Raw genomic sequence first — 58,866 nt, forward strand, 5'->3', positions numbered from 1 at the left:
GTATATTGCCCAGCCACGTAGTATATTGCCCAGCCACGTAGTATATTGCCCAGCCACATAGTATATTGCCCAGTCACGTAGTAGATTGCCCAGCCACGTAGTAGATTGCCCAGCCACATAGTATATTGCCCAGCCACGTAGTATATTGCCCAGTGACGGAGTATATTGGCCAGCCACGTAGTATATTGCACAGCCCACATAGTATATTGTCCAGCCACATAGTATATTGCCCAGCCACGTAGTATATTGCACAGCTATGTAGTAACATAGTAACATAGTAACATAGTAACATAGTTAGTAAGGCCGAAAAAAGACATTTGTCCATCCAGTTCAGCCTATATTCCATCATAATAAATCCCCAGATCTACGTCCTTCTACAGAACCTAATAATTGTATGATACAATATTGTTCTGCTCCAGGAAGACATCCAGGCCTCTCTTGAACCCCTCGACTGAGTTCGCCATCACCACCTCCTCAGGCAAGCAATTCCAGATTCTCACTGCCCTAACAGTAAAGAATCCTCTTCTATGTTGGTGGAAAAACCTTCTCTCCTCCAGACGCAAAGAATGCCCCCTTGTGCCCGTCACCTTCCTTGGTATAAACAGATCCTCAGCGAGATATTTGTATTGTCCCCTTATATACTTATACATGGTTATTAGATCGCCCCTCAGTCGTCTTTTTTCTAGACTAAATAATCCTAATTTCGCTAATCTATCTGGGTATTGTAGTTCTCCCATCCCCTTTATTAATTTTGTTGCCCTCCTTTGTACTCCCTCTAGTTCCATTATATCCTTCCTGAGCACCGGTGCCCAAAACTGGACACAGTACTCCATGTGCGGTCTAACTAGGGATTTGTACAGAGGCAGTATAATGCTCTCATCATGTGTATCCAGACCTCTTTTAATGCACCCCATGATCCTGTTTGCCTTGGCAGCTGCTGCCTGGCACTGGCTGCTCCAGGTAAGTTTATCATTAACTAGGATCCCCAAGTCCTTCTCCCTGTCAGATTTACCCAGTGGTTTCCCATTCAGTGTGTAATGGTGATATTGATTCCTTCTTCCCATGTGTATAACCTTACATTTATCATTGTTAAACCTCATCTGCCACCTTTCAGCCCAAGTTTCCAACTTATCCAGATCCATCTGTAGCAGAATACTATCTTCTCTTGTATTAACTGCTTTACATAGTTTTGTATCATCTGCAAATATCGATATTTTACTGTGTAAACCTTCTACCAGATCATTAATGAATATGTTGAAGAGAACAGGTCCCAATACTGACCCCTGCGGTACCCCACTGGTCACAGCGACCCAGTTAGAGACTATACCATTTATAACCACCCTCTGCTTTCTATCACTAAGCCAGTTACTAACCCATTTACACACATTTTCCCCCAGACCAAGCATTCTCATTTTGTGTACCAACCTCTTGTGCGGCACGGTATCAAACGCTTTGGAAAAATCGAGATATACCACGTCCAATGACTCACCGTGGTCCAGCCTATAGCTTACCTCTTCATAAAAACTGATTAGATTGGTTTGACAGGAGCGATTTCCCATAAACCCATGCTGATATGGAGTTAAACAGTTATTCTCATTGAGATAATCCAGAATAACATCCCTCAGAAACCCTTCAAATATTTTACCAACAATAGAGGTTAGACTTACTGGCCTATAATTTCCAGGTTCACTTTTAGAGCCCTTTTTGAATATTGGCACCACATTTGCTATGCGCCAGTCCTGCGGAACAGACCCCGTCGCTATAGAGTCCCTAAAAATAAGAAATAATGGTTTATCTATTACATTACTTAGTTCTCTTAGTACTCGTGGGTGTATGCCATCCGGACCCGGAGATTTATCTATTTTAATCTTATTTAGCCGGTTTCGCACCTCTTCTTGGGTTAGATTGGTGACCCTTAATATAGGGTTTTCATTGTTTCTTGGGATTTCACCTAGCATTTCATTTTCCACCGTGAATACCGTGGAGAAGAAGGTGTTTAATATGTTAGCTTTTTCCTCGTCATCTACAACCATTCTTTCCTCACTATTTTTTAAGGGGCCTACATTTTCAGTTTTTATTCTTTTACTATTGATATAGTTGAAGAACAGTTTGGGATTAGTTTTACTCTCCTTAGCAATGTGCTTCTCTGTTTCCTTTTTGGCAGCTTTAATTAGTTTTTTAGATAAAGTATTTTTCTCCCTATAGTTTTTTAGAGCTTCAATGGTGCCATCCTGCTTTAGTAGTGCAAATGCTTTCTTTTTACTGTTAATTGCCTGTCTTACTTCTTTGTTTAGCCACATTGGGTTTTTCCTATTTCTAGTCCTTTTATTCCCACAAGGTATAAACCGCTTACAGTGCCTATTTAGGATGTTCTTAAACATTTCCCATTTATTATCTGTATTCTTATTTCTGAGGATATTGTCCCAGTCTACCAGATTAAGGGCATCTCTAAGCTGGTCAAACTTTGCCTTCCTAAAGTTCAGTGTTTTTGTGACTCCCTGACAAGTCCCCCTAGTGAAAGACAGGTGAAACTGTACAATATTGTGGTCGCTGTTTCCTAGATGCCCGACCACCTGCAGATTTGTTATTCTGTCAGGTCTATTAGATAGTATTAGGTCTAAAAGTGCTGCTCCTCTGGTTGGATTCTGCACCAATTGTGAAAGATAATTTTTCTTGGTTATTAGCAGAAACCTGTTGCCTTTATGGGTTTCACAGGTTTCACTTTCCCAGTTAATATCCGGGTAGTTAAAGTCCCCCATAACCAGGACCTCATTATGGGTTGCAGCTTCATCTATCTGCTTTAGAAGTAGACTTTCCATGGTTTCTGTTATATTTGGGGGTTTGTAACAGACCCCAATGAGAATTTTGTTACCATTTTTCCCTCCATGAATTTCGACCCATATGGACTCGACATCCTCATTTCCTTCGCTAATATCCTCCCTTAAAGTGGACTTTAGACAAGACTTTACATAGAGACAAACCCCTCCTCCTCTCCGATTTTTACGATCCTTTCTAAACAGACTGTAACCCTGTAAGTTAACTGCCCAGTCATAGCTTTCATCTAACCATGTCTCGGTTATTCCCACTATGTCAAAGTTACCTGTAGATATTTCTGCTTCTAGTTCTTCCATCTTGTTTGTCAGGCTTCTGGCGTTTGCAAGCATGCAGTTTAGAGGATTTTGTTTTGTTCCAATCTCCTCGCTGTGGATTGTTTTAGAAATGTTCTTACCTCCCTTCTGAGTATGTTTTCCTGGATCTTCTTTGTTCAAGTCTAATGTTTTTCTTCCCGTCCCCTCTTCTTCTAGTTTAACGCCCTCCTGATGAGTGTAGCGAGTCTTCTGGCGAATGTGTGTTTCCCAGGTTTGTTGAGGTGTAGTCCGTCTCTGGCGAGGAGTCCATCGTACAAGTAATTCACACCGTGGTCCAGGAATCCGAATCCTTGTTGTCTGCACCATCGTCTTAGCCAGTTGTTTGCATCAAGGATCCTGTTCCATCTCCTGGTGCCATGCCCGTCTACTGGAAGGATAGAAGAAAAAACTACCTGTGCATCCAGTTCCTTTACTTTCTTCCCCAACTCTTCAAAGTCTTTGCAGATTGTCGGTAGGTCCTTCCTTGCCGTGTCATTGGTGCCAACATGTATCAGAAGAAATGGGTGGACGTCCTTGGAGCTGAAGAGCTTTGGTATCCTATCGGTCACATCCTTGATCATCGCACCTGGAAGGCAGCATACTTCTCTTGCAGTTATGTCCGGTCTGCAGATGGCTGCTTCTGTGCCTCTCAGTAGTGAGTCTCCCACCACCACCACTCTTCGTTGCTTCTTGGCTGTACTTTTTGCTGTCACTTGTTGCTGTGTGCCCTTTTCTTTTTTGCTTGCTGGTATTGCTTCATCCTTAGGTGTGCCATCTTCATCCTCTACAAAGATTTGATATCGGTTCTTCAGTTGTGTGGTTGGTGATTTCTCCATGGTCTTCTTGCTTCTTTTGGTCACATGCTTCCACTCATCTGCTTTTGGAGGTTCTCTGACACTTTTTGCACCTTCTGTGACCAGTAGAGATGCTTCAGTTCTGTCTAGAAAGTCTTCATTCTCTTTGATGAGTTTCAAGGTTGCTATTCTTTCTTCCAGACCCCGCACCTTTTCTTCTAAAAGGGCCACTAGTCTACACTTCTGACAGGTGAAATTGGATTCTTCTTCTGGTCGGTCTGTGAACATGTAGCACATGCTGCAGCTCACCATGTAGGTTGTCACATCTGCCATGTTGCTCCTAGATCCTGCTGACTTGCTGTGTGTTTTCCTTCTTGTGTAATCTACTCAGCCAAGCTCTCTTGCAATAATGTCCTACAGGCAGAATATGCAAATTATCCTCCTCAAGCTTGAATCCCTGGTTTGGTGATTCTTTCCAAGCAGCTGGTCCCGGCTGTACCCAACGATCTTCTAGCTTAGGGAGACTCTTCGCTTTCCCAGAAGGCACCTGGAATATGCAAATTATCCTCCTCAAGCTTGAATCCCTGGTTTGGTGATTCTTTCCAAGCAGCTGGTCCCGGCTGTACCCAACGATCTTCTAGCTTAGGGAGACTCTTCGCTTTCCCAGAAGGCACCTGGAATATGCAAATTATCCTCCTCAAGCTTGAATCCCTGGTTTGGTGATTCTTTCCAAGCAGCTGGTCCCGGCTGTACCCAACGATCTTCTAGCTTAGGGAGACTCTTCGCTTTCCCAGAAGGCACCTGGAATATGCAAATTAGCCTCCTCAAGCTTGAATCCCTTGAATATTGCCCAGCCACATAGTATATTGCCCAGTCACGTAGTATATTGCCCAGCCTCGTAGTATATTGCCCAGTCACGTATATTGCCCAGTCACGTAGTATATTGCACAGCCCACGTAGTATATTGCCCAGTCATGTAGTATATTGCCCAGCCACGTAGTATATTGCCCAGCCTCGTAGTATATTGCCCAGTCACGTATATTGCCCAGTCACGTAGTATATTGCACAGCCCACGTAGTATATTGCCCAGTCATGTAGTATATTGCCCAGTCACGTAGTATATTCCCCAGCGACGTAGTATATTGCCCAGACACGTAGTATATTGCCCAGCCACATAGTATATTGCCCAGTCACGTAGTATATTGCCCAGCGACGTAGTATATTGCCCAGCCACGTAGTATATTGCCCAGTCATGTAGTATATTGCCCAGTGACGTAGTATATTGCCCAGCCACGTAGTATATTGCCCAGCCACATAGTATATAGCACAGTCACGTAGTATATTGCCCAGCCACGTAGTATATTGCCCAGCGACGTAGTATATTGCCCAGCCACGTAGTATATAGCACAGTCACATAGTATATTGCCCAGCCACATAGTATATTGCCCAGCCACGTAGTATATTGCCCAGCCACGTAGTATATTGCCCAGCGACGTAGTATATTGCCCAGCCACGTAGTATATAGCACAGTCACATAGTATATTGCCCAGCCACATGGTATATTGCCCAGCCATGTAGTATATTGCCCAGCCACGTAGTATATAGCACAGTCACATAGTATATTGCCCAGCCACATAGTATATAGCACAGACACGTAGTATATGGCACAGACACGTACTATATTGCCCAGACACGTAGTATATTGCCAAGCCACGTAGTATATTGCCCAGCGACGTAGTATATTGGCCAGTCACGTAGTATATTGCCCAGCCACCTAGTATATTGCACAGCCACGTAGTATATTGCCCAGCGACGTAATATATTGCCCAGCCACATAGTATATTGCCCAGCGACAGAGTATATTGCCCAGCCACATAGTAATTTGCCAAGCCACGTAGTATATTGCCCAGCCACGTAGTATATTGCCCAGTCATGTAGTATATTGCCCAGTCATGTAGTATATTGCCCAGTCATGTAGTATATTGCCCAGTGATGTAGTATATTGCCCAGCCATGTAGTATATTGCCCAGCCACATAGTATATAGCACAGTCACATAGTATATTGCCCAGCGACAGAGTATATTGCCCAGCCACATAGTAATTTGCCAAGCCACGTAGTATATTGCCCAGCCACGTAGTATATTGCCCAGTCATGTAGTATATTGCCCAGTCATGTAGTATATTGCCCAGTCATGTAGTATATTGCCCAGTGATGTAGTATATTGCACAGACACGTAGTATATAGCACAGACACGTAGTATATTGCCCAGACACATAGTATATTGCCAAGCCACGTAGTATATTGCCCAGCCACGTAGTATATTGCCCAGCCACATAGTATATAGCACAGTCACATAGTATATTGCCCAGCCACATAGTATATTGCCCAGCCACGTAGTATATAGCACAGATACGTAGTATATTGCCCAGCTATGTAATATATTGCACAGCCATGTAGTATATTGCCCAGCCACGTAATATATTGCACAGCCACGTAGTATATAGCACAGCCACGTAGTATATAGCACAGAGACATAGTATATAACACTGCCCATGCAGTATATAACACAGGCCACATAGTATAGAGCACAGCGATGTAGTACATTACCCAGCCACGTAATATATACCACAGCCACATAGTATCTAGCACAGCCTACGCAGTATATAACACTTCCCATGCAGTATCTAACACAGCCCACGTAGTATATAGCAATGTCGGCCCATATCCCTGTTAAAAAAAGAATTAAAATAAAAAATAGTTATATACTCACTCTTCGTCGGCCCCCGGATCCTGCTCAGGCGTTTACCGATGCTCTTCGCGACGCTCCGGTCCCAAGAGTGCATTGCGGTCTCGCGAGATCGTTACGTCATCATCTCGCGAGACCGCAATGCATGGACCGTTCACCGGAGTGTCACAAGGAGTGGGAAAGGCACCAGAAGGTGAGAATATAATGATCTTTTTTTCCTTATTTTTAACATTAGATCTTTTTACTATTGATGCTGCATAGGCAGCATCAATAGTAAAATGTTGGTCACACAGGGTTAATAGCGGCGGTAACTGAGTGTGTTACACCGTGGCATAACGCGGTCCGTTAACGCTGCCGTTAACCCTGTGTGAGTGGTGACTGTAGGGGAGTACGGAGCGTGCACTGACTGCGGGGAGGAAGGAGCAGCCATTTCGCCGCCGGACTGTGCCCGTCGCTGATTGGTCGCGGCCACCTGGCCGCGACCGATCAGCGACTTGGGATTTCCGTGACAGACAGAAAGACAGAAGTGACCCTTAGACAATTATATAGTAGATTATTATTATGATTATTACTCCATTTATTCCATGGTGCTTTACATGTGAAAAATATATACAGTATAATGAGCCCCATATAATGCTCTATACAGTATAATGGGCCCCATATATTGCTCCATACAGTATAATGGGTCCAATATATTGCTCCTTACAGTATAATGGGCCCCATATATTATTATTATTATTATTATTATTATTATTATTATTATTATTACTACATTTATTCCATGGTGCTTTACATGTGAAAAATATATACAGTATAATGAGCCCCATATAATGCTCTATACAGTATATTGGGCCCCATATATTGCTCCATACAGTATAATGGGTCCAATATATTGCTCCTTACAGTATAATGGGCCCCATATAATGCTCCATACAATATAATGGGATCCATATAATGCTCCATACAGTATAATGGGCCCCAAATTATGCTCCATACAGTATAATGGTCCCTATGTACTGCTCCATACAGTATAATGGGCCCCATATATTATTATTATTATTATTATTATTATTATTATTATTATTACTATCATTGCTCCATTTATTCCATGGTGCTTTACATGTGAAAAATATATACAGTATAATGAGCCCCATATAATGCTCTATACAGTATAATGGGCCCCATATTGTCCTCTATACAGTATGATGGGCTCCGTATTGTCCTCTATACAGTATAATGGGCTCCGTATTGTCCTCTATACAGTATAATGGGCCCCATATAATGATCCATACATAAGACATAATGAAATACTCACCTCTCCCTGCTCCTCCGGTGCTCGCTCACCTCAGCGTCTTCTGGCCGTCTGCGCTCCTCAGCCCATAGGATGTGCTGTAGTGAGGCTATGAGACGTTACAGAGCTCAGATGCTGAGGAAGAATGATGGGAGAGGAAGCGCTGGCTGACGGCTCCCTCTCACACCATTATTGTCAACTGTATTGGTATCAAGGATGCCGCCCCGATACATGGGCTCCATAGTGCGTCCCCAATGGCGAGTGGGTCCCCTTGTTTGTCCAGGGACTTGCACTTTGCAGCGCTGGGGTCCTGGGTTCTAATCCTACCAGGTCCAACATCTGCAAGGAGTTTGTATGTTCTCCCCGTGTTTGCGTGGGTTTCCTCCGGGTTCTCCAGTTTCCTCCCACACTCCAAAGCCACACTGATAGGGAATTAAGATTGTGAGCCCCGATGGGGGACAGCGATGATGACGTGCAACATGACGGCGCTATATAAGCAAAGCATAATAAACGAAAAATACCTACAGTGTGAATGCAGCTCCGGTGGTGAACGGAGGAAAAACTGTGAAATCATGTTGGCGACACAAGATTATATATAAATGGATTCGATGTTCACAGTTTGAGCCGCTAGTCATTTTTTTTCCGTGTAGCCATGAGGGATGTTTGTTTTCTCTGATCGTGGAGCTGAGGATGAAGGGTCGGACCCTCCAGAGGTGACAAGCTGAGAAATGTGGCGCTCTCTTCCCTGCGCACGACACCGAGACTTGACACTTCTCCACGACATGAAGACTGCCCAAGGCCCCGCTAATTGTTATCAAGTGGAGACACTGGAGAACTTTGGGATTTGTTGCTAATTAATACAGTAAATTCCCTGGGGAGTCAACAGAATGGAAAAGAGGTTGTAAGAGGGAAATGTGGAGAGGAACTGCTGTTACCGCTGAGATAGCTGTCACGGCTGACAGAGCGCACATGCGTCCCTGCCATTGATCAGAGCCTGGGTGAGTAAGGACCCATGGCAGGAGATAATGCAAGCATGGTTAACACTCAAGAGCCGAAACCATTCATTTCTGTCGGAGCTGAGTGTTAGACGCTTTCCCGGAGCCGCAGTGCCACTTGGCAGCCATATTATGCAGAGCTGACGACTGGTGCAAAACGCGTTAATAATTCCCAAACGGGGGCAACTGCATCAATGAGGAACGCTGTCCTCAATGGAAGCAACGAAATGCACCTCCCTCCCGAAATATGACGTCTACCACAACTTTTTACATTAATAAAAAGTCATTCCTTCATACTTTTATTGGCCAGTAACCAACGTCTCCATTATTCTCAATGGTCTAGAATGGTTTTTGGGTAAAGATTAGAGTTGAGCGAATTTTTCAAAAATTCGGTTCCGATTACGATCGGCGCCCAATATTGTTTTTCACCCAAAAAAAAGCCGAACGTCATTGGAGTCAATGGGAGCAGAAATGACCGAATCTGTTCGGAAACCGATCATCAAACATAAATTCGGCACAAATAGGGCACCGATATGGCACGAATAGGGCAAATGCAGATTCAACGACCGAATCCGAACATATTCGCTCAACTCTAGAAGAGAAGTCCAGGAGGAGAGGAAAGGAGACATTTTCCAGTCCCAAAGTTCAGGTCCTCATTGATTTCAATGGGGTTCGGGTTCGGGTACAATTCTGGCACCTGAACCAAAGTTTAGACTAAAGTCAGGTAACAGAACCTAAATGTCCACGAGTCCGCTCATTGATAGTTATGGGTTAATAGTGAATATCCAGCATTGACAGATGTAAAGGTATATTAGAAGGGTCTTCATCTTTCCTCTTGGTTCGACTTTTCCCGCTTTGAAACACAAAAAATGACTTTGTGATACTCTCTTGGGAGATGTTTATGGTATATGTGCCCATATGGGGCCACCCAGTGGCTGGGATGTGACTTGCAGCCTGTCGAGGGCTTTGCTAGCATGTCACGATAATGCATTGGAGTCTTTAGTGAAATTCCGTGAAAGTTAAGGGTGAACACATCTGTAGTTAATTAAATTCTTTTTTAAGGTTCTGAGCTTTAATTTTCTGTTCTGCCGCAAATCTTCAGGCTTTTTTTTCACAAACTAGTCAAATAAAACCGCACCCGGCTGCCACTAGGGGGAGCTCACTGCATAGGGATTTATGAAGCTACCATTGGACAAATCTATGGGCTCTAGTGGAAGCAGAATGAATGTTAAAGGGGTTTTCTGGTTTCAAAAAAATCCCTGTCCCCTTCTGCAGGTTTTTTACTTACCCTCCACAGGTGTATTATTGTCTGCAGCGCTGACTTTACATTTACATTAGCAGCACTGCAGCCAATCACTCAGTGATTGACTGCAGCGATGTTGGACTCAGCGCTGGACCCTAAGTGCATTCATGTGAGGAACACAGGGAGATATTGAGCAGAGACATGGCACCTTGTGGAAATATCTGCATTGGGGCCATCTGATTGGCAGTGCTGCTAAAGTATTCAATCCATTGCACATGTGTTATGTCTGAGAAAGGTATCAGATTCAAAATGGCCACCTTGGAGCAAGCCACTCCGTCCGGAAGATCTCAGTCTTCAGCCTTAAAATGGGTTTACTGGATTGCTTCCACAGAAGAGCTGCTGGCCGGAGGAGCGAGGTAGAGGTAAGAGAATAGTCGGGACAGAACCAGGAGGTCGGAGTCAGGACAAAATCACAAAGAATGAAAATAGTCAAAAAGCCAGACAAGGGGAAAAATCAACAGCAAGGCACAAGTTACACAGAAGCAAGTCAAATTATAACCGGCAGGAGACAGCAGGATCTCAGGAGCTTAAATAGCCTGCAGACCACGCAGCAGTTAAATCCACGTCTCCCAGTCTGCATGGGACTACAAGTCCCAGATGACAGAAAACTAGAACTGTGACCAGAGTGTGTCACTGCCCAGCGACAGGAGCAGGGGCAGGAAGCGCATGTCACTGCCCAGCGACAGGAGCAGGGGCAGGAAGCGCCGACACAGACGTCACAACATGCCAATAGATGGCTGCACCTATGTCTCACCCATTCTGCATGCCCTGTCTGTACAAGCTGATGGTGAAAAAAAAATATTCCTCCACTTGTGATTTTTCCCAGCACCCCCAGCTGATTGTATATTATTCCAATTAATGATTGTTCCTACTTAATTGGTCCACAAGGTTAAGACACTTCTTAAATAAGATCCGCACGTGCCCATGTTCCATGCCAGCTACAATAGCGAGGTCTTGCTCTTAAGGGTGCCATTACTTTTAATGAAAAACATAAATAAAAATATATAATAAGTAGTTGAGGTGACGTGCCTGCAGTCCTATGGAAAACTGCGAATGACACATCATTAACTCAGCTACATCTGTGGATATCATAGCATAATATTGGAAAAAAAAGTACTAATATGCACTTAGTGTATACTTTAATATGGCTCTAATCATGCCCTCGGTGGGTGACCATGCCTAATAATCGTTATAGGGTTGGCGGCTTTTAATAAATGGCTTCCACTAGTTAGTGCCTGCAGTCACCAATAGGGGGAGCTGTTGTAGATTTTTTACACCTTCCAGTACAAGCAGTATAAATCCATTTGCAGAGTGCTCCACCTAGTGGTGGCTGCAGGAACATGGAATTATATTATTTCACCCTATGAGTGATAAGAATACAGGTAAGTTCTAAATGGTGGATAAATATTTATTAAGGGTGGTGGGGGAGGGGATCACTCAGAAATCGTCCTGTATTCTATTTCTACAATAGATCTGTCTGGGATGTCAGACACAGGACACGATTGAGCGCACAGGATACATTGTAGCGTACAGATATACAAATATCAGACTTCACACTCTATTTTTCATATAAGGAAACATTGTATAAAATGAAAACGTGTTTTTCTCTTTTTATTAAAAAGGAAATGATCTGCGCTCACAGGTAATATCATTCCAATCTGGACCTGACAGCAATATATTGCATGAAATAAAGACACAGATATTGCTTCTCTGCAGAGATCAGATCCTACTAGGCGGCGCACAGACAAGACAGCAATGGATATGTTACATATTAAATGAACAGAACCCCTGCAGCATTGGGCAGACCCGACACACTGCGAATGAATAAGACTTTTTATGTTTTTTTTTCTTCTTTCCTCCGTCAGTAAGAAAAGACAATCATCCAAGATTGGGAGATTTCTAAATGCAACCAGCGCAAAATCCATAACTGCAAGGGCATTTATAATACTGGGGTCCTTTAAGTGGCAGATACCAGAGACCACATGCAACAAATGGCCCTGAAATGCAATGGGGCGATTACTTACCCCGGCAAATAAATGGAGCAAAACAAAACTGTACATGGAAGAGGTAGAAGCTTAAGGCCTCGTTTCAGGCCAGCGGGGGTTAATGTCAGTTTCCCTTGCTGGCAGCCCGCTGCAACTGCAGAGTTGCCAGGTCAGCTGATGTGGGTGGTGACCACTCCCGCCATCCTTTAAATGGTCACCTGATGCATCAGCTGACTGTTGGTGATAGAATTTCTCTATGGAGACCAGCCGTGCAGTTTCAGCTCTCTGATGTTCCTGTGTCTTCTGCGGTGTGGAGCTTGGCAGCAGAGTCTGGAAGCTAAGTGTTGTGTTTATTTCTTGTCCGTCTCATATTTGTCACTGTCCCCTGTGTTTGTGCCATCTGCAGTGGTGAGCCTAGCGCCCTTGCCGGCCAGTGCACTAGCCACAGCAGGAATGAGGTTCCTGATGATGGTGGGGGGAAGGACCCGCTTAGGGCATTAGGGGAGTGCAGGAATAGGTTCAGGTTGGAGCAGGAGGTGTCCATCCCTCATTCCCTATTTTCGTTCCATTGAGTGTTTGTTGTGCCGTCCACTGACCAACCCACTGGTGGGATCGTGACAAAAAGGTTGTCTGAAAGGTGACAACTTCTTTAAGTAATAATTGTTGGCAATGGCGAGAGACTTAGAGTCTCTGCTTTCAGTATGAGGGACACTTCATCCAACCAGAAAATTGCAGTCTCTGCCAGCAATTCCTCGGCTCACATCAGTTTAGGTTTGCGTTCAGCAAAAAATAGGGGGAACTGGATACCGAACCACTGTACAATGCCCCCACAAGACATTCCCCTATAAAGTAAGTTATCCCTTCACTGTCATAGTTGCCAAATGTCCAGGACTTTCCTAGTCTTTCCTAGGGTTTTATGCAAACCCTTTCTAAAAAAAAAATGGTGTTCTGGGGTGCAGCGGTGGAGTTCCCAGGAGGGATTGGAGGTGTTGGGATAGAAATGTTGGCGACTATACACAGTATTGTGCCCCGCGCGAACAAACCTTGAACAAGCCCCATGCTGACGAGGAGCAGAGCAGGCCTGCACCCCTGTACGATGGATTTATGGACGGACAGAATTGGGTAGATTTGGCATACCTGTCCAGTAATAGGACAGATAAGACCAATGATATTAACAATAGGGCGCGAGGTGGTGATATTTCGCTGCGGATTTCTTGCTGTCACATATTGTAGGTGATCCATGTATTGTGTCTCTGCAGTGGCTGCTCAGAACCTTTGTTCTTTGGTTCTATGGATCGTGAGCTCCTCCTACTGGCCGTGAGGGTCTCCTGCAGCTCTTGTACACATAACATATGATAACAGTACCCTCAGGTAATTACAGAACTGAACATATGTGGAGGAGCGAAAACTGCACTCGTTAACTCCTTACTGCCCCGCGTACCAACATCCTATTTACATGTTACCGACACAATGTGATCTGTACTTAGGCATCAGCACAAGTAGTAAATGTCTGTGAATCTGAAATAGTCTCCTATACGGAAGGCCTAAGAGTTCTGCTTATCATAATATTGCTGCTTAAAAGAAGATTAGCACAAAAAGGAGCAGCAGAAGAAATACTGCATAAACCCATTATAATTCATGCACCACGGTAATCAGCCAAATGTCAAACACAGTGCTGCTACACCTGACAGTCTAAACTCTGCTGCACCGGACAAACTTAATCCTGCTGCACCTGGCAGGCTTAACTGTGATGCTCCTGACAATCTAAACTCTGCTGTACCTGATAAACTAAACTCTGCTGTACCTGACAAAATAAACTCTGCTGTACCTGACAAACTAAACTGTGCTGCACCTGACAAAGTAAACTCTGCTGTACCTGACAAACTAAACTGTGCTGCACCTGACAAAGTAAACTCTGCTGTACCTGACAAACTAAACTGTACTGCACCGGGCCAACTAATTGTTGCTGCACCTGGCAAACTAAACTCTGCTGCACCTGGCAAATTAAACTCTGCTGCACCTGACAAAATTAACTCTGCTGTACCTGACAAACTAAACTGTGCTGCACCTGGCCAACTAAAAACTGCTACACCTGGGAAAATAAACACTGCTACACCTGACAAACTCAGCTCTACCTCTTCTGACAAACTAAATACCACTACGTTTGACAAACTAAACTCTGCTACACCTGACAAATTAAACTCTGCTGCACCTCACCAATTAAATGCTGATGCACCTGACAAACTAAATACTGCTACACCTGGTAAACTGAACTCTGCAACACCAGCAAACTCAGCTCTGCTACACCTGACAAATTAAACACTGCTAGACATGACAAACTGAACTCTGGACACTGGCAAAGTCAACGCTGCTATACCTGACAAAATGGACTCTGCTGCACTGGCAAACTAAATTCTGCTACCCCTGACAAACTGAACTCTGCTACACTGCCAAACTCTCTGCTACTATGACAAAATGAACTCTGCTACACTCGTAGACTGAGCTCCGTCACTGTTGGCAATCTCAATTCTTCTTCACCTGACAATCTCCGCTCGAGTACACCTGTATGTATTTATGTATGTCACACTGTACCTACAGTGATCTGATGCCGTCCTGTTGCGCCGTTATTACATTCATTAGTATTATGGATGCCGGGCGTCTTATCCACCCTTCTAGGGAACCAGCGAGTCCTGTGCGTCTTATGAGCGTCACACTGGTTCTCAGCGTGAGTCAACCTGGACAAATCCACCATTTGTTTAATGGGAGTAATTCCCTATTGCAACGACGCTCGCTCATTTATAGTCGTCAATTGTGTTTTTCCCTATGATAAGCAATTTTTATATTTATATTATTTATATCATTATTCATTACAGCTTTAGATCCAGTCGGGCTGCGGTGATCAATCATTCTAAGGAGGACACTCAGCCCCACTGTGGGGTTTCACAGTGGGAGAAGCTTTGCTCTTATTACTCACATCCATTGTACTGCTCGCTTTAAAAAAAAGGTGACCCCATAGAAATGCTTCACATATTTACAAAGAAGGAAATTTGCTGGCTTTACTTATATTTAAATAAAAAGGTGAGTTCATCAGTATAACTATTTATAGAGTGATATGCAACAGGGCCGCCATCAGGGCATTACAGCCGTGACTGGCGTAAGGGGCCCGGTGAGCAGAGGGGGCCCGCATCGGGCCCCCTCTTACCTGCTCACCGGGCCCCTACCGGCAGCCGCAGGCTGAACCGGGCCCTTAGCGGCGGCCGGCGCTGCAGCTGTACGCTATTGACATGCGGGCCCGCGCCCGCACGTCAATAGTTAACAGCCGCCAGCCGCAGCGTGCAGGTCGCCGGCGTCTGACGTCATTGTCAGTCGCCGGCGAGTGCACAGTGCAGCTGCGTGGAGAGATCAGGAGCGCGGCAGGTAAGTAGAACTTTTTTTTTTTCTATTAAGAGCGGAGAGCGGCGATCGGGGGGGGGGGAGGTTTGGGCAGAAGGCTGGACACAGAGGGGGCAGAAGGCAGCTGGACACGTCACACAGGGGGGCAGAAGGCAGCTGGACACAGGGGGGCAGAAGGCAGCTGGACACAGGGGGGCAGAAGGCAGCTGGACACAGAGGGGACAGAAGGCAGCTGGACACAGAGGGGGCAGAAGGTAGCTGGACACAGGGGGGCAGAAGGCAGCTGGACACAGAGGGGCAGAAGGCCGCTGGACACAGAGGGGCAGAAGGCAGCTGGACACAGGGGGCAGAAGGCCGCTGGACACAGGGGGGCAGAAGGCAGCTGGACACAGGGGGGCAGAAGGCAGCTGGACACAGGGGGGCAGAAGGCCGCTGGACACAGGGGGGCAGAAGGCAGCTGGACACAGAGGGGGCAGAAGGCAGCTGGACACAGAGGGGGCAGAAGGCAGCTGGACACAGGGGGGCAGAAGGCAGCTGGACACAGGGGGGCAGAAGGCAGCTGGACACAGAGGGGGCAGAAGGCAGCTGGACACAGAGGGGGCAGAAGGCAGCTGGACACAGAGGGAGCAGAAGGCAGCTGGACACAGGGGGGCAGAAGGCAGCTGGACACAGGGGGGCAGAAGGCAGCTGGACACAGAGGGGGCAGAAGGCAGCTGGACACAGGGGGGCAGAAGGCAGCTGGACACAGAGGGGGCAGAAGGCAGCTGGACACAGGGGGGCAGAAGGCAGCTGGACACAGGGGGGCAGAAGGCAGCTGGACACAGAGGGGGCAGAAGGCAGCTGGACACGGGGGGCAGAAGGCTGGACACAGGGGGGCAGAAGGCTGGACACAGAGGGGGCAGTAAAGCTGGACACAGGGGGCAGTAAAGCTGGACACAGGGGGCAGTAAAGCTGGACACGGGGCAGTAAATCTGGACACAGAGGGGGCAGTAAATCTGGACACAGAGGGGGCAGTAAATCTGGACACAGAGGGGGCAGTAAATCTGGACACAGAGGGGGCAGTAAATCTGGACACAGAGGGGGCAGTAAATCTGGACACAGAGGGGGCAGTAAATCTGGACACAGAGGGGGCAGTAAATCTGGACACAGAGGGGGCAGTAAAGCTGGACATGGGGGGGGGCAGAAAGCTGGACACGGGGGGGGGCGGGGCAGAAAGCTGGACACATGGGGGGCAGAAAGCTGGACACATGGGGGGCAGAAAGCTGGACACGGGGCAGAGTGCTGGACAGAGATGGGGCAGAGTGCTGGACAGAGATGGGGCAGAGTGCTGGACAGAGATGGGGCAGAGTGCTGGACAGAGATGGGGCAGAGTGCTGGACAGAGATGGGGCAGAGTGCTGGGCAGAGTGCTGGACAGAGATGGGGCAGAGTGCTGGACAGAGATGGGGCAGAGTGCTGGGCAGAGTGCTGGACAGAGATGGGGCAGAGTGCTGGACAGAGATGGGGCAGATTGCTGGACAGAGATGGGGCAGAGTGCTGGACAGAGATGGTGCAGGATTGGAAACAGATGGGGCAGGATGGATACGATGGAGACAGATGGGGCAGGATGGGGAGATCATATGGGGTAGAATGGATACTCATGAGGGCAGGATGAGAGAACATATGGCTGGAGCCTGAAATGAGACACACGGTGGCCAGGATGGCGAATATTACCATAGGGGCTAATTAAGGGATATTATTATTGCAGTGATGTATTTATTTTATTTTTTGAGTATACTGTTTTAAATGGGGGGGCGGTCCTGTTACTGTGTAGAGTGATACTATGTTGCCTTCTTCATGTGGTGTAATGTAGAAGTTGGGAAAATTAAGTAATGTGTTCTACAAGCGGAACTCGAGATAACTGTTTTATTTCCTGCAGAGACGAGTCCTGGCTGGATAAAGTGATGGCGGTCTGTGCTGGATGAAAGATGAAGGACTTCACCTAGAGACGTCACTGGTGAGTCAGTGTTACCTATACACTTACACTATACACTGTATACTATATACAGAGGTCCTGTGTACAATGTCACCAGTGATCACTGTATTATCTATACATTATATACAGAGCTCCTGTGTGTAATGTCACCAGTGATCACTGTATTACCTGTACACAGACACTGCTTACTAATTACAGATCTCCTGTGCATAATGGCACTGATGGTGATAGTATTGTGGGTTTTTTTTGTATTACTGATCAGTATTGTAGTATTCAGTCATTGTTGGTAATATGTGGTCTGGTCATGATGTGGAGGTAATATGCGGTCTGGTCATGGTGTAGCGGTATTTGTTCCTTGTATTTTATATTATTCGATCACTGTGGTGGTAATATGTCATCTGGTCATAGTGCTGTGGTATTTGTTCCTTGTATGTAGTATTATAGGTCATTTTAAAAATTGAAAAATAAATAAAAATATACCTAAATTGTATTGCATATTTTAACAAATATTTAGTAGGTTACAGTAGAGTAGGGCCCGGCCAAAAGTGTCTACCTTGTTGTGGTGGCGGCTTAAAAAATCTTTTGGCCAAAACAAAAGCTGCCGGCTATATGTGTGATCTGGTGATGGGAACTGTTAATGTGTGATAGGTGAGAAGTGGAGATTTTCCAAGAGAGAGTGGTGGGACTGTGGACAGTTTGTGGGGTGGAGCCTGGAGGCGGGGCTGGGGTGGAGCCTGGGCGGAGTTTCAAGGGGGCCCCGAAAATTTTGCCAGTATGGGGCCCCGAAATTTCTAGTGGCAGCCCTGATATGCAAAGTCATTGGTGATATTTCCAGAAATTAAATGACAAGAATCCTTTATTTAGTAATATTTCTAACTAAAATGTCAGCGATACAATAAAGACTAAAGTGTAAATTATAGTCATATAGCAGTGCTTTACAAGTGGCCCGTGTGTAAATACATATATACTATTATACTATCAATTAGGTAAAAAATATACAAAAACATACTACTGCTCTTATGTACTAGAATGTAACTATTATACTGCCCCTATATACAAGAATATAACTACTATAATACTGCTCCTATGTACAAGAATATAACTACTATAATACTGCCCCCATGTACAAGAATATAACTACTATAATACTGCTCCTATGTACAAGAATATAACTACTATAATACTGCCCCCATGTACAAGAATATAACTAGTATAATACTGCCCCCTATGTACAAGAATATAACTACTATAATACTGCTCCTATGTACAAGAATATAACTACTATAATACTGCCCTATGTACAAGAATATAACTACTATAATACTGCTCCTATGTACAAGAATATAACTACTATAATACTGCCCTATGTACAAGACTATAACTACTATAATACTGCCCTATGTACAAGAATATAACTACTATAATACTGCTCCTGTGTACAAGAATATAACTACTATAATACTGCCCCTATGTACAAGAATATAACTACTATAATACTGCTCCTATGTACAAGAATATAACTACTATAATACTGCTCCTATGTACAAGAATATAACTACTATAATACTGCCCTATGTACAAGAATATAACTACTATAATACTGCCCTATGTACAAGAATATAACTACTATAATACTGCCCTATGTACAAGAATATAACTACTATAATACTGCCCTATGTACAAGAATATAACTACTATAATACTGCCCTATGTACAAGAATATAACTACTATAATACTGCCCTATGTACAAGAATATAACTACTATAATACTGCCCTAGGTACAAGAATATAACTAATATAATACTGCCCTATGTACAAGACTATAACTACTATAATACTGCTCCTATGTACAAGAATATAACTACTATAATACTGCCCCTATGTACAAGAATATAACTACTATAATACTGCCCCTATGTACAAGAATATAACTACTATAATACTGCTCCTATGTACAAGAATATAATTACTATAATACTGCTCCTATGTACAAGAATATAACTACTATAATACAGCTCCTATGTACAAGAATATAACTACTATAATACTGCCCTATGTACAAGAATATAACTACTATAATACTGCCCTATGTACAAGAATATAACTACTATAATACTGCTCCTATGTACAAGAATATAACTACTATAATACAGCTCCTATGTACAAGAATATAACTACTATAATACTGCCCTATGTACAAGAATATAACTACTATAATACTGCCCTATGTACAAGAATATAACTACTATAATACTGCTCCTATGTACAAGAATATAACTACTATAATACTGCCCTATGTACAAGACTATAACTACTATAATACTGCCCTATGTACAAGAATATAACTACTATAATACTGCTCCTGTGTACAAGAATATAACTACTATAATACTGCCCCTATGTACAAGAATATAACTACTATAATACTGCTCCTATGTACAAGAATATAACTACTATAATACTGCTCCTATGTACAAGAATATAACTACTATAATACTGCCCTATGTACAAGAATATAACTACTATAATACTGCCCTATGTACAAGAATATAACTACTATAATACTGCCCTATGTACAAGAATATAACTACTATAATACTGCCCTATGTACAAGAATATAACTACTATAATACTGCCCTATGTACAAGAATATAACTTCTATAATACTGCCCTATGTACAAGAATATAACTACTATAATACTGCCCTATGTACAAGAATATAACTACTATAATACTGCCCTATGTACAAGACTATAACTACTATAATACTGCTCCTATGTACAAGAATATAACTACTATAATACTGCCCTATGTACAAGACTATAACTACTATAATACTGCTCCTATGTACAAGAATATAACTACTATAATACTGCCCCTATGTACAAGAATATAACTACTATAATACTGCTCCTATGTACAAGAATATAATTACTATAATACTGCCCCTATGTACAAGAATATAATTACTATAATACTGCTCCCTATGTACAAGAATATAATTACTATAATACTGCTCCTATGTACAAGAATATAACTACTATAATACTGCTCCTATGTACAAGAATATAACTACTATAATACTGCTCCTATGTACAAGAATATAACTACTATAATACTGCTCCCTATGTACAAGAATATAACTACTATAATACTGCTCCTATGTACAAGAATATAACTACTATAATACTGCTCCTATGTACAAGAATATAACTAATATAATACTGCCCCCTATGTACTGGAATATAACTACTATATTACTGCCCCTATGTACAAGAATATTACTACTATAATACTGCCCCTATGTACAAGAATATTACTACTATAATACTGCCCCTATGTACAAGAATATAACTACTATAATACTGCTCCTATGTACAAGAATATAACTACTATAATACTGCTCCCTATGTACAAGAATATAACTACTATAATACTGCTCCTATGTACAAGAATATAAATACTATAATACTGCCTCTATATACAAGAATATAACTACTATAATACTGCCTCCTATGTACAAGAATATAACTACTATAATACTGCCTCTATGTACAAGAATATAACTAGTATAATACTGCTCCTATGTACAAGAATATAACTACTATAATACTGCCTCTATGTACAAGAATATTACTACTATAATACTGCCCTATGTACAAGAATATAACTACTATAATACTGCCCTATGTACAAGAATATAACTACTATAATACTGCCCTATGTACAAGAATATAACTACTATAATACTGCCCTATGTACAAGAATATAACTACTATAATACTGCCCTATGTACAAGACTATAACTACTATAATACTGCTCCTATGTACAAGAATATAACTACTATAATACTGCCCCTATGTACAAGAATATAACTACTATAATACTGCCCCTATGTACAAGAATATAACTACTATAATACTGCTCCTATGTACAAGAATATAATTACTATAATACTGCTCCTATGTACAAGAATATAACTACTATAATACTGCCCCTATGTACAAGAATATAATTACTATAATACTGCTCCTATGTACAAGAATATAACTACTATAATACTGCTCCTATGTACAAGAATATAATTACTATAATACTGCTCCTATGTACAAGAATATAACTACTATAATACTGCCCCTATGTACAAGAATATAATTACTATAATACTGCTCCCTATGTACAAGAATATAATTACTATAATACTGCTCCTATGTACAAGAATATAACTACTATAATACTGCTCCTATGTACAAGAATATAACTACTATAATACTGCTCCTATGTACAAGAATATAACTACTATAATACTGCTCCCTATGTACAAGAATATAACTACTATAATACTGCTCCTATGTACAAGAATATAACTACTATATTACTGCCCCTATGTACAAGAATATTACTACTATAATACTGCCCCTATGTACAAGAATATTACTACTATAATACTGCCCCTATGTACAAGAATATAACTACTATAATACTGCTCCTATGTACAAGAATATAACTACTATAATACTGCTCCCTATGTACAAGAATATAACTACTATAATACTGCTCCTATGTACAAGAATATAAATACTATAATACTGCCTCTATATACAAGAATATAACTACTATAATACTGCCTCCTATGTACAAGAATATAACTACTATAATACTGCCTCTATGTACAAGAATATAACTAGTATAATACTGCTCCTATGTACAAGAATATAACTACTATAATACTGCCTCTATGTACAAGAATATTACTACTATAATACTGCCCCTATGTACAAGAATATAACTACTATAATACTGCTCCTATGTACAAGAATATAACTACTATAATACTGCTCCCTATGTACAAGAATATAACTACTATAATACTGCTCCTATGTACAAGAATATAAATACTATAATACTGCCTCTATGTACAAGAATATAACTACTATAATACTGCTCCTATGTACAAGAATATTACTACTATAATACTGCCCCTATGTACAAGAATATAACTACTATAATACTGCTCCTATGTACAAGAATATAACTACTATAATACTGCTTCCTATGTACAAGAATATAACTACTATAATACTGCTCCTATGTACAAGAATATAAATACTATAATACTGCCTCTATGTACAAGAATATAACTACTATAATACTGCCCCTATGTACAAGAATAAAATGACCTGGAAGGTGCATTGTGGGGACAGGAGTATGCCGACTCCACCACCAGGTCTGTTTGTTGGTCTCAGGGAATAGTAGAATTATAAGTCACCATGGGAAATGGCAGCAGGGGAGACTGTGTCAGAGTCCTGGATACAGGTTTCAGTGAGGGCCAACAGATTCAGAGAGTTGTTCAGAAAGTCATTATGCAGAAAGGAAAGTTTGCTACAAACAGACCGTGGATTCCAGAGTGCACAATTAAAAGAAGGATATGAAGAAGTGCAAGTAATATTATTAATATTGGGGTGGTTTTGATACGAGGTATAATAGGGGTTGAGGTTGGGGGATGTTGGACCGGGGTAGGGGGAGATATCCCCACGAAATCAGAAGGAGTAGGAGGATAAAGAGCAAGTCAGTATTGGAATTGTAAGAAGTTTTTTGTGCAGTGTGTTTGGGCAAGATAGGCTGAGGTTTTTCAGGAAGGTAAGAAGTGCATGGGAGCTGTACATGGGAGAGGGAAGTATAGAGGAGCTGATGTGTATGAATCGTGATGGAGGGGCGATGGTGCTGTGAATGTGGATGGCAAGGGAACACAGGAAGATAGAAATAAAGCACATGGATAAAAGGGAGAGCAGAGCGTGGGTTACCTGACTCCTGCCCTGACTAACTGCAATGGAATAACTGCCTTTTGCTTGATGCTTTGCTTCGGGGATGCTTGCGTGCACCCCCACATGCGTGCACCCCTTAGGTGTCTAAATTTATAGTCCACAATACAGGGTCAGAAGAGATGGATTGTGTGAACAGATTAGGGATAAATTGGCAGCTGGAGCAGCACAACAGAGGGTGGTTAGATGAGCAAAGACATTGGGGATGGCTCCATTATAATACCTTCCACAAGATAACATCTAGAGTGATGGATATACATTAAACAGTGACTAAAACGTACAATTCAACAAATGAATTATACCAATCATTTAGCAGGCACAATAAAATATGTTGCTCGATGGTAGAGTGGCAGATGGCAGTTATACCATTAGAATGTATTGCAGCAGATGAGACAGCAAGCAGAGGTGGGAAGTTGTACCATGGAATAACTGCCTTTTGCTTGATGCTTATCTTCTGGGATGCTTTGCTTTGGGGATGCTTGTGTGCACCCCCACATGCGCATATTATGGAGAGGGCAATGTGGCGGTATGTTATGGAGAGGGGCATTATGAGGTGGTATATTTATGGAGAAGGGCAGTGTGGAGGTATTTTATGGAGAGTGGCTGTGAGGGTGGACATCATGGAGAGAGGCATTATGAGGGGGTATATTATAGAGTGGGGCAATGTGGAGGACATTATAGAGAGGGGCAGTATGGAGGGATATTTTATGCAGAAAGCAGTTAATAATTCAGCTGAGCAGCATATTAGATATTTATATTTATGGGGCAGTATAATGATACTTTTATTTTTAAGGGCACCGTGTCAGGACACGCTGCTCAAGACAGAGAAGAGAGAAGTTTGCAGAGATGAGCTTTTGCCATGAAATCTCATCATGGCGTCTGGACAAAGTGGAGACAAAAGGAGAACAATTTTAATCAGAAAAGTTACTGATAAGGTACCTGGATGTAAATATGTGTTACTGCCTGAGTCTCATCAGTGATGTGGATCCTGTATTATCAGGAGGATTTTGGCAAGTTTCAAACTCCTTCTCAAATACTCAACGTTTGGTTCTGAGGCTGTACTAATGTACTTATGGTGGTTCTGGTGATGTATTCATGTAATTACCACTTTTAATTTTTTTGTGGCCCTTGGACCAAAAATGTTGTGCACCCCTAAGTTGCTATAATGTCCAGATGCCCTAATTAGGATCCACGGAGTGGGATTAAGTTCATGATAAAACTCCAAAACTTGTGTTTGTGTGAATGCAGACATGCAGTGCATATATGAAGACTTGTGACTACCTATAGGGGCTGCGGTTTGCATACAGTAGGTCCTCAAATTCCAAACAAGGTGCTTACCCAATAAATCTCTGCCCCCAGCAGTAATAGCCCGCTGCCAGCTTGTAAAGATTCTGCAATTTACCAGAGCCGCTAGACATTAATATTCCTCGGCAATTCGTTCAAGAAGAAAAATTGTAACAAAAGCAAAAAAATGGGGCGACCTCATCTATCCTGGTAATCGCAGCGGAATTAGGAGTGGGACAGGCACAGTCAGGATATGCTGCTAATGACCCTATTCTGGGGAATTAATGAGCCTTAAACCAAGATCATTCGCCGTTGTGGCCGTAGACAAAGTATATAATGCGGCCGCTTTTTCACATTAGCCATTGTGTACTGTAATTCAAATGTCACAAAAACGCAACCGTAGAGTAATGTCCTGATATTCTACTGGTTTATTGTCCTCGGGTTCCTCCAGAATATTAACCCCTTATTATCCACAAGCAGTAGCGTATTGAAATAAAATGTGAGTTTTGTACCAAGATGCAGATGTAAAAGCCATATCTCTTCACAGCATTTGAAACTCTGTTGTTGTTTTTTCTAATACAAAGTTATAAATCCTTTGCATAGACAGAAACTAGATGATAAAAATTCTGTTTTCCTGCAACCTCCACTAGGGGGAGCTTACTATATATTGTGCTGTCTGCAGTAAGCTCCCCCTTGTGGTGACTGTTGGAAGATAGAAGTGTACATTTTGCTTTCCAGTATGGCATAGACAAGTTGTGCCTCCTAAGGCACGAAATCCGAAAAGTGACTGTCCCTTCTGCACCTGTAGCAGCCAAAGGCAAACTCTGCTCTGCTACAGTTGACAAATTATTATTATTATTGCATCCACTTGTCTGGGCTGCCTGTTTGCAGAAACTTGACCTGTATATTGGATAGAAGGTTCCTAATGATAGGGGCTGCAGAGATCTGCTGCTAATAATGTAAACCTGAAGGCCTTCAGCCATGAGGTCTATGATTTAATCAGTGATTATGATATGTCATCTTAAACTCGAGTTTTTGATTTATGTTCTGCACTTGACACACTGAGGAAATACATCAATTAAATGCCATCACTTATTTGTGTTTTGCAGAGTGTGAAAAGGTAAATGGTTGCATTGCAATTATCTAACGCTAGGTGGCTCTTGAAAGTGCTCACTTGCTCGAATTAAAAGGAATGTTTCATGTTTGTTTTAAAACAGATACCTGTGATACATGCTTGGAGTTGTGTGCATGCTCAGTGACCTGCAATGAGGCCATTGTGCAGGTCAGGGGGAGGAGGCGAGCTGTAACATCACTTTTTGCACACCTCTGCTCCATTCAAGATGGTGCAGGATACCATAGTTGCAGAGTCTCTGTTTTGGGCTTCAGAGCCCTGTTAACATTTTAAGAATAATCCTTTAAACTATTCATCTTTACATGATTCTCCTACTCCATTTCTTCCTATCTATCTGGTTTTGCAGAAAGGTTAGAATCCTATCACAGCACTTGCTGAGTCCTGGTTGTGGTGATGCAGAACTGCTGTCCTCTCACATTGCTGAGTCAAAGTGTGTTCTGTCTGATGCATCTTTAGCCTGCCTCCTGCTTGTGATAAGTTTCTTCCTGTCAGTTCTTTCAGGGAGGAGGAAGAGAAGACAGGCTGAAGCTCCATCCCATGGAATACACTGAAGAATCTGCACACAACACATACATATAGTATAAATCAGCAGTGTGAGACAGTGGAGCTTTCTAATTCTGCAGCTAAATTGTTCTACAGTGTAGGCTATTCATAGAAACAAGCAAGGCAGAGCTGGATGTGAAATGGAAGAGTCTGCTAGGAAGCATTTGATTGCTGATCCATTTTCATTCAGTATATAAAAGTATAACTTTATTCCCCAAAATGTAAAATAAGTGATACAAAAACATGTTAGAGGCTGTGGTCTACTACAAGCTCTCTCCAATATACGGGCTCTAACAAACATTCCCACTCCCCTTCCAAGACAAGAAAGGCACATCAAGGATCAGGAATGGGTGGCCATAAAACTTAGGGGAGCACGTCTTGCTCTGATAGTGAGGAAACACTTAGCTAACATAAATGAATTCAAGTCTACAGGTCCAGATGAATTACACCCCAGAGTACTGAAGGAGATAGCAGAAGAAATTTTTGAACCACTCTCCATAATCTTTGAAAATTCTTGGAGAACAGGAGAAGTCCCAGAAGACTGGAGAAGAGCAAATATTGTTCCTATCTTCAAAAAGGGGAAGAAGGTGGACCCAGGGAACTACAGGCCGGTGAGTCAGACATCTATACCAGGAAAGATCTTTGAACAAATTATTAAACAACATGTATGTAATTCCCTGCATAAGAATGAAGTGAGCAACCAGAGTCAGCATGGGTTTGTAACTAATAAGTCATATCAGACTAACTTAATTTCCTTCTATGACAGAATCACTGACTGGGTGGATCAGGGAAATGCTGTAGATATATTATATCTTGACTTCAGTAAAGCATTTGACAAAGTATCTCACACCATCCTTATTGAATGGAATGTACAAGGCAACTGTTAGGTGGATTCATAACTGGCTTAGTGATCGGACCCAAAGAGTGGTCGTAAATTGCTGCACATCCAGTTGGAAGAATGTCTTAAGTGGGGTACCACAGGGTTCTGTCCTGGGCCCTGTATTGCTCAACATCTTTATCAATGGTTTAGATGAAGGAATTGAGGGTAAACTGATTAAATTTGCTGATGACACAAAGCTAGGAGGGATAGCTAATACTAGAGAAGAGAGAGGATTCAAAAAAAGATAAATAAACTGGAGCAGTGGGCAGCAACTAACAGAATGGTTTTTAACAAGGAAAAATGCAAAGTACTACATCTTGGCAATAAAAATGAAAAAAGCATATACAGAATGGAAGGAATAGGGCTAAGCAACAGCACATGTGAAAAAGACTTGGGTATATTAATAGATCACAGACTGCACATCAGTCAACAGTGTGATGCATCAGCAAAAAGGGCAAATACAATTCTGAGATGTATTAACAGAAGCATACAGTCTAGATCACATGAAGTCATTATTGCCCTCTACTCCTCTTTGGTCAGACCTCACATGGAATTCTGTGTCCAGTTTTGGGTACCACATTTTAAAAAAAGACATCAACAAACTGGAGAAAGTTCAGAGAAGAGCGACCAGAATAGTTTTACCCGAAGCCCATGTTTGGGGCAAGTCGGTGAGTGTGCGTGAACGTGTTCTGCTCTCCATGATTCCCAGAGCTGTGATGCATTGCAAAAGTTTTATACTTTTGTTAAAAGGATTCATGATCATAAAGTTTCCCACGCTCGCTTGTAAATTGCAGAAGAACCTGAGAACAAATGCTGACTCTTTTTAGCAGTGTTACATTGTAACTGTCCGATTGTCCTGCTCCCTTTCGATCATCATTCCCTATTGGTCCGTCAACTTTTGTTTCTGAGGTTTTTAATCCTAATACTTAAAATCCTTAAAAAAAAACAACTTGTTCTCCCTCGGAACCGATCCGCGCTGGCACATTTGTCAGAAGTGCGGGTACATTTACGCACAAGAACACATTCTACTCCAACCTGACGACAAGCGCTGACCCCGGCAGACGAGGGCAAATGTATTAAACTCTTTGCAACCGTGACTTGCATAATTACCGCAAAGATGTTCCTAGTAACAGATTTGCTCCAGAATTAGGTCACGGTGTTCAAAAAAAGCAAAGATTATTTCAAACCAACAATGCCCTTGGCTACGCATTCCCTGAAATGACTCTTAAGATATGAAGAAAAAATTTTTTTTGAAACTTTGGAAATTTTTAATTTAATTTTTTTATTTATTTTGCATTTATAATTAAGATGGAAATGAAGGGTGAAGACTCTGTATGCGGAGACGTCGGAGACGCCCGATTGCCTGCAGCAGCTCTTGGAATCCTTGACTTCTCTTCTATTTACTCGCCGAGCTTTTAATGTAAATAAACGCGCGCGTTTAGCGATATACGGGAAGATGTTTCCTCATGGAATATTCATAAAGCCGTGACTTGACGTATCATTTATGACACTTTTGTAATGTGTATGCAAATGCCGTTCCTGGGCTTGTTACTGACTTATATACCAGTTGTTCGCTTTTTTACGGAGGTGAATCTCAATGTACTTGGTCGGATTAGAGATTTCTTTCATCCCAAAATACATGAAAATTCATGCTTATGTTATTTCTGAAGTTACAGATGGTTATAAGGAGTTTTTCTGCTTCATTATAGGCTTTAGTAACATCAAAAATGAAGATTGACCAGTGCCCCTAGTGGTCGCTTGTTGTCAGTGCAGGTGCAGAATTTTTTTTATTTTTTATTTTTTTGCAATCTTTTTTAGATTTTTTGCTTTTGCTTCTTATTTTATATTTGGCTTTTCCTTTTTACACTTAAAGGGGGTTACTAAGGGTAAGTACAGTGATGTCACACATAATACAGCTCGGGGTTATAGGGGTATTTATGGCTGGGGCCATTTGGAGACATTTTTGGTGTCTTTTACCCCCTTTTAGGCGTCATGTAATAATTTTACAGAATAGTCTATAATGAGCTGTAATCAGCGTCAGGCCTCCTCCATTATCTTTTCCTCTTTTCCGCAGATGCTTATGTTGCAGCATATGTTACCCATGTAGCAGCGTATGAACATTCTCCATCACCCCCAGAAATGAGCAGCCGAGAAGCAAACACAGAAAAATGTAAAAAAAAGCAGCCGACGATCACATGTCACACGTCCTATATGAACTCCTCAAGAGCAGGTGCAGATAAATACACGGCAGCGCAATAACATGTGTTTCTCTAATATGGCTGTAGCAGAGCTGTGTTTGTCTAATGTTGCTGTAGCAGAGCTGTGTTTCTCTAATATGGCTGTAGCAGAGCTGTGTTTGTCTAATGTGGCTGTAGCAGAGCTGTGTTTGTCTAATGTGGCTGTAGCAGAGCTGTGTTTGTCTAATGTGGCTGTAGCAGAGCTGTGTTTGTCTAATGTGGCTGTAGCAGAGCTGTGTTTGTCTAATGTGGCTGTAGCAGAGCTGTGTTAGTCTAGTATGGCTGTAGCAGGGCTGTGTTTGTCTAATATGGCTGTAGCAGAGCTGTATTTGTGTAATATGGCTGTAGCAGAGCTGTGTTTGTCTAATGTGGCTGTAGCAGAGCTGTGTTTGTCTAATGTGGCTGTAGCAGAGCTGTGTTTGTCTAATGTGGCTGTAGCAGAGCTGTGTTAGTCTAGTATGGCTGTAGCAGGGCTGTGTTTGTCTAATATGGCTGTAGCAGAGCTGTATTTGTGTAATATGGCTGTAGCAGAGCTGTGTTTGTCTAGTATGGGTGTAGCAGAGCTGTGTTTGTCTAATGTGGCTGTAGCAGAGCTGTGTTTGTGTAATATGGCTGTAGCAGAGCTGTGTTTGTCTAGTGTGGCTGTAGCAGAGCTGTGTTTGTGTAATGTGGCTGTAGCAGAGCTGTGTTTGTGTAATATGGCTCTAGCAGAGCTGTGTTTGTCTAGTATGGGTGTAGCAGAGCTGTGTTTGACTAATGTGGCTGTAGCAGAGCTGTGTTTGTGTAATATGGCTGTGGCAGAGCTGTGTTTGTCTACTATGGGTGTAGCAGAGCTGTGTTAGTCTAATGTGGCTGTAGCAGAGCTGTGTTTGTCTAATGTGGCTGTAGCAGAGCTGTGTTTGTCTAATGTTGCTGTAGCAGAGCTGTGTTTGTCTAATGTGGCTGTAGCAGAGCTGTGTTTGTCTAATGTGGCTGTAGCAGAGCTGTGTTTGTCTAATGTTGCTGTAGCAGAGCTGTGTTTGTCTAATGTGGCTGTAGCAGAGCTGTGTTTGTCTAATATGGCTGTAGCAGAGCTGTGTTAGTCTAATATGGCTGTAGCAGAGCTGTGTTTGTCTAATGTGGCTGTAGCAGGGCTGTGTTTGTCTAATGTGGCTGTAGCAGAGCTGTGTTTGTCTAGTATGGATGTAGCAGAGCTGTGTTTGTCTAATATGGCTGTAGCAGAGCTGTGTTTGTCTAATATGGCTGTAGCAGAGCTGTGTTTGTCTAGTATGGCTGTAGCACAGCTGTGTTTGTCTAATATGGCTGCAACAGAGCTGTGTTTGTCTAGTATGGTTGCAGCAGAGCTGTGTTTGTCTAATATGGCTGTAGCAGAGCTGTGTTTGTCTAATGTGGCTGTAGCAGAGCTGTGTTTGTCTAATATGGCTGCAGCAGAGCTGTGTTTGTCTAATATGGCTGCAGCAGAGCTGTGTTTGTCTAATATGGCTGTAGCAGAGCTGTGTTAGTCTAATGTGGCTGTAGCAGAGCTGTGTTTGTCTAATGTGGCTGTAGCAGAGCTGTGTTTGTCTAATGTGGCTGTAGCAGAGCTGTGTTTGTCTAGTATGGATGTAGCAGAGCTGTGTTTGTCTAATATGGCTGTAGCAGAGCTGTGTTTGTCTAATATGGCTGTAGCAGAGCTGTGTTTGTCTAGTATGGCTGTAGCAGAGCTGTGTTTGTCTAATATGGCTGCAACAGAGCTGTGTTTGTCTAGTATGGTTGCAGCAGAGCTGTGTTTGTCTAATATGGCTGTAGCAGAGCTGTGTTTGTCTAATGTGGCTGTAGCAGAGCTGTGTTTGTCTAATATGGCTGTAGCAGAGCTGTGTTTGTCTAATATGGCTGTAGCAGAGCTGTGTTTGTCTAATATGACTGCAGCACTTGACAACATCTGTAAGGAGTTTGTATGTTCTCCCCGTGTTTGTGTGGGTTTCCTCCAGATTCTCCGGTTTCCTCCCATCAAAGACATACTGATAGGGAATGTAGATTGTGAGCCCCAATGGGGACAGAGATGATGTTGTAAAGCGCTGTGGAATTGATGGCGTTATATAAGCAAGTAAAATAAAAAAATTAAAAAGAAAAATACTTTAGGCTCTCATCATATCTTCTTCTGAGCACATTACAGCCCCTTGCACCTGCCCCTTTGCCATACTCCAGACACAAATTATTTTTCCTGTCTGGATGTTTTCATTGCATTAATCCCCTGCCGGACACTTTTCAATATATTTTCATTCATTCCATTTATGTTGTATTTTGTTTGCTTGAAAATCACATCTACAGACGTAGCAGAGCAGAGTCTTCTATTTAATGTATTTTTTCTCCCAGAAGTCACATGGCGACCGGCATCCACTTGCTCGAACTTAAAAATCATCCCATTGAATTTTATTATTTACAGTTAGGGCCAGAAATATTTGGACAGTGACACAATTTTCGCGAGTTGGGCTCTGCATGCCACCACATTGGATTTGAAATGAAACCTCTACAACAGAATTCAAGTGCAGATTGTAACGTTTAATTTGAAGGGTTGAACAAAAATATCTGATAGAAAATGTAGGAATTGTACACATTTCTTTACAAACACTCCACATTTTAGGAGGTCAAAAGTAATTGGACAAATAAACATAACCCAAACAAAATATTTTTATTTTCAATATTTTGTTGCAAATCCTTTGGAGGCAATCACTGCCTTAAGTCTGGAACCCATGGACATCACCAAACGCTGGGTTTCCTCCTTCTTAATGCTTTGCCAGGCCTTTACAGCCGCAGCCTTCAGGTCTTGCTTGTTTGTGGGTCTTTCCGTCTTAAGTCTGGATTTGAGCAAGTGAAATGCATGCTCAATTGGGTTTAGATCTGGAGATTGACTTGGCCATTGCAGAATGTTCCACTTTTTGGCACTCATGAACTCCTGGGTAGCTTTGGCTGTATGCTTGGGGTCATTGTCCATCTGTACTATGAAGCGCCGTCCAATCAACTTTGCAGCATTTGGCTGAATCTGGGCTGAAAGTATATCCCGGTACACTTCAGAATTCATCCGGCTACTCTTGTCTGCTCTTATGTCATCAATAAACACAAGTGACCCAGTGCCATTGAAAGCCATGCATGCCCATGCCATCACGTTGCCTCCACCATGTTTTACAGAGGATGTGGTGTGCCTTGGATCATGTGCCGTTCCCTTTCTTCTCCAAACTTTTTTCTTCCCATCATTCTGGTACAGGTTGATCTTTGTCTCATCTGTCCATAGAATACTTTTCCAGAACTGAGCTGGCTTCTTGAGGTGTTTTTCTGTCTATTTTTGGTATTGATGAATGGTTTGCATCTAGATGTGAACCCTTTGTATTTACGGTCATGGAGTCTTCTCTTTACTGTTGACTTAGAGACAGATACACCTACTTCACTGAGAGTGTTCTGGACTTCAGTTGATGTTGTGAACGGGTTCTTCTTCACCAAATTAAGTATGCGGCGATCATCCACCACTGTTGTCATCCGTGGACGCCCAGGCCTTTTTGAGTTCCCAAGCTCACCAGTCAATTCCTTTTTTCTCAGAATGTACCCAACTGTTGATTTTGCTACTCCAAGCATGTCTGCTATCTCTCTGATGGATTTTTTCTTTTTTTTCAGCCTCAGGATGTTCTGCTTCACCTTAATTGAGAGTTCCTTTGACCGCATGTTGTCTGCTCACAGCAACAGCTTCCAAATGCAAAACCACACACCTGGAATCCACCCCTGACCTTTTAACTACTTCATTGATTACAGGTTAACGAGGGAGACGCCTTCAGAGTTAATTGCAGCCCTTAGAGTCCATTGTCCAATTACTTTTGGTCCCTTGAAAAAGAGGACGCTATGCATTACAGAGCTATGATTCCTAAACCCTTTCTCCGATTTGGATGTGGAAACTATCATATTGCAGCTGGGAGTGTGCACTTTCAGCCCATATTATATATATAATTGTATTTCTGAACATGTTTTTGTAAACAGCTAAAATAACAAAACTTGTGTCACTGTCCAAATATTTCTGGCCCTAACTGTATTTGTATGATTTTGAGATTTCATTGTGTTGGTATAAAAAAGTAGTAAATAGTAAAGAATATGGATTATTGTTGCTCTGTCGCCACCATGTGGCCATTCTAGGATATTACAGTACTATTGACAAAAAATATAAATATATTTTCTTTTTCTTTTGTGAAGTTGTCCGGAATAGTGAGAGGTTATGGATCCGTTGGTGGTCACTTTACGTGACCTTTAAAACTGGAGGAACAATCTGACCTAAATTGAAGACTCAGGGCAAATAATGTGAGCCACCTAAAGGTGACCTGCAGCTTCATACCATGTCACCCTGTCCTAAGTGTGATATACTGTGAGGTGTGCTGCGATAAATGCCTATGCCCAAAGCTGTAGAGATGTGCAGTGGCGCTGGGAAGAGCCGGCCGGGGTGAGGCCTGACTAGTCTCATCTTTGGATTTGTTTCTAGCCGGCTATTCCCAGCGCTGCTGCTGCTGCTGTTAATGGACAGGTCTCTCACTAGTGTGTACATAGGGGGTCCAGGGCAGCACTGGACTTGTTTGTGTTCCACTTGTAGGATCTTCTGCCTGTTGTTTGGACAACATGAAGCGAAAGGGTCAAAGGTAACACAAAGCAACAGTAAAGGATATGACCGCCCTCATCATTAAAGTGGGGCCTAATGTCGCTCCTGTCTCATCCTGCTGCAGTTATAACTGGCATCAATCACTATTTTTCTATCCATCCCTTTATCTGCACTTGTTTCCGTAGCGGATCCAGTGCCATTTCCATGGTGCAGTTCACCTGTCCTCATCGTTACACCTTACAGTCACAGCAGTTTTAATCCTGTCCATCGACAACATGCAGAACAATCCTTTTATTCCTGGGAGGAGCGTCCCCTTGTCTTCTACATTAACACATAATTAGCAAATTAACTAAAGTAACCTGCAACCACTGCACAGCACAACCTGATAGCACCTGCTAATAGCGGGGCTCCTTATTGTGTCCTTGGATGCTGATCATCCGGGGGGCCCGATGTTGTACATTGGGGGGGAGAAAGGACTAAGTACATGGTTCCTGAGGTCAAGGGATTGGAGGAGACACCAGGTCAGGTGACAGCTATGATACAGTTATTAATTATAAAAGGCCCAAGAAGGCAGAAAAGGAAAGGAGTTGGAGACTGGACCTGTGGTAGGAAGGACAGGCAGTGCAGCAGAGTTGACTTATAGTCAAATTATGGGAAAAAAAAGGAGTGAGTAAGGAACCGAGTGACCAGAACTGAGCAGCCAGATCCAAGTGAGGAACCGAGTGACCAGATCCGAGTGAGGAACCGAGTGACCAGATCCGAGTAAAGAACTGAGCAACCATATCTGAGAGAGGAACTGAGAAGCCAGATCCAAGTGAGGAACCGAGTGACCAGATCTGTCATGATCCCAATGGCAGGGGATCACAAAAGGACAAGCACAAAAAACAAAACAAGCTCTAGGGTGATGGAAACTGAGCTGACCGCGATCCTGAACCTCAACACACAACTAGCTGTAGCCGGGGAACGTGCCTACGATGATTCTAGACGTCTCGCGCCAGCCGAAGAACTAACTTTCCCTATTAGAAGAAACACAGACCTCTCTTGCCTCCAGAGAAACACCCCACAGAAATAGCAGCCCCCCACATGTAATGACGGTGAAATGAGAGGAAAGCACATACGTAGTTATGAAAACAGATTCAGCAAAATAAGGCCCGCTAAAGCTAGATAGCAGAGGATACAAAAGTGAACTGCGCGGTCAGCGAAAAACCCTACAAAAAACCATCCTGAAATTACTTGAACTCATGTTCCAACTCATGGAACATGAGGAGTAATATCAGCCCACTAGAGCAACCAGCAAAAAGGAATCACATATCTGCAAGCTGGACTAAGACAAAAATTAAGCAAAACGTGGAACAGGAAAATCAAAAACTTAGCTTGTCCTGAAGAATACAGAAGCGGGAAGCAGAGGTAACAAGACACACTGATTACATTGATAGCCGGCGAGGAAATGACAAGAAAGCCAGGTTAAATAGGAAACTCCCATATCCTGATCGAACAGGTGGACACCAGAGACCGCAGAGAACACAAGTCACCCAGTACCATCTGTAACCACCAGAGGGAGCCCAAAAACAGAATCCACAACAGTACCCCCCCCTTGAGGAGGGGTCACCGAACCCTCACGAGAACCACCAGGGCGACCAGGATGAGCCCTATGAAATGCACGGACCAAATCAGCAGCATGAACATCAGAGGCAACCACCCAAGAATTATCCTCCTGACCATAACCCTTCCACTTGACCAAATATTGGAGTTTCCGTCTGGAAACACGAGAATCCAAGATCTTCTCCACAACATACTCCAATTCTCCCTCCACCAGCACCGGAGCAGGAGGCTCAAGCGAAGGAACAACAGGTACCTCATACTTCCGCAACAACGACCGATGGAACACATTATGAATAGCAAACGATGCCGGGAGATCCAAACGAAACGACACAGGGTTAAGAATTTCCAAGATCCTATAGGGACCGATTTACCGAGGCTTGAACTTAGGAGAAGAGACCTTCATAGGAACAAAACGAAAAGACAACCACACCAAGTCCCCAACACGAAGTCGAGGACCCACGCGGAGACGGCGATTAGCAAACTGCTGAGCCCTCTCCTGGGACAACTTCAAATTGTCCACCACATGACTCCAAATCTGATGCAACCTATCCACCACCATGTCCACTCCAGGACAATCAGAAGGCTCCACCTGACCAGAGGAAAAACGAGGATGAAACCCCGAATTACAAAAGAAAGGAGAAACCAAGGTAGCAGAACTAGCCCGATTATTAAGGGCAAATTCGGCAAGCGGCAAAAAGGTAACCCAGTCATCTTGATCAGCAGAAACAAAACACCTTAAATAAGTTTCCAAGGTCTGATTAGTTCGTTCCGTCTGGCCATTCGTCTGAGGATGGAATGCAGACGAAAAGGACAAATCAATGCCCATCTTAGCACAGAACGTCCGCCAAAATCTAGACATAAACTGGGATCCCCTGTCAGAAACGATGTTCTCCGGAATCCCATGCAGACGAACCACGTTCTGAAAAAACAGAGGGACCAACTCAGAGGAGGAAGGCAACTTAGGCAAGGGTACCAGATGAACCATCTTAGAAAAGCGGTCACACACAACCCAGATGACGGACATTTTTTGAGAGACAGGGAGATCCGAAATAAAGTCCATGGAAATGTGCGTCCAAGGCCTCTTCGGAATAGGCAAAGGTGACAACAATCCACTGGCCGAAGAACAGCAAGGCTTAGCCCGAGCGCAAACTTCACAAGACTGCACAAAAGAACGCACATCCCTCGACAAGGAAGGCCACCAAAAAGACCTGGCCACCAAGTCTCTAGTACCAAATATTCCAGGATGACCTGCCAACGCAGAAGAATGGACCTCGGAGATGACTCTACTGGTCCAATTATCCGGAACAAACAGTCTTTCAGGCGGACAACGATCAGGTTTATCCGCCTGAAACTCCTGCAAAGCACGTCGCAAGTCTGGGGAGACAGCCGACAAAATCACCCCATCCCTAAGGATACCAGTGGGCTCAGAATTTCCAGGGGAGTCAGGCACAAAACTCCTAGAAAGAGCATCCGCCTTCACATTCTTTGAACCTGGCAGGTATGAAACCACAAAATCGAAACGGGAGAAAAACAGTGACCAACGAGCCTGTCTAGGATTCAGACGCTTGGCAGACTCAAGGTAAATCAGATTTTTGTGATCAGTCAAGACCACCACACGATGTCTAGCACCCTCAAGCCAATGACGCCACTCCTCAAATGCCCACTTCATGGCCAAAAGCTCCCGATTACCAACATCATAATTCCGCTCAGTGGGCGAAAACTTTCTAGAAAAGAACGCACATGGCTTCATCACTGAGCCATCGGAGCTTCTCTGTGACAAAACAGCCCCCGCTCCGATCTCGGAAGCATCAACCTCAACCTGAAAAGGAAGCGACGTATCTGGCTGACGCAACACAGGAGCAGAAGAAAACCGGCGCTTAAGTTCCTGAAAGGCCTCCACAGCCGCAGGAGACAAATCAGCAACATCAGCACCCTTCTTAGTCAAATCCGTCAAAGGCTTAACAACACTAGAAAAATTAGTTATGAAACGACGATAAAAATTGGCAAAGCCCAAGAACTTCTGTAGACTCTTAAGAGATGTAGGCTGCGTCCAGTCACAAATAGCCTGAACCTTGACGGGATCCATCTCAATAGTAGAAGGGGAAAAAATATACCCCAAAAAAGAAATCTTCTGGACTCCAAAGAGACACTTTGAACCTTTTACAAACAAAGAATTGGCCCGCAGGACCTGAAACACCTTACTGACCTGCTGAACATGGGACTCCCAGTCATCCGAAAAAACCAAAACATCATCCAAATACACAATCATAAATTTATCCAGATATTCACGGAAAATATCGTGCATAAAGGACTGGAAGACAGAAGGAGCATTAGAAAGTCCAAAAGGCATCACCAAATACTCAAAATGGCCCTCAGGCGTATTAAATGCGGTTTTCCACTCATCACCCTGCTTTATCCGCACAAGATTATACGCACCCCGAAGATCAATCTTAGTGAACCATTTAGCCCCCTTAATGCGAGCGAACAAATCAGTCAACAATGGCAAAGGATGCTGATATTTAACTGTAATCTTATTCAAAAGACGGTAATCTATACAAGGCCTCAAGGAACCATCTTTTTTGGCCACAAAAAAAAAACCTGCTCCCAAAGGGGACGAAGATGGACGGATATGTCCCTTTTCCAAGGACTCCTTAACATAATCCCGCATAGCAGTATGCTCTGGCACTGACAGATTGAACAAACGACCTTTAGGAAATTTACTGCCAGGAATCAAATCTATAGCACAATCGCAATCCCTGTGAGGAGGAAGCGAATTGAGCTTAGGCTCCTCAAAAACATCCCGATAATCAGACAAAAATACCGGAACCTCAGAAGGAGTAGATGAAGCGATAGAAATCGGAGGTGCATCATCATGAACCCCCTGACATCCCCAGCTTAACACAGACATCGTTTTCCAGTCCAAGACAGGGTTATGAGTTTGTAACCATGGCAGACCAAGCACTAAGACATCATGTAAATTATACAGTACCAGTAAGCGAATCACCTCCTGATGAACGGGAGTCATACGCAGTACTGAGGTCTGTTCATAGCCAAAGGTGTAGAGTCAATTCCTTTCAAAGGAATAGGGACTTCCAGAGGCTCCAGACTAAACCCACAGCGGTTGGCAAATGACCAATCCATAAGACTCAGGGCAGCGCCTGAATCCACATAGGCATCGACGGAAATGGCTGATAATGAACAAATCAGAGTCACAGACAGAATGAACTTAAACTGTAAAGTACCAATGGCAACAGACTTATCAACCTTTTTTGTGCGTTTAGAGCATGCTGATATAACATGAGCTGAATCACCACAATAAAAACACAACCCATTTTTCCGCCTATAGTTTTGCCGTTCACTTCTGGACTGAATTCTATCACATTGCATTGTCTCAGGTGCCTGTTCAGAAGACACCGCCAAATGGTGCACAGGTTTGCGCTCCCGTAAACGCCGATCAATCTGAATAGCCATAGTCATAGACTCATTCAGACCTGTAGGCGTAGGGAACCCCACCATGACATCTTTAATGGCCTCAGAAAGGCCATCTCTGAATCTTGCAGCCAGAGCGCACTCATTCCACTGAGTAAGCACCGACCATTTCCGAAATTTCTGACAATATATTTCTGCTTCATCTTGCCCCTGAGAGAGAGCCAATAAAGCTTTTTCAGCCTGAATCTCTAGGTTAGGTTCCTCATAGAGCAAACCCAATGCCAGAAAAAACGCATCCACATTGAGCAACGCAGGATCCCCTGGTGCCAATGCAAATGCCCAATTCTGAGGGTCACCCCGCAGGAAAGATATAACAATCTTGACTTGCTGAGCAGGGTCTCCAGAAGAGCGAGATTTCAAAGAAAGAAACAACTTGCAATTGTTCCTAAAATTCAGAAAACTAGATCTATCTCCAGAAAAAAACTCTGGGATAGGAATTCTAGGTTCAGACATAGGAGCATGTACAACAAAATCTTGTATATTTTGAACCTTAGCAGCAAGATTATTCAGGCTGGAAGCCAAACTCTGGACGTCCATGATAAACAGCTGAGGTCAGAGCCATTCAAGGATTAAGAGGAGGTAAGACGCAGCCAGGCTGCAATTAAGGCTATGCAGCAAACTCTGAGGGGAAAAAAAAAAAAAAAAAAACCTTCCTCAGACTACTTTTCCTCCTACTTCAGCCAATACCATTAACCACTTTTCGGCCGGCTATACTGTCATGATCCCAATGGCAGGGGATCACAAAAGGACAAGCACAAAAAACAAAACAAGCTCTAGGGTGATGGAAACTGAGCTGACCGCGATCCTGAACCTCAACACACAACTAGCTGTAGCCGGGGAACGTGCCTACGATGATTCTAGATGTCTCGCGCCAGCCGAAGAACTAACTTTCCCTATTAGAAGAAACACAGACCTCTCTTGCCTCCAGAGAAACACCCCACAGAAATAGCAGCCCCCCACATGTAATGACGGTGAAATGAGAGGAAAGCACATACGTAGTTATGAAAACAGATTCAGCAAAATAAGGCCCGCTAAAGCTAGATAGCAGAGGATACAAAAGTGAACTGCGCGGTCAGCGAAAAACCCTACAAAAAACCATCCTGAAATTACTTGAACTCATGTTCCAACTCATGGAACATGAGGAGTAATATCAGCCCACTAGAGCAACCAGCAAAAAGGAATCACATATCTGCAAGCTGGACTAAGACAAAAATTAAGCAAAACGTGGAACAGGAAAATCAAAAACTTAGCTTGTCCTGAAGAATACAGAAGCGGGAAGCAGAGGTAACAAGACACACTGATTACATTGATAGCCGGCGAGGAAATGACAAGAAAGCCAGGTTAAATAGGAAACTCCCATATCCTGATAGAACAGGTGGACACCAGAGACCGCAGAGAACACAAGTCACCCAGTACCATCTGTAACCACCAGAGGGAGCCCAAAAACAGAATCCACAACACAGATCAGAGTGAGGAACTGAGTAAACATATCCAAGTAAAGAACTGAGCAACCAGATCTGAGTGAGGAACTGAGCAACCAGATCCAAGTGAGGAACCGAGTAACCAGATCCGATTGAGGAGCAGCGTCCCCTTGTCTTCTACATTAACACGTAATTAGCAAATTAACTAAAGTAACCTGCAACCACTGCACAGCACAACCTGATAGCACCTGCTAATAGCGGGGCTCCTTATTGTGTCCTTGGATGCTGATCATCCGGGGGGCCCGATGTTGTACATTGGGGGGGAGAAAGGACTAAGTACATGGTTCCTGAGGTCAAGGGATTGGAGGAGACACCAGGTCAGGTGACAGCTATGATGCAGTTATTAATTATAAAAGGCCCAAGAAGGCAGAAAAGGAAAGGAGTTGGAGACTGGACCTGTGGTAGGAAGGACAGGCAGTGCAGCACAGTTGGCTTATAGTCGAAATTACAAAAAAAAAAAAACAGATCTGAGTGAGGAACCGAGTGACCAGACCTGAGCAACCAGATCCAAGTGAGGAACCGAGTGACCAGATCAGAGTGAGGAACCGAGTGACCAGATCCGAGTAAAGAACTGAGCAACCAGATCCAAGTGAGGAACCGAGTGACCAGATCCGAGTAAAGAACTGAGCAACCAGATCCAAGTGAGGAAACGAGTAACCAGATCCGATTGAGGAACTGAGTGACCAGATCCGAGTGTGGAACCGAGTGACCAGATCCAAGGTGAAGAACCAAGTTACCAGATCCCAGTGAGGAACCAAGTGACCAGATCTGAGTGAGGAACCAAGTTACCAGATCCCAGTGAGGAACCAAGTGACCAGATCTGAGTGAGGAACCGAGTGACCAGATCAGAGTGAGGAACTGAGAAGCCAGATCCAAGTGAGGAACCGAGTGACCAGATCTGAGTGAGGAACCGAGTGACCAGATCAGAGTGAGGAACTGAGAAGCCAGATCCAAGTGAGGAACCGAGTAACCAGATCCGATTGAGGAACTGAGTGATCAGATCCGAGTGTGGAACCGAGTAACCAGATCCAAGGTGAAGAACCGAGTGACCAGATCTGAGTGAGGAACTGAGTGACCAGATCCCAGTGAGGAACCAAGTAAGCAGATCCAAGTGAAGAACTGAGTAACCAGATCCAAATGAAGAACCGAGTGACTAGACCAAGTAACCAGATCAAGAGACAAGTGACCAAAACCAGAGACTGGTAGACCCTAGCCAAGTGCACGGAACCAGGACAGATGGAGAAGAGTAGATTGCAGAAGATGGATGGACACGTGAGCTGTAACTTCTGGTGTAGACGTACGGTACAATCGGACTATGGCCGTGCTTCAGGGGACTATGGCGGCCAGCAGAACAGCTGTGCAAAGGGACTAACTGAGAGGAAACTTGTGGCCTGACAGCGTAGCATAGTAGACTCCCGTAGCCTCCACGCACCTCTTTACACCAGGACGTATTGATTTGTGGATCACAACACTCGATTATATGATGTCATTTTACCTGATGTTCTGTAACGGGTCCAGATGACGGTCTCCAGTCCTATCTAGCACGCTCATGTTTTTCCTCTTTTGCATTATTCTTGTGTGATTTTCCTTCTCATATTTTTCTCCTGGACGTCTGCAACATTGATGGATGTCCGACTTCTATGTATTTCAGATAGAGTTCTGCTACCCGAAATGAACTTTGCACTAAAGTTCGCTCGACCCCAATGAACCCAAACATCCACCAGTCTGCTCATCCCTACATATAGCATCTCAGCCATTGCAGGAGTTAACGGTAATATTATCTATCTTGCTGCACCCTAGGGCAGGTCAGTGATGTGCCAGACAGTGGCTTTTGCGGTGGCACTGGCGACTCGTAGGTAACGTTGCCCCAACTCAGTGATATAGATAGGTGTCATGAAGAGTTGGTGCACCTCAATTTGACCATGTCAGTACTTTGTGGCCACTAGACAGGAGCCCTGGGAACCAACTCTTACTTGAAGGTATGCTTGGGGCTTCTTTCAATGAGTCGAGACTGGAGTGATGTCACATGTATGTCATGCCAAAATGATGACATTGGGGCTAATAAAAAAAAAGAGCCGTTGATGCCAACAAGTAGGAAGCGGCTCGAGGGCTCCAGTCCAGCGTCCAAGTAGTTGTGTTGAGGTCAATGGAGCAGATCCTGCAAATCAACTTGCACCAACTCTACCATCCAGCACTGGACACGCTTTGGAGAGAGACATTACAAGCCCCAAAGGTTCATTTCTATGAAATCCATTCTTGGTAAGAAGTGTACAGATTGGAATTAGTTCCGGGGAAGACACTGAAATTCCACAGACGTCCATCCAAACAAAGGTGCATAAAAGCAGATCGTGGCGAGCCCATTACTGCAGCTCTCCGGCAGACGAGAAAGCTGAGGAGACCATGGCAAGGAGACCATGGCAAGGAGACGGCTTTTACCTCTTCTGTGGTGGGTCTTCTTCCAAGTCCAGAGCGCGCCACTGCAGGTAAGACGCCGGCGCATGGGGACTCCGTCATCTGCTGTATTATTTTGTAATGAAAGTATCATTCACGCTTTCCCAATGTGACATGGATTATACGCATCATTTATCATTTCAGAAAAATTTTTACATTTTTGCAGTTAAAAAAAATTGTTATCAAAAAATGTACAAATAGCAGACGAGCCGCAAATCAAAGTCATCATGAATATCGAAGAAGAAAAGTCTAATTTGTCAATCTGAATTTTTACTGATTCGATTAACACAATATCTTGGATTCACATGATCCTTTACATGGCTTAGAAGGGGCTAAAAAATAGTAAAAGCTCCTGCTCGGCTGGTCTACGACCGCTGCAGCCGCTCCTCAGCGGGTCTTCCACTCGCTCCCTCTCGTCACTCTTTTCACATGGGGTCATTAGGATTAGGCGGTGGTGGGTAGTTGTAGCACCAGGACAGGTAAGGAGCAGGTCTAGGACAGGTGAGTGTAAGCTTCTATTATTTTTTAACCCTTTCCCAGCCCTTCATTTATTTTGTCTTTCCAGTGCCATTACAAATTGTATAAATTCTATCTGGCGGCCATTTCAAGCGAATCTGCCAGAAATGAATTTTGGCAAGTTTGCTCATTTCTAAAAAGGTGCTTCTAGCACTAAGAGCCCCTTATAGTGGCCATTTTTATGGTATTAGTGTCATATAGCGCCTGTTTATTCAATGCATATCCATGTTGTTTTTAGTTACAATTGGGGCACCTTTACCCATTGCCAAATTCTTTTTGACTAATCTTTTCTACCCCCATACAGCTTCGTCTGATCACTGGGTCATTGTTGAACATAAATGTTAGCTACAAATAGTTCTGCCATTGACATATCGACAGTGAATGCGTCCTGAAAATCTGCAGTATATTGATTGCCTTGACAAGTTACGTCTTAGCTCTGCAGGATTTGATTAGATTCACCTGCTTAGTTTTTTTTACTAGATCCAGGCCTGTGCTCGCTAGATGTGTCAGTCTGCTGGATGTAGAGCAGAGTCGAGTGTGCTGCTGGTGAGTGACCAGCCAAAATGTAGCTGAGAGAGAGACATGGCGGGATCTCTCTTTGAATGGAGACTGCACGGGTCAGCTAGGGAAGCTGAGCAGTCTGTGTGCTGGAGCTGCAGATTAACATATGGAAGCTGCAGCCTGTTCAGTGTAAACACTGTGCAAACACTTCTGTTTGGTGTTGGAAGCTGCTGGAGTTCAGGCTGAAGGTAATACCGAGAATGTTAGCACTGTATCTCTTCTGTGTATGAAGTTTGCTGCTGGAGAAAGGCCTGTAATCTGTTCGGATGAGCCAACACTGACATATATGTGCCTGCAGAATTAACTGTTTGTTTGCTGTTATAGCTTTGTGCCCAGAAGAGGCTGTTTTTGTTTTTTCATCCCTTGGAGTTTAATGAAAATAAAAAAAAACTGCACCAGATTGGACCAAACCACATTGCCTGTGTGAACGCTACCTAATGCCTTCCTGGTAGCATGGATCCTCACCATACTAGTAATAATTCATTTTTTTCAGCTGCCTGCTCTTCCGGGATTCCAAATACCAGGTGAGAAAAGACAATAAGAGTCTAAATTATTGCATTTATTTTTTTTTCTCCTAGTTTTCATTTGCATCTTATTCTTTAAATTTGCACCAGTGTGAAGTCTATTTTATGTGTTTGCCTGATATTTTTATGCTTGTCATTTTGGGGATGTTTTGTGGTTTTGTGCCTATAAAGCAAGTACTTATAGTCACAAGGTCACCCAGGCTTCTTAGCCATGCATATTCTCTGCTTTCTCCTCCCTTTTACTGCATTTTTTATTCTCTATGATCCCATGAGGTGCCTAAACTATCAAACCTATTAAAATAAAAATGGGCTTGTATACTCGTGCTGCTTCCAATATGCAACCCCTACACCCATCAAGGACATGGAAAGGGTCTTATGCTTGTTTGCTCCCAACTGCTTTCCTATTGCTTGCAGAAGAGAGGAGCGGCGTGACCAACACGCTGGTTCTTGCCCTTCTGATTGGTGGCTTTGCATTACCCAGGTTGGTGCTCCTGATCTAGGGTTCTGCATCTCTGTGGTTGACTTGTGGTTTCTTCTCTCAATGTTTAGAGCCACCTCTCAAATCAAGTACTCTATCAGAAGATGTTTTCAGCACCATCGAAAGGGTCAACAAAGGTAAATAATCGAAGAAAAACTCCTGGCCCCCAAAACTTCCAAAAAAAAGTTGCCATCCTGTGCCTTGTTTTTGGTTTGGCAAATCATCCAACCTTGGACATGAAACTTTGGAGCTTGCTCTACATCCTCTCCAGTGGAGGAAGGAAGCATGGCTATAGAGCTGGTTGCTCGAGGTTCTACACAGGTCCAAATTTAAGAAGGATGGTGTCAACCAGAGCTGAAAATCCATTTCCTTCAGATTCATTGCAGTCATGTAGGCTGTTAGTGAGTATGAGCCAACCATCTTCATGTTATCTGTCCCCTATCTAGCAAGGAAAAGCATTCTGAACCAAGGTGACATTGTAGTGAAGGACGGGCGCAGTGCCATTACCTGCACCACTGGGAATTGTTTCTGGCCTAAGGAAGCCGATGGTTTGGTCTCAGTACCCTACACTTTGAATTCTCAGTTCAGTAAGTGACCTCTGTCATAACTCGTATGACTTTGTATTAATATACTATCAGGCTAATTTTCCTGGTACCCCCAACTTCCATTTTTGGTGATAGTAGTTTGTCCAGAGGTTTTGCGATCTCAAAGAAATTTTGAAGGGCAGAGATCTTCCATGAAGACAACTACCACAACGAACATGAGTCTGAAGGCAAAATATTGTAAGCTGAGACGAGAAATACCAAAACCTTGGCAAGAAACAGACCAGATTATAGACAAGCTGGTCGTACATTGGAGATCGGAGATGGTCAAACCTGTTTGCCTTCATGGAATCAGCCAAAAATGTAAAGTGTACGGTGGACTCAATATAGTCCCATGATGGACATGTTGTTTAGTCCTCTCTAGCTATACATGAAAGGATGAGGTCTGCTGAGTTTGATTTTGGCCAAACGAGCTGTCTCATTATTTTGGCCAAGTTTTATATTATGTAATGTGTAGACCTCAAATACTCCACTAATCACTTACATCCAGAGTTGGAGATAGTTGTATATCGTAGGTCTTAAACTAGTATTATCATTGATCTGAGATGCTCTACTAACTGAATGGACGTGTCCATGGCTGCCAATGAAAATTATAGCATAAAGGGTTATGTGGGAGCCATTCCGCTGTCAAACTGCTGGACATTATCCACATCTCAAACCACTCTATCTACTCCTACACTTATGCAAAACCTAAATATTTCCCTTCTATTTCTGTAAATCAGCAAAGGACGACCAAGCAGATATTCTCAAAACCATGTTGGAATTCTCCACAATGACGTGCGTCCGTTTTGTGCCACGTACCAGAGAAGCCGATTACCTAAGTATTATTTCCGATATTGGGTGAGTGCATGAGAGCCAAGTTCTCCAAAATCCACAATCTTTCAAAGGCAATAATAACCCCTCAAGTGACATGGAAACTGTAGGGTTAGAAAACCCAAACTTAATCTTGATACATGAGGTTCCATTAAGTAATTTCTTGGTTATTTACAGTAGTTTCCAACTTGGCTTTTTTTCAGCTGTTGGTCAATGTTGGGCCGCTCGGGAGGACCCCAGTATGTGTCCGTGGACAGGGAAGGATGTATGTTACATGGCGTTATACAACATGAGCTCATCCACGCTATCGTCTTCGAGCATGAGCACAGCAGGAGCGATCGCGATTCCTACGTCAAGATACTGTGGGACAATATAGTTCCTGGTAAATATAACAGCTGCTCCATTTCACGGCCAATCTCATCATGGCCATCAATGACTTATACGTTGGGCTCTGCATGGTGCCTGACATCCACAGGGGGAAGGCTGCTGTTCTATAGTATCTTGCATTCTGACAATCCAAGTTTCACTTTCTCTCAGGATGTAATTTAAGTTTTCAAAAAACCAACACCAACAACCTGGGTCTGGAATATGACTACACATCTGTGATGCCTTATGGAAAGTAAGTGCCTCTAATGGAATACGACTCCTAAAAGGGCCACTCGGATTTACACTTTTACATATGATTTATCCACTTTTGTCCTTTTTGTAGTATCTGGTCTTATCAGTGGGTTTTTCCTGGCCTGCTGAAGTAGAGTGGACACACTGGGATAAAGCTTTGGGGGTGTACGCCGTTTGGCTAATATAGTCATCCAGTCCGGAGACCCTCAACTTCCCAGGACCAAAGTCATGGGATAACTAGTATGAGCCCAAGGTGCAGACGAGGTGACCTTGGGTTTCCTGGGCTTACTGAGTGTGGGACCCCTTACAATCACGTCCACTTTTATTCTTTCAAGCACGCACCCTTGTTCCTCACCACTGGCTAGGACGCGGAATATTTAATTTCCCGACTGAGTCCGTATTGCTCTATAAAACCTTCACTATCAATCTATTTGCTTCACTGTGTCCATCATGAGGACTTCTTGGGGATGTGGTTTCCTAATAAGTTCCCTACTAAAAAGCATAGAACGTGTGTGGCCATCAGGTTTCGTACCCCCCTACAACTCCACGATTCTTCTCTTTGGAAGGAAGCTTGACAAGCTCTCCCCAAGATTTGAGGAGGGGACGCTATCATTCCCTGACCCTTGCTGTGTTCTTCTGGTTTGGAGAGTCGGAGAAAGATTTATTGGGGTGTCTTCTTTTGATGTGGGCTGCGATAGACTGGACACTTTTTTGCGTGGCACTTCTCAACTTTTTTGCACACTCGATTGGAAAACACAATCTTTTGCTCCAAAAAAAAAAGACCTGCGTAGATCGTTTACTCCTTGGTTTTTCTTTATGGATCTCTGGTGGGTCAATATTAGTCATGTTGAGTATTGACACGCAAGTAGCTGTTGCTGCCTTCATTCTCTGTGCGTTATATTGTGCGCCAATGCGCAGCAGCCACTGCGTGTGTCTATATTTTGATTGTGAGCAAATGGAATCTTAAGATAACCCCAACTTTGTAAAAAAATGATTGCACACAATCCGGCAAGCTTTGGCATCATCCAATGCAGCAGCAGTATCGGAGAGTGCACAGTTCGGACTGGTGGTGAGACCATGCCAAAGCCACTGGTCCAAACTGTTGATTTTCACGAGCACTTACCCCACCTCTCCAACCAAACAAAAGACTGATGATGTAGATACGTCGCATCCGCCATTTCCTACCGCGCATGCGCGGCCGGAACTCCGCCCCCTCCTCCCTGGACTTTACAAAGGGCAGCAGATGCGTTGAAAAACTGCATCCGCTGCCTACGTTGTGGCAAATTTTCACAACGTGCGTCGGTACGTCGCACCGGCGCATTGTGACGGCCCCGTACCGACGCAAGTGTGAAAGTAGCCTTAGGCCTCTTTCACACTTCCGTGTTTCCTTTTCCGTCACAATGCATCGTTTTGTGAAAAATACAGATCCAGCAAATGGTGCTGCTGGATCGTTTTTTTCTCATAGACTTGTATTAGCGACGGATTGTGACGGATGGCCTTCATTTCATCCGTCGTGCGCTGGATCCGTCGTAAAATTGCTGTCCGTCGGTCGGAGACAACGCACATGGAAATGTTTTCTCTGTATATCGGAAAATCGCTCAGCGATGGATCCTGCGCTGTCCGTCGCTGGCTATAATGGAAGCCTATGGGCGCAGGATCTGTCGCTGACTGTGAAAAGCAGGAATCCAGCGACGGATACCTTCTTTTCAAACTGAGCATGCGCGGAAGAATTTCCCGTCAGGGAAATTCTCTCTCGCTCTCGCTCTCTCTGCCTATGCAGCATCAATAGTAAAAAGATATAATGTTAAAAATAATAAAAAAAACATGAAAAATTGTGATATTCTTACATTCCCGCGCCCGGAAGTGTGAAAGAGGCCTCAAGTCATCGGGTAAAAAACGCTACAAAACACTTCCATACAACTTCAGGAAACAAAAAAATTCCTCAAAAAACTCTGCAAAAAAAGAAGCACTTTTGGACGCTGTTTCCAATGGCATACTCTTAGTTTTTTGACCGTATCATTTACACAGTTTTCTTGTCGAGGCTGCGCGGAGTTTTGACCATTTTTTTTTTCCGGTCACGCGGATTCTTCTCTTTAGCGATCGTTAAATATCAAACAATATTTTGCAGAGACCAATTGTACAATTCTGTATATCACCGCAGCTTTACCAGTTTAGTCGCGGTGCAGCTACAACGTACGATCCAAGTCTATAAATACGGGCCGTACACCGCCTCGTTGCAAATCCACGCCGCGCTCCTATGGGAATATCTGTCCCTGAGCGAGATGTCACTTGAAGATCAAAGCCGATCTTTGCCAAGAGCAGAAACTTCTTTTTTTTTTTTTGTCTTTCTAAATAATTAAAACAGTTTTGCAAAATCTATGAATTATAGTTGCTCTTAGATTTTTTGTTTTTTTTTACGCTTGGCTCCGAATTAGCGAATTTGAGATTTTTCTTGCTGTTTCACTTTTCTCCCTCACAGATTTGCGTTCGCCATCAACTACTTCAGCCCGACCATTCAGCCAATTCCCACCGCGCCAATCAATATCGGGCAGAGGATGGGACTGAGCAACCTGGACGTAGCAAAAATCAACCGACTTTACAACTGCAGTAAGTGCTCCCGACGCCGCGCCCTGAGAATTATAAAACAGCCTAGAAATTAACTGTGAGGCTAACCGCGCCTCAACGAGAGGCTGGACCATCTGGACCGTGAGGATTGTGGGCATTAAAATCCGTAACTCACCTACCGCCACCCCGTCTCCAGAAACAATGACTGTATCATCTGTAATATTACAGTGTCAGTCTGCTGCTCGTAAGCCATTGGTATTTTTGTCGTGGTGCCGGCGATAATACTAATGTTAAGCATTTGTAAAGTATTACATGCTCGGCATGAAGTCAAGAAACAGTGTAACAGATGGGCATGTTGTATTATGGCGTCATACCTGGCGTATGTTGGGTTATTTTCATGCCTGTACGCTCCACCATAACATTTTATAAGTTCTTATTTGGCGGCACGCCTTCCTTGGAACCACTCATGACTTTTTCCATTCCTTTTCCCGTCCAGATGTTTGCTCCACTTTGCTCTCCGACGATAGTGGGGTCTTCGCCTCTGCATCAAACTCTTCAAATTACCCGAATAATTACAACTGCTCCTGGCTGATCCGGACTATAAATCGAAAGGTAATTATACAGTTGATGATGACGAGTGGACTATGTAATAGAGACCAAATATCAGATCTTTACCAGCACCGATCTGGGGGTCTGATATGTCCCGTCGGAATCAAACGGCGGCCATGCTTGCGTGCCGATGCTCCATCTATCCTCTATGGGACCAGCGGAGATGGAGCAATTGGGTCAGTGGAGCTCGCCCCTCAATTCTGACGGGCAATTTCAAAGTCCTGTATAAAAGCGCCATTCATACAGTATATAGTTACCCTATAATAACAGCCTATGGATCCTAAATGATTCCTCAGCTTGTGCCATGATAAGCTGCCAAAAAGGAACCTTAAACAGCGCCACTCCTATCCACAGGCTGTGTCTGGTATTGCAGCTTTGCTTTATTGGAATTAATGAGTATGGTTTATGGACAGGAGTCGCGCCATTTCAGTTCTATGTTGTAATCTGTGATATTTGTATATTCTGTCCCTAATTTTAGTGGAGTGTGGAGGAACGTACACGGCGCCCACCGAGAGCGTATTCAGTCCAGGGTACGATCAACACCAGAAGTACCCCCATTTTGTAACTGCCCCTGGACGATCCTGGCCCCGGTGGTCCACAGGGTGAGTACATTCACTTCTACATCTGATACACTGTGACGTCTCTCGGACACGAGGCTCCGGGGCCTCCGGCCTCATCCACCTATAGACTAAGTATAGATCGTTGGGGCCTCCCGACCTGGGGCTCAGGTCACGGCTCATTCAACCGTAGGGGGAAACTATTATCTCCAAATGATCCATTGTTAAAAATCAGTTTTTTTCGATTACATATATATATATTTTTTTAAGTTGGCAATTAACTAAATTAATAATCTCTCAATTTTGTGTCCGGCCAGTGAAATATTTTAGACTCATATTATCTGTATAGTTCAAAAAGAGTTTATAGCAGTTTCCTTATAAGAAGAGACAAGATTACAATGATTTATATCACCTCTATATACAGTAGATAACACAGGATCCACCATTCACAATAGATGATGTCACAGCTCACCTCCTCCTCCTGTACAATGACTGATAACACCTCTATATACAGTAGATAACACAGGATCCACCATTCACAATAGGTGATGTCACAGCTCACCTCCTCCTCCTGTACAATGACTGATAACACCTCTATATACAGTAGATAACACAGGATCCACCATACACAATAGGTGAGGTCACAGCTCACCTCCTCCTGTACAATGACTGATAACACCTCTATATACAGTAGATAACACAGGATCCATCATTCACAATAGGTGATGTCACAGCTCACCTCCTCCTCCTGTACAATGACTGATAACACCTCTATATACAGTAGATAACACAGGATCCACCATACACAATAGGTGAGGTCACAGCTCACCTCCTCCTGTACAATGACTGATAACACCTCTATATACAGTAGATAACACAGGATCCACCATTCACAATAGGTGATGTCACAGCTCACCTCCTCCTCCTGTACAATGATTGATAACACCTCTATATACAGTAGACAACACAGGATAAACCATTCACAATAGGTGATGTCACAGCTCACCTCCTCCTCCTGTACAATGACTGATAACACCTCTATATACAGTAGACAACACAGGATAAACCATTCACAATAGGTGATGTCACAGCTCACATCCTCCTGTACAATGACTGATAACAGCTCTATATACAGCTGATAGCACAGGATCCACCATTCACAATACGTGATGTCACAGCTCACCTCCTCCTCCTCCTGTACAATGACTGATAACACCTCTATATACAGTAGATAACACAGGATCCACCATTCACAATAGGCGATGTTACAGCTCACCTCCTCCTGTACAATGACTGATAACCCCTCTATATACAGTAGATAACACAGGATCCACCATTCACAATCGGTGATGTCACATCTCACCTCCTCCTCCTGTGCAATGACTGATATCACCTCTATATACAGCAGATAACACAGGATCCACCATTCACATAAGGCAATATCACAGCTCACCTCCTCCTGTACAATGACTGATAACACCTCTATATACAGTAGATAACACAGGATCCACCATTCACAATAGGTGATGTCACAGCTCACCTCCTCCTCCTGTACAATGCCTGATAACACCTCTATATACAGTAGATAACACAGGATCCATCGTTCATTATAGGTGATGTCACAGCTCACCTCCTCCTCCTGTACAATGACTGATAACACCTCTATATACAGTAGATAACACAGGATCCACCATTCACAATAGGTGATGCCACAGCTCTCCTCCTCCTCCTGTACAATGACTGATAACACCTCTATATATAGTAGATAACACAGGATCCACCATTCACAATAGGTGATGTCACAGCTCACCTCCTCCTCCTGTACAATGACTGATAACACCTCTATATACAGTAGATAACACAGGATCCTCCATTCACAATAGGTGATGTCACAGCTCACCTCCTCCTCCTGTACAATGACTGATAACACCTCTATATACAGTAGATAACACAGGATCCATCATTCACAATAGGTGATGTCACAGCTCACCTCCTCCTCCTGTACAATGACTGATAACACCTCTATATACAGTAGATAACACAGGATCCACCATTCACAATAGGTGATGTCGCAGCTCACCTCCTCCTCCTCCTGTACAATGACTGATAACACCTCTATATACAGTAGATAACACATTATCCACCATTCACTATAAGTGATGTCACAGCTCACCTCCTCCTCCTGTACAATGACTGATAACACCTCTATATACAGTAGATAACACAGGATCCACCATTCACAATAGGTGATGTCACAGCTCACCTCCTCCTCCTGTACAATGACTGATAACACCTCTATATACAGTAGATAACACAGGATCCACCATTCACAATAGGTGATGTCGCAGCTCACCTCCTCCTCCTCCTGTACAATGACTGATAACACCTCTATATACAGTAGATAACACAGGATCCACCATTCACAATAGGTGATGTCACAGCTCACCTCCTCCTCCTGTACAATGACTGATAACACCTCTATATACAGTAGATAACACAGGATCCACCATTCACAATAGGTGATGTCACAGCTCACCTCCTCCTCCTGTACAATGACTGATAACACCTCTATATACAGTAGATAACACATTATCCACCATTCACTATAGGTGATGTCACAGCTCACCTCCTCCTCCTGTACAATGACTGATAACACCTCTATATACAGTAGATAACACAGGATCCACCATTCACTATAGGTGATGTCACAGCTCACCTCCTCCTCCTGTACAATGACTGATAACACCTCTATATACAGTAGATAACACAGGATCCACTATTCTCAATAGGTGATGTCACAGCTCACCTCCTCCTCCTGTACAATGACTGATAACACCTCTATATACAGTAGATAACACATTATCCACTATTCACTATAGGTGATGTCACAGCTCACCTCCTCCTCCTGTACAATGACTGATAACACCTCTATATACAGTAGATAACACAGGATCCACCATTCACAATAGGTGATGTCACAGCTCTCCTCCTCCTCCTCCTGTACAATGACTGATATCTCCTCTATATACAGTAGATAACACATTATCCACCATTCACTATAGGTGATGTCACAGCTCACCTCCTCCTCCTGTACAATGACTGATAACACCTCTATATACAGTAGATAACACAGGATCCACCATTCACAATAGGTGATGTCACAGCTCTCCTCCTCCTCCTCCTGTACAATGACTGATAACTCCTCTATATACAGTAGATAACACATTATCCACCATTCACTATAGGTGATGTCACAGCTCACCTCCTCCTGTACACAGTAAGCTCATCAGCTCTCTCTAGTGGTCACTGTGAGAACACAGAATAGTATCTCTCGGTACACAGGGGACCTGGACTTGTATCACACAGGGGTCTGACCACTATGATCCCTCATTTTTATTGCAGGTGCAGCTGACTTTCTCTAGCTCCAGTCTGGAGGCCAGCACCCCGTGCGTCTACGATTCCCTGAAGATCAGAGATGTTTTCCTTTTCGATGGGCGATGTCCTCTGTGGCTCTGCCTCCATCCATCCTGTGGCTTCCTCTGGGAACGGCCTGCTCCTGCACTTACTACGTGACGCCGAAGAGGAGGGCACCGGATTCCTGGCGGAATACTCATTGTAAGATGTGAACACAGACATGGCGCCAAGCTTCAGGGCCCCAATATCAGTATGTAGCGGGGGCCACCGCCCTTGTGCCATGTGTAATCCACCTGAGCCGAGTCATCAGAAAAGCTTCATGTGCAGCAAACGAAGAGTCGTCCGTTCTTCCAAAAGTTTCTGTATCAGTTCCATACAGTTCACGGATTTTAATCAGCAAATTCCATTTTTCAGCTTAGGATAGCAGAGCCTGTCACCATCTGGCTTTGTATCGCTGCCCCATTTTTTTTAATTTGTATATGAGATTTTGCATAGACGCAGAGGGTGCAACAATGACCAGACCCATGTGGTAGGGGGGCCCGCAGACACCAATGTCACCTGGATGACAATTTCATCCTTGGATGCACATTCAGGTTAAATGTGTCTCAACGCAGAGACCCGCCAGCTCCCTGCGCTGCAATACACACCACCAGCCAATCAGAGGCCACCACCTGCCATCGTCTTACCAGCGACATACCATGCTTGGCAGTGCCGGCACGCCAAAGTCAACTGCTGGCTACAGAAGAGGACACCAAACAACGTTGGAGCGGAGGAAGGTAAGAAGAATCGTTTGTTTCTTTTTAAAATGTGCTGGAGAAGAACTGAAGGGGCCCTGGATGGGGGACATTATACCAGAATGGGGACATTATACCAGAATGGGGACATTATACCAGGATGGGGACATTATACCAGGATGGGGACGCTATACCAGGATGAGGAACATTATACCAGGATGGGGAATATTATACCAGGATGGGAACATTATACCAGGATGGGGACATTATATCAGGATGGGGACATTATACCAGGATGGGGACGCTATACCAGGATGGGGAATATTATACCAGGATGGGGACGCTATACCAGGATGAGGAACATTATACCAGGATGGGGAATATTATACCAGGATGGGAACATTATACCAGGATGGGGACATTATACCAGAATGGGGACATTATACCAGAATGGGGACATTATACCAGAATGGGGACATTATACCAGGATGGGGACATTATACCAGGATGGGGACGCTATACCAGGATGGAGAATATTATACCAGGATGGGGACGCTATACCAGGATGAGGAACATTATACCAGGATGGGGAATATTATACCAGGATGGGAACATTATACCAGGATGGGGACATTATATCAGGATGGGGACATTATACCAGAATGGGGACATTACACCAGAATGGGGACATTATATCAGGATGGGGACACTATACCAGGATGAGGAACATTATACCAGGATGGGGAATATTATACCAGGATGGGAACATTATACCAGGATGGGGACATTATACCAGAATGGGGACATTATACCAGGATGGGGACATTATACCAGGATGGGGACATTATACCAAAATGGGGACATTATACCAGAATGAGGACATTATACCAGAATGAGGACATTATACCCTCACCTACTGTATCCTCACCCATCCCTTGTAGATTGTGAGCCCTCGTGGGCAGGGTCCTCTGTCCTCCTGTACCAGTTGTGCCTTGTATTGTTTAAGATTATTGTACTTGTTTTTATTATGTATACCCCTCCTCACATGTAAAGCGCCATGGAATAAATTGCGCTATAACAATAAATAATAATAATAATAATAATAATAATTATACCAAGATGGGGACATTATATCAGGATGGGGAACATTATACCAAGACGGGGAACATTATACCAAGAAGGGGAACATTATACCAGGATGGGGACATTATACCAAGATATGGAACATTATACCAGGATGGGGGCACATTATACCAAGATGGGGAACATTATACCAAGAAGGGGAACATTATAGCAGGATGGGGAACATTATACCATGATGGGGAACATTATACCAAGAAGGGGAACATTATACCAAGAAGGGGGACATTATACCAGTATGGGGGACTTACGGCTCTTTGTAAAAATTAAGAGACCACCACATCAAATCCCTGTCGTGGGCAGCCCAATCTCCAGACCTGAACCCCATTGAAAACCTCTGGAATGTAATCAAGAGGATGATGGATAGTCATAAGCCATCAAACAAAGAAGATCTGCTCAAATTTTTGCGCCAGGAGCAGCGTGGAAGACTGGTGGAAAGCTGCCAAGACGCATGAAAGCTGTGAATAAAAATCATGGTTATTCCACAAAATATTGATTTCGGCTCTCTTCCTGAGATAAAACATTAGTATTGTTGTTTCTAAATGATTAAGAACTTGTTTTCTTTGCACCATTTGAGGTCTGAAGGCACTGGGGTTTTTTATTTTGACCATTTTTCTTTGTCAGGAGACATGTTGTCAGATGTTTTATAGAATAAAAATAAAATTACATTTTACTCAAAAATATACCTATAAAGAGAAAAATCAGGCAAACTGAAAGTTTTGCAGTGGTCTCTTAATTTTTGCCAGAGCTGTATATACCTGAATGGCGACATTATATCAGGATGTGGGGCAATATACCTGGATGGGGACATTGTGCCAAAATGGGGGCATTATACCGGAATTTGTGACATTATACCGGAATATGGATATTATATGTGGAAGGGGCCCAGGATGGAGGAAAATGTTTTAGCATGGGGTCCAGTATGGGGGAGATTATTACAAGAAGGGGTCAGGTCGGGGAACATTATTCCATGAGAGGCGAACACATATATCTTTATAGAATCTAAAACGTTACAAGGGCCCATAGAGCAGGTGGGGACTCGGGTCCAAGTTTTGTATCAGGGCCTATCAGAGTCTAGTTGGGCCAATGGATGGATTGATGGAAGGGTAGATAGTGTAGACAGATTAGTTAACATATATATATATATATATATATTCACCATTTCCATATCCTCAGGACACATGCACCATATCCATCCACTTAGCACAATTTGTGTCATTTTCATCATCCAGTTAATGTACATCCCATACCTCGTCCTAATCATTCATATTTTTTTTTCTTTCTCCTTTTTTGTTTCAGGTCAAGCTAAGTCCGTGAACGAAGATGAAAAATTCCGAGAAATTCAATGATATCATCATCGTCATTCAATTATTATTTTATTTAAAGGGACAGTGCTCCACATTCTAAGCATGGTGTTATATAACGTGTGATTGACCTGTTCTTGCAGATTATAAATATTATATACTGTAAATATTGATCTGCGGCCGATGATTTCTTGTGTTGGTCACCTTCAGTATTAATCTGGGAACCAAGTCTTTAGATACACACCGATCAACAGCGCCACCTGCTGGAAGTGTTCGTGGAGGCACAATGTGGATGATCTCACCTGGATACTTCGATACAATAGTATCCACCTCTCAGTAACGAGCAGGACGAGATCACATGTCCGTACTGCAATCAGAAATAAGGAAGAACTATAATCTATAATCATAGAAGAACCATATATTCATCCTTCACTTTGCACTTTTTTCTGGAGTTAATAAGATTCTAATAATGAGGATTTAATTTGCCCCTTTGTTATGCTAATTTTGCTTTTTTTTGCTTTTGTTTTTTTTTTCTTTTGCACAGTTACATAGTAACATAGTTATTAAGGTTGAAGGAAGACTTCAAGTCCATCTAGTTCAGCCCATAGCCTAACCTAACATGCCCTAACATGTTGATCCAGAGGAAGGCAAAAAAAAACCTATGTGGCAAAGAGTAAGCTCCACACCGGGGAAAAAACGAGAAACGCCTTATCATGGCTTCCAGGCACACATGAATGGCAAATTTATGCACTAAACTTCCTCAAATTTTCGTATTTCTACTGCAGTAACGCAATTTAATTTTCATATTTCAAGTTTGCATGCTATGGCGCTACAGAGTGCTGCCTTTTTTGAGTGTGTATGAGTTGGTGACTCTAGGTTAGCACCTGTTCACACCTAGTCTATGTTTGGATGTGACGGTCAGTTTTTTGAAGTTTGTACTCATTAGCCTTCTGACTGAGCACTCCACCTTTTAGCCACAGGTGTTTTTAATTACAGCAGGACCACCACCCCTCCACAGATAGATATATTTTAGTCTAAGAGAGGATTCATGTTCCTATACAGATGAAGACTTTATTCTAAGAGAGGAAAGGCATTGTTAGGTCCTGGAAACGAGAAACGCCCTTATCGTGGCTTCCAGGTACACATGAATTGGCCAATTTATGGGCTAAACTTTCTAAATTTTTCATATTTCTAGTGCAGCCATGCAATTCAATTTTCATATTTCATGTTTGCATGCTATGGTGCTACAGAGTGCTGCCTCTTTTGTTTGAGTGTTTATGAGTTGG

At 43.3% G+C, this 58,866-nt stretch overlaps 1 protein-coding gene across 1 annotated transcript; it reads left to right on the plus strand.

Moving 5' to 3' along the window:
* The first annotated feature begins 22,889 nt into the window (after positions 1 to 22,889).
* On the plus strand, positions 22,890 to 57,625 carry LOC138648586 (hatching enzyme 1.2-like). Its single transcript, XM_069738376.1, has 11 exons — positions 22,890 to 23,054; positions 29,147 to 29,159; positions 29,348 to 29,503; positions 45,296 to 45,361; positions 45,671 to 45,811; positions 46,549 to 46,666; positions 46,843 to 47,021; positions 47,177 to 47,258; positions 49,737 to 49,864; positions 50,319 to 50,468; positions 57,576 to 57,625. The coding sequence occupies exons 1-11, from the start codon at positions 22,890 to 22,892 to the stop codon at positions 57,623 to 57,625; spliced, it is 1,248 nt and encodes a 415-aa protein (XP_069594477.1).
* The last annotated feature ends 1,241 nt before the right edge of the window (positions 57,626 to 58,866 follow it).

The sequence above is a fragment of the Ranitomeya imitator genome, chromosome 9 (genome assembly GCF_032444005.1).
Source record: "Ranitomeya imitator isolate aRanImi1 chromosome 9, aRanImi1.pri, whole genome shotgun sequence".
NCBI classification, from domain to species: domain Eukaryota; kingdom Metazoa; phylum Chordata; class Amphibia; order Anura; family Dendrobatidae; genus Ranitomeya; species Ranitomeya imitator.

What these genes read in the sequence shown, in the direction of transcription:
- LOC138648586 (XM_069738376.1), top strand. Translation starts at nt 22,890, where the DNA reads ATGGCAGCAGGGGAGACTGTGTCAGAGTCCTGGATACAGGTTTCAGTG. An exon ending in TCTGTGATGCCTTATGGAAA is followed by an intron (nt 47,259 to 49,736) that starts GTAAGTGCCTCT and finishes TCTCCCTCACAG; the next exon opens with ATTTGCGTTCGCCATCAACT. An exon ending in CAACCGACTTTACAACTGCA is followed by an intron (nt 49,865 to 50,318) that starts GTAAGTGCTCCC and finishes TTTCCCGTCCAG; the next exon opens with ATGTTTGCTCCACTTTGCTC.